The sequence below is a fragment of the Manacus vitellinus genome, unplaced genomic scaffold, assembly GCF_001715985.3.
Source record: "Manacus vitellinus isolate BGI_N305 unplaced genomic scaffold, ASM171598v3 scaffold_53_pilon, whole genome shotgun sequence".
Classification (NCBI taxonomy): Eukaryota; Metazoa; Chordata; class Aves; order Passeriformes; family Pipridae; genus Manacus; species Manacus vitellinus.
Window position 1 is genome coordinate 2771033 of NW_021940637.1, and position 72089 is coordinate 2843121.

The following is a 72089-nucleotide window of genomic DNA, read 5'->3' on the forward strand; positions in this document are numbered from 1 at the left end:
CTGCGTTTTTCCTGTTGAACAACAGTTGCCTTCACAGAATTAGTTAAGCTGGGGCTGTCTTTACTCATCGTTCTTTGCAATCAAATCCAGTTTTCTGGGGCAAAAAAATAGTTTGTTTCTTAGCTTAAAGACTTTTTTTTTCTTTTTTAAATGATGTTTTGTTTGTTTTTTTTTAAAGGTGTAATCCACAATAGGGTGCTGTTGGAGGAAGGCAGGTGCTGGTTTATTAAATTCCCCCTGTGCTGCACATCAGGGTGTAGCAGAGGAAGGCAGGACAATGCTGCCAGAGATCAGCAGTGCAGGAGAGCTGTCTTGGGGAGCTTGAGGGTTGGGAGAGAGCATCAGAGGAACTACAGGTGACAAAACGACTGGGCGTTTCACAGCACCCAAGCAAGCTTGGTTATGTAGATTACAGGAGTGAGAAATCAGATTTAGGTTGGGCACAGGTACTGCTGAAAGCAGAGCTATTATTGGGCATGAGTTTTGCAGAGCTGTTCTTGTAATGAGGCCTTTGTTTCAGGGTTTTGAACTGTCGTGTCCTTTTTTCTTCTGTTGAGATGTTTTTGTTCCAAGGTTATTCCCTTTACAACCACGTTTTGATACCATTATTTTTGTTTAGAAGAAGGGTACTTTCAGTCAGAATTTAGCATATGAATGGCTTCTTATGTGGAGGTTTTGTCTCTTCCCCAATGTTTGTGCAAGCTCTTTTTAAGGGAGGTATGACATAGGTGCAGCTTCAGAAGTGCCTCCATGTCCTTCAGGTTCCAACCCCTCTGCTGGAAAATGTGCTGAGGGGAGCAGGGAACAGAGAACGGGTCTGCAGCCACACAGGGAATCCTTTTACACACACAGTTGTTGAAAAAGAATGTAAAAATCGAGGAGGATGTTTCAGTGAGTCAGAAGCTGAAATGGAAAAGAAAATTGAAATACTACTTAGTGCTCCAATTTGGCATGCAGGGGATATTCTAAAATATCTTGTTGGTTCTGTTATTGTTGTAGCTTTATTTCAGAAGTTAGGAAAAATAATAATTTAGAGCCTAGTCTCCTGTAAGTATGCCTGTTTAAAAGCTTACTTGTTCAAAGAGATGATTTATTTGACTGGGTTTGGGTGGCTCTAGAACATTGTTCAGTGCTGAGCTTATTTACCATTTAAACTTATATTGAATTATGGTGTTTGGAAGGTGCATACCATTTTGCATCTGTCTCATATTTTTGGCTGTTCACTCTCTAATGAAATAGCAGAGCAGGCTTTGATTCCTGTGCATTTATTATATATAAGAATCCTTCTCGGCTTCTGCTTCATTGTAAGGTTCATTTGTCAAAAAATAAAATAGTTCTTGGTTCTGATACTTTTGATGATGTTATCAATATACAGTGCTGTCTATATTGTCTAAACAAGTTGTGCATTAAATAAAAAAACAGTTATATATCAGGAGGTGAGGTTTTTATGAAGTCATTGCCTTGGGGATCTTCTTTCCTGTGTTGGGTTCATACCATACACTTCATAGAAAAAATACATCATTTATTGGTAACTGTGAATGTGTTGGATATAACTAGTTTATTTTAAGTTGGAGGTTATGATATGTTAGGATTTTGATATTACAGAAATTGGGAAGATGACTTGAAAGTTGTAGGGTTTTGTACTTGCCAAAAAGTTCTTGCATTTCCTCTGAGTTTTCCATTGGCAGCTCTTAGCACTGGAAATTTCCTGTATTTTACAATGTTGTGAACCTCTCAGTCTCTCTGTGATTTCCAGGTAATGTTCTGCATGGCTGTGCAGACACAAAAGGTGTGATTTACCTGGTGGGGTTTGATAGTGTCAGCTCTGCTCCACCATTAGATTTGTCAGAGCCTTGGTGCGAAAGTGCTTGTGCACTTGTGTTTTCTTACACAAGTTAATTAAATAAGGATTTATGACTCCTGATTTATTCCCAGAAGCACTTCATATAAATGCAGTACGGGAATAATCTGTTGATAGCCTCTCTTGGTGGTGATGAAGGGTTTAAGTAATGTATATTTGCAAACAGAACAAGTTCCAGCATGTTCATCTCCATGCTGAACAGGACAGGGATAAGGCTGGCAGGGATAGAGCTCAATTTGAAAAGAGCACTTTCAGAAGAGAGGCTATGAAAAGCAGGACTGTGGTGGTCCTGAAAAGCACAGTCAGGCTATTTGCAGGTGCTTCAATGTGGTATCTAGCAGGTTATCACTAATGACAACAAATGTACAGTATTTTTTTGTGTGTACATGAGTTCTTGCAACATTAAGAATAGTGCAAAAAGATCCTTGGTAGTGTATGATATATGGTAAACAACATAAAGCCTGCATGTAAAACCTGCATGGTGATTTTTATCTTAAACTGCCTTTCAAGTGTTCATAATAAATCTCCTAGTAATAAAATAAAATTTGAATCTAAAACTAGGGGCAGATCTCATGTTACTTCCTTGACTGAAGACTGGTAGTCCAAGTGGATTGCCTGGCTAGGGAAGTCTCACTCCCATTGATGACCAGATGCTGAGGAAGGCTGCTGGGAAAAGTATAACTGCATTTCAGCCCCATTTCTTATGCTTTATAGTACTTGTCACTGGAAATCTCACAAAATGGCTTCTTAGCTTTCCCTTACATAGAATTGTTTGCAGAAATCCTCTCGCCCCTAATGGTCTGGTTTCCCAAACACTTTATGGAAGAGCTCAAGAGTCCTCTGCTGCAGCCAGAGAGTAACAAAATACCCTTCTGGTATATTGGTTTTTGCCATCCTGTGGTACACCTGTTGTTTAGGGCATGAAGGTACCTGGGAAAAGGATGTCTGTCTTAAGACCCAAATGCTTAATACTCTGTTTCTCTGTCAGAAATTTGGACTAACTTAGTGTGATTCCTTTTATAGGCTATCACTCCTATCCTTCCTTTTGTTTGTTTGTTTTTTTTTTCCTGGGGAAAGAAAATATTCAGATGTCTGCAGTGTGTATTGTTCTCACAAGATCCTACAGAGGCTAAATGGTCTCTTGTGCAAAGCTTAAAATCCTAATTTGCAGTTTGCCACAATATGCTAATGTGTTCGTGCTTCTTTGGGACAGGTTTATATCTAAATACCTCACAGCAGTGCTGTAATGGTATTGATGAGATTCAGGATGTGTTGGGGAACTTCCTTCTTTTCCTCTGGTACTTGATGCAATTCCAGGTACAACTCTGACACTAGAAAAGTTTTAGGACAACAGTTGTTTCTTTAAAAATGCCACATACCCAGAAAGGGCTTTGGCCAGTGACTGTGTTATGTCACTATTTTTTTCTTACTTCCTCATTTGTGCAGTAATTTAAAGGAGAATTGGAATTTATTCACCAGTCTTGAATTCTGACACATTCAGCTTAAGAGTAAAATTCATAAAAAGAAGTTTCCTGGTTTTTAATCAGTATGGAGTAATGTTCGGCTTTGTACAGACTTTTTAAAGTTATTTCCTTATGTAGGACTTTTTTTTTTTTCTTAATTCAAACTTCTAAGTACTTTTCAATGGAATTTTTAAGCTTAGGTCTTTTTAAGCATCTGGTATTTAGCACTTGAAGGACTGCTTCACTTTCCATTTTGCAGGCAAGTTTTTAAAAGCTTTTGCATGTGTTTGCTTTTGGCTGATTTGTTGTCTAGATTTTTTAGAAATCTTTTCTGGTGGAAACATCCTGTAAGTCTGTTTTACCACCTCGAAGCTGTCTCTGCAGGCAGATAGGTTTATGTTAAGACTGAAGTCCATTCTATAACTCCTCCTTCCCTTCATCTATTATGTAAAAAGGATAAATAATGTAGTTGAGTTCTCGTGTCTGCCTTATACATCAGGCCATCCCTGGCTGGTTGGAGTCCTGGCCCTCCTGCAGGACAGAATTGCACCAGAATAACCCACTCTGCTCTCAGGGCACAGTGCTGGTGCTGCCTGACAGAGGCATTTGGACATCACACCTATTTTCTATGAACACTTTTTGTCTTCCTGGGACACAGGGACTGTGATGACCTCTTTTCAACTTGCTGGTTTCCCACGGTGTGGAGGGGATGACTGAAAGAGCAGCTGAAATGAAAGAAAAGAGGCTTCTGCTGCCATTTGCTGAACAGACTGCTTTGCAGGCACATGTTAGAGCTGAGAAAAAGCAAAGGAAGGAGGAACTGGGGAAGTGTGGAGGGGAGGTGGAGTCTGGGGAAGGAGAGAAAGGCTCCTTGCTCACCATTCAAGCTCTACTCCCAGTGGAAAGGTGCAGTTCCCCATTTTGCTGTGATTTCCCCCCACCCCAGACATCCCCTAACAACAGAGATGCTGAAAGCATGCAAGTGCTTGCAGTGGGGCTGTAGCCCTAATAAGGTCTGTGTGAATGTCTGGAGTTTCATGTGAGGTAAAGAATGAGAAAACTGTCATGGGGCCATTACTAACATGTGGCAGGTTGCTGTGTGAAGCTTGGCAATAATTATTTTCTCCTTTAGATGGAGGCTCTTTGAGCACAGTCCTAGAACCAGGTTTGCTTTGTTTAGGGGAGTGATTCAACTTGCCTGGAGCAGCTCTTCCACCTGCCTACTGGGTTTCTCTAGTGCCATTTCCCCCTCTTATCAATCCTTCCAAAATCTGTCTTCTGGAGTGCCTGTTTTACAGGATATGCTGCCTCCTCACCTGTGTCAGCCCAAGCTCAAGAGATACACGGTCTCTTCAAAGTACCACCTTGCAAGCCTTCTTTTTCTGCATTAAATTGGAGTACACGTGTCAAACAGCACAGGGGGTAGACAATGCTGCATTATTGCATTGGATTGGTGGTTTGATGGTGGCAACTCTTGTTAAAGCAATGAAAGAAGTGGGCAGAGGTTCTGTCGATGGTGCAGCAGGAACAGGCTCTTGTGTGGGGGTGAGTTCTCAGTAGCCTCGTGCTGAACAGTTTATTTTGGCCCACTGAGGGTTCATGCTGTGCCCCTTTAGAAACAGCTCCCTCCTTTCCCTAAAGACAACAGGATGAACATTTCAAGCTGATGCAACTTAAGTGAGATGGGGATTATCTTGCTATGAAGCAAGTTAATTGTGAATTTAAAAGATACTCCAGTGGTCATTTTTGGGCCTAAGTTCTTTAAGGTATCTTGACATTCACTGGAGGAGATCATGTGCTTTTTCTAGAAGACACTTTCTGAGCCTACCTAGTGATTCTGTCATATATTCACCAGCTTTAAACATTTGCTCTGAAATGTTTCATATTTAGTATAGGGCTATGAATATGAAAACATGGTATTTCAGAGTTTTGGGGGAAGTTTTAAACATGGGCTTCTACATGTTAGATTTCCCTCTGCATAGATGATGATTTAAGTTTTTTTCTTTTAAATTAAAGACAACCCCCCTGAACTCTAAACTTTATATAACATCTAGGAACACATTTGTCTTTTCCTGTGGTGTAAGTGAGAACGTATATGCCTATATAAATATATACTGGCACATGTTTTTTTGCCTTCAAAATGGCTTGTGGGCCATCAGTGAACAGACTGCTCAGTTACTATGCTTGGATTGCTTATTTAATACTTCCAAATTTAAATATTTTCTGTGTTGGTTTGTTGCAAAAAAATGCAGTCAGAAATTAAACCTGGCAATTTATTTTTCTGCAGCAGAATTGCTCATTGGGTGAAACATTTATTTCTCCAGCAAGTGGTGGCTTTCTCCTGTACTACAGACATTCCAGTGCCTGTGATGTAAGTAGGAGCAGTAAGGACATTGAATGGGAGATACCTTCATTGTAGTGTCTTGGGATATGAAAATGTAATTCTGGTGTAGCAGAGGAGTTTGATTCTTTATTGTGAGGGTGGGGAGGCCCTGGCACAGGTTGCCCAGAGAAGCTGTGAATTCCCCATCCCTGGAAGCGTCCAAGGCCAGGTTGGAGGGGGCTTGGAGCAACCTGGGATAGTGGAAGGTGTCCCTGCCCATGGCAGGGGTTGGAACAAGATGAGCATTAAGGTCCTTTGCAACCCAAACCTTTTTATAATTCTATGATTTATTTTTTTTAAATATGGAAGTGCAAATTAATGTGCTTGTAATGGATGTAATGAGATGAGCTGGTTCACTGGAATTGGGTACAATGCAGCCTCCTGCTGTTTCTCCAAGTTGGTACTGAAGTAATGTTTTATTAATGTAAATAAATAATATTCTCCAGTATTACAGAACATCCCATGAGCTTTATAGGCAATAGAGGTTCTTGATCTGAAAAATGCCCTCTCTGATAAGCTTTCATACATCTAAGGCAGACCAGCTTCTGTCGTAGGTCACCTCATTTGCTAATGACTCAGAATTCAGATCAGGTATTTGCAGTCAAATTAACATGCAGAAAGAGTATTTCTGAAGGTGTTTTTCTCTAGAAAAAGAAAGGGCAGAATTCAGACTAACATTTAGAAATGAAAACCACTCTTAGTCCCATGGCATTGGTTGCTACAGGGAGTATGGAAAAAGGGTGACTAGTAAATATAATGGAAGTAGTATGCTTGGAGATGGCCTGCAGTTATGGCCTCAGAATTATTTGGACAGTCTGAGCTTCCAAAGGCAAAAATAGGGGAGCAACAGATTACATCTCTCCATTTGGTGGAAGCAGGAAGGTCAGGGATGGTGCAAGGAGTGTTTGCATGGAGATAGAAGGAAGGAACAATGGCTGGGGGAAAAAAAGGAATAAAAGGGTTATGATTCTGGTGAGATTTACAGGGAATCTGTTCTTCAGGTGACTTAGGCCATTTAGTGGAGAGCCTGTGAGGAGAGAGAAGCATTCCCAGCGTTGATCTGTTCCCTGCCATCTGGATGGTGGCTGTTGTCTCATGCTGTTCCTTTGTGCTGGTTTGTTTGGTGCCCCAGATTGATCAGCTCAAAGCTCATTTCAAAATACATCCCCAGTGTTCACAACCCGTTTATTCTTATGTGATAATTACTGGTGCAGAAGAAAAGTTTGTGAATTTTGTTTCTTTCCAGCTGGAAGACGTTTCCAGCCGTTACAGTGAACAATGCCACCAGATGCTACCATCTTCCCATCTCCTCCCCCCCGTGCCTCAGCAAGACAAAGCCCTGTTAGGTAAATTTTAAGCAAAGACTGGGTGAGATGATGTGATGGGAGAAGGATTGCACTTCAAAAAGATAACTTCTGACTTCCTTGCAAGTGTTTTGTCTTTCTCTATCATGGTGTTTGTAGGTAATTTGAGTTTTGTTGGGACTGTCTGCATCTCAAATACCTACCTGGGCATGGGTATCATTCCATATTCATCTGATGAAAGCTCTTACTCGTTAATATACTTTTGTCTGCAAAGACTCCCAGGTCTACCATTAGTAACTACAGTTTTGAGGAGAAGGAATGGTAGAATGTGAAAACTCTTAGCACTTGTATTTGAAATAGCAGACAAGAGCTTTTGGAAGTGCCAGAGAATGAGAAACATTTCAGAAAAAAAAAAAAAAAAGGAAAGACACAAGTTATCATCTCCCTCCAAAATGCAAAGAAAACTTGCTAAACTCTTTGTACAGTTTTATGTCTTAGACCTTGTTTCTTTGGGAATAGGGCTTCAGATCACCTGTGCAGCTGCTCAGAACGTGAAGGACGGTGGTGACCCAGCAACAGGAGAGGAAACAAAGTGAGCACTGAAACTGTTCATCACTGTGGTACTTTGTTAATGATTCTTCTGGGTAGCAGCAATAATGAGCAGTTGGAAGAAGTACTTTATGTACCCTAAATAAATTGCTTCCAAACCTCGTAATTGCCGCAGTTCTGGCTTTCAGTAGACCTGGTAATGAATTTTTGAGTGGTGTCCACATGTTGTGCCTGTTACTGTACTTGACTCCCATCCTATTTTGAGTGATCTCATCAAGGGATGGGTGATGCTATCTGAATAGAATATATTGGTCCAGTATTGGGAACAGGAGTGATGATGAAGTAGAAATAACTGTGCAACTGGCTGCGAGGAATTTTTTTTTCCTGTAAGGCCTCCTTTTCATGGTTCTGCTTTATTGCTGATAGGTGAGTCATTCCAGATGGTACTGCCTGAAAAACCCAGTGTACTGATTGCAAGAGTACAGGATAAGCAGCCTCTTAAAGGGTGCTTTTATACACGGGAGAAAGTAAATGCCTTCTTGTCTTGGAAGTGTGGACACCTCTGAGGTGTTTCGAATGGCAGAAAATGCCTTAGGTTCAGATGGACAGGATGAAGGTAAATGTCCCCTCAAGGCTTGTGGCATGTGCCTGAGATCAGAATTTAACACAGTTCTTGCCTTCTGCTGACAAAACAAAAAGGAGAAGGAAGTGGCAGATTTTTAATTTTTTTTTTGAAAGGGAAAAGTAGAGAAATCTGGAGAGACTTTACCTCACTTACATGAGCTCTTTCTATATGTATAATTTAACATGGCACCTTATATATAATTTAACGTGTGAAATAAACATAACATTTGAATTTCACAACTGGAACTCTGCTACTTACAGAAGTGGAAATTTTTTTTCCCATCTGTTTTTAGTTTAAAAATGCAGCTTCTGCAATGAAATGAACATGTATAGTGGCTTAAAACGTGGAATCCTAAAGATTGCATGGCACCTTGCCCCCTTCCTAGCACAGTGAGCTTAACCACTGTGCAAGGTACATGTTGCATTGATGTCAGTGGCATGACTGATAAATCACTCTCATCCTGCAAGGGAGCCTTATTTAAAAATAGCTCTTTAATAGAGTGCCCGAAGTTTGCAGTGATGTTTTTCAAACCCCTGAGAATACTGGCTCTTGCCTCAAAGAGCTTACAGTCTAAATGAAGTAGATAAACCAGGTAGAAAGGCTCAAAGAATAGAGGAGAAATGCAAAGGAGAGAAGTGGTGGTGGGGGGAAGGGAGGTGGGCACAGATCTCAGGAGAGCAGGTCCTGCTTTTACATTCTTGTGTCGGCTTCCTGTTTTTAGAAAGAATATTGTTCCCTGCCATTATAATGGAGATTGGCTGATGTTTTGGAGCAGAGCTCACTGAACACACTCACTGGTCCTGATGAGCTTTGTGGAGGAAGAGCAGGGTGTTATTTTGTGTGTTCCAAGAAGGGCTGTCTCAGGCATCGGGAGCAGCTTGAATATGCTGCTTGCAGGGGGATTTTACAAGAGGTGAACAACCAGTGTCAATAAGCTTTGCTTCATTGATTTTGATTCATTCCAGCTGAGGATATAACCCAGTGGGAGCAGTTAGGAGAAAGTAATAGACCTAGGGGGGACAAGAAGGTTTTCTTACCTGTGTTAAGCCTTTTGCCTTGCAATCTGAGTTGCTCCTTTGCTCCCAAGCGAGTGCTTTTGCATATCATGCACAACAGAAGTGTCTTACTGTGCTGGCCCTCTTGGAGACACAGATTAAGGGTTATTCACATTGTCTCTTCCCTGCCTTCTCACACGTAGGTGTTTGACAGAGACTGCAAAAATGGGATGCTACATTTATTTAAGGTTTCCTACCACAGAGGAAAAAATAGCCCAAACCTACAAAAATTGATTTTCTTTGGTGCACTTGCAATTAGATGGGTGTACTGTGCTTTTTGTGTTTGGTGGGTTTCTTTTTCTCCTATTATGCAAAAATTTTGCTTTTTATGTTGTTTACTCATTAGAGTCTTTTAAATAAAAAAGAAATAAATCCGAGAGTCACTAGGCATTAATCTGTGACTTGACATATTTATTAACCATAATCTATAAGCATTTACTTGCTGTCTTTTATTTTGACCACAAGGCAGTCTTGGCTTTGGTAGTTCACTTATAGAGCTGATCCTGTTTTTACTTGTCCTCATCCTGAATCTGCTCCAGGTGGAATAGTAGCAGTGGGGCAGGAAAACCAATATGGTACCTTGAGGAAGAAAGAACATTTAGAAACTGAAAGTTGAGCAGAACTGATGGATCAGCAGAAGGGGTTTAGGTAACTAAATACTAACAAATGTAATAGGTTTGGATAGGACAAGTAAGGCCACTTGTAACATTTCAAGTGGTACTTCTGGCCAATTTATATGCCCACTTCAGCTAACCAAATACACTGTGAATTTTTGCATTATGTAACTTCAGGAGTAAAAACCCAAAGGGTTTGCAGCAGTACTTATTTTTATTATGCTGCTGGTGTGTTCTGAATAAAACTGGTCGTGCTCTGAAGCTGCACAGCTCGATTAAGAGGCTTAACCCCTGCTGCATTTGTTTCCTTTGTGTCTAGTGGTGTCTAAAGGTTCTTTCAGCCTGTTCAGAACATTTTATGTTCACATCTGCCAGTGACACTGTGTATCTCTGTAGGCTGGGGAGAATGAGAATAATGATGTAAACTGAAATCCTGGCAAGCAACCCGAGCGTTGGAGGCAGACAAGAGGGGCAGGATGGAGTTTGGGGGAAGTCTGTTACTTTTCAGATGGTCACCTGTGAAGGATGATAAGAAAAGCTATTGCTCCTGAGCGTTTAGGGTCTGAAAGTATGGTGGTGCTGACTTGTTCCATGTTCACTGGCAATGGAAATCAAATGGGAACACGGAGAATTGGAGCTTTTTGTTTGTGGCAATTATTTTTAGAGCAGTGATGTCCTTGCCATTCAGTTGGTCTCATAAAATGTCAGAATTCATTAATGGCCAACAGTCTGGTTATGGAAACTTTAAAGATACAGGAGTTATGGAAAACTTTCCCTTTCAGTCCATATGGCATCAGTGATGGTTGCAAAATATTTCCAAAGCAAGAAAAGTTTGCCAGTCCAGGGCAAGATATCAGGTGTCAAATCCAACATCCTTGTAAGGCTCCTAAGACATTGCAAACCAGTAGAAGCTCAGGAACACACTGGTTATACTTAAAACCATAGCTTAAACCATATACAGAAACTCATAGCTTAAAAATCTGTCTTGTGTAACTGTGGCATTTGTATGCTGTGGTCAGAAGCATGAAAACTCTCTGTGCCCGTTTTCTTGAATGCAAGGAATTTCAATATAGAAGTGGTGATCAAAATGCTTGATAGTGCAACAGCTCATTATTACCAGAGAAGAGTAAGATAGTTTTAATTCTCATCCTTAAAGCAGGTAGTTTTATAAGATTGGCATTGTGTCCAGGCTGTGGATATGGTTCATATAGGTAAAATATTAAAAAGTAATGAATTCAGAAATATGAAGTACTGCTATTGCCGCTGTACAGTGGCCAACTTATTGACTGTGCCACAAGAAAACCATTCTACTTCTCATTTTCTCATCATAATGTCCTGGTTTTCCTTTATTGCACAACCATACCTACCTTCTTGTTTTTAACTTGAAGTTAGTGAAACATCCTCCTGATACTTTTCCATTAACCTTGCTTGGATGAAGATAACAGTGGTGTAGCATAATATTTTTTTATTGATTCCCTCCCTGAATTGCTAAGCCAACACACAGAGGAGTGAATAGCTATTTTTAAAATACCTGCTATGATTAAAAACTGTAGATAAGACACTGACAATTTTTGTCTTATTCTGCTCTCTTGGTTGTCAGCTGTTATTGGAGCAATTTAACCACCAGCTGAGAGGGTGGACAAGTGGTACCCTCTTAGATCTCTTTGCAGTGCAGGCCATGAAAATAGCTCTGTGGATGGCTTTGTGCAGTGCCTCCTGTTAGCCAGTTTTCCAAAAGCAAATTGACCTTTGCTGTGTAATGTTTTATGTCAAGTAGGAGATTGGACCTGCAGCTGCTTGTGCTGGAATTTCCTTTGAGTGCAGGATTAGGTGTTCTGTAGTAATGGAGACTCCAGCTATTAATCTTGCTGGTGTTTCCTCTGTTCCCCCTCCCGCTTTTTTCATTTTGTCTTGGGCTCCCTTTAAATGTGTCTGTAGAAATCCTAACTGCCTCTTGTGGAGGCAGGGCAAGACAGGGAAGCCCTGAACATCTTGGCCTAAAAATGCCCTGCCTGTGGAGCTTGCCCTGTGCAGGTGTGGCCAGCAGGAACATCTCCTCCACCCTCCTGGTGGCAGCTCTTGGTGCTGGGGCGTTTGCTGGGGGCTGGAATCGCAGGGACACGTGGGATGTGGGTCCCCAGTCCCAGCCCTACAATCAGCAGCTTCTCTAGTGCTTTGCATCTCAACAAAAGAGTGGCTAAAATGTGTGCTGGCTTACAAGATTCAAAGTGATGCATTTGTCTGCTGGGCCTTCTTGGAGCCGTGGAGGGAAAAATAGAACAAGCTTAGTTTTTCCATAATTTCCCCCCTGTAGCCCAAAGGAGACTACACGACAGAGATGTCTTCTCTAATCTTCTCTTCCACCCTGCATTATTTTCTTTCCCTCCTCCTTTCCTTCTGTCTCACAGCTCCCCTCCCCACTCACATACACGCAGACTTTTGACAGCACACCAGTTTTATTCTCGAGCTCCCTTTTTAGCCCACATGGGTGTCTAGTCAGTGCCACAGCCCTGGCTAATACACCAGAGTTTGAATAAATGTAGAACAGCAGGTAGCAAGTGACTGTTGACAGGGTGACATATTGACTTAATATCTTGTGTTATGTGATATGAAGGATGTGCCTTTTGGTGTGCATTTTCGTTTTAATTTTTTTTTGGGTGTTTCTTAGACAGACACTTGTAGGCAGTTTTGAGTAATTGTCTGAAATAATTAACATGTTTATTAAATAAGGAAGCAGAGTGCATTATCTAGCAAATCAATTATGTAAATGCACAAAAAGCATGAGAGATTAGTCTTTAACTGTTGCTGAACTGCATCCACTTTCCTAAATTATAGATGAAAGTGGGGGTTGTCAGTGTGTATGTGCAGTGTTAGGCTCCACTTTGCTCTTTTGGAGCTTAAAGTAACATCAATTAATTGGCACTATTGTGCAAGAAGAAGGCATTCCTGAGGTACACTAATGAACACCAGTGTGCATACGTCCCTTCTATACAGGGAAACAGATGGTCTGTAGTGAAGAACAGAAGTAATCTCAATTGGAGGGTCTGGATGACAAGATAAACTGACAGTGAAGCCCTAGCAATTTATTCTCTCATATAGACACTGGGAAAAAATCTCCAGGAAAATCTGTTAATCTCTAGCATTTTGAACAGTGTGTTTTCTCTCTGGTGACTTACGATCAAATGAGACTGTCCCTCTACAGTTTTACCAGTCCTCAACTTCAAGAGGAGGGGAGAACAGAGCTCATCACTCCCTGTGGGTGTGGAAAATTCACCCCTTTCCATCACAGCTGTGTGAATGGTGTGTGCTGGGGACCATGTGGTAATAACAGCAAACTGCACTGCTCCATTTTCACCCACTGCATTTTCAGTCGTGCTCAGCTGGAAAGAGAATATTCACCCATGGTTCAGGCAACTGTGATTTATCCACTCCTCTGAAGCAGATTGCACACAAAAAGGAAGGCTTGCATCTTATGGAAATGGTGGGTACATGTGCAAGAGTCAGAGAACGGGTTATGGGTACATTTTAAAAGTCCACGAAGCTCAGGGAAACATTGCTGTGCTTCATTATTAAGTCCATGTATGATCTCAAGCTTCCAGTAGTAGCTGGGGCCTCCCCAGAGGTTATCACTGTTCATCAGAGGAGGAGAACATGTATCACATTGATTGGATTTTTTTGTCATACTATTATTTTTGCTACCGTGTCGTCTTCTGAGTGTCTTCCACAGAGGTGGGCAGAGGTTGGGCCACTTCCAAATGCCCAGCACAGGGGATGCAGAATTTCCCTGTGATGTTGGTTTTGCAGATTATCATAAATGCTCCAACTGTCAACAGCACAGTTGTCCTGAGGACACGCTGTAGTTTCCTCCGTGCTGGAATGCCAGCACAAATAATTCAGCTCTTTATTTCCATTGTTTTTATTTCTTACCGAGGTTTGAGTCTGGTTTGTTGAAGGGACTCACTTCTGTTGGCTTGACAGGTCACATCCTGTTGCCAGAACCCAAGGTTGCCTCCAAGGAAGGCACTTTTCTTTCTTGGTTTCCTCTGGTGCTCCCTCTTGCCCCCTAGTCCTGGCAGGGAGGTTGTTGAAGAAAGGCTCTGCAGCCTCCCATCTCCTTGGGCAGAGCGTGCACTGCAGTGACAGTCACTGCACCACTGCAGGAGTCAACTTGTTATAAAATCAGCTACTGTGCTACAGAGCTTAATATACAGAGTGCACATTGCCTTCCTGTGTTCTGAGCAGGTTGGTTGGAGGCAGCTCTCAGAGTGCAGTTCAGTTCCCCTCTGCAGTCACATATGTCTGGACTGCCTGTTTGCTGTAGTTTGAAGACTGTCTGGAGTGTGTATCACTGTGGAGATGTGGGCATTTAGCTGGAGACAGTAAATTATATTATTGTACCTGAGAGTAGGATTGGTTTAGTTTCTGATGAAATTTTCAGTCATGAAAACCTTGTTAAAAGATAGTGCCTTCCCAGGAATTCCCAGTGTTAAAATAACAGGACATTAAGTGTGTCATGTTTATTAATTGTCAAAATTAGATCAATCATAACAGAGCTAACAGATATGTCTGGTTGAGCTGAAAGATGAAGATGGAAGAGCTAGCAGATATCACCAAGGAGCTAAGAGATGCCAGGAGAGATGACAGATGTGGCTGGATGAGCTGAAGGGGGATTGGAAAAATGCAGTCCCAGTCATTGCCTCAGGGAAGAAATAGTAAACCTCATAGACCTTGAAAAAATGTCTCAAGTGAGCAGGAATGGAGGAGTTTGTTCTGTGTCGTTGTCTCTGACTCTCGCTTGCTGTGTCTGCTTCTTTCTCCTCTTGAGAAGTTACCGCAGGGAATGAATGCTGTGATAACTTGGAGCTGGAATTTTATTCATGTTTAGATGAAAAAGCAGACAGTAAAATATTATTGTGCTGGTGCTGGTTCTTTCCGACCTTTGCAGTGTCCACGCTTTGGCACTTGCAGAGACCTGAGAGTCTTTAGCCTGCAGTGTTATCCTGCAGTGACTCACTTGGGAACAGATTCCTGTACCTGGGTAGAGAATAGGAATAAATTCAGGTTTGAAAGGTGCGGGATCCAAGTCCAGCTTTCTGCTTTCCCAGAGACCTTGGGTAGTCAGATACACTGGTGTGATCTGTGAGATTGTTTTTGTTCTGTTCTGTGAAGTGGGAAGAAAACTCTACAGTAGCATGAGAAAGAACACGTTGGGGTCTGAGCAGTACTCAAGTGGCTCTGATAACGTGGCCAGGGAACCGTTAGATAGAGAATTGGTGAAGCATGTATAAATAAGAAAACGTATATGAATTATGGCCTTTTGAATATATTCAAATATGAACAATATTCCTTATATCTGGAACGTGCAGGTAGCTGTTGTACTGAGGGTTTTAAGTGGAGACTGCACAATACTCTTTCTTGTTACTTCCAGTACCTTAAAAGCTCACTGGGCTGTACTAAAAAGAATAGTGGGAATGCATCATACTGCATTTAGTGAAGTATCCCATCCTTTTACAAATAACTTGTTTTTCAAAGCCTAGAATGAGAGCTAAATTCCTGAGTGGTGTTTTTGTAAAAGGAGAGCTCACAGAGCTTTTTCTAATAAAGAAGAATGTACTTCAGACAATAATATGCAAAGGTATGGCACATCTATAAAAGTTGGTTCAGAAAGTCTGCACAACACCCCCTCGTTGATGCTATAAATACATCTTTGTGATGAAGCTCAAAATGTGATGAAAATATTTTGATACTGTGTTTTTAACTTTTGATACATCTCTTGGCTTGAAAGATAAAAGGACTCACTCTTAGAATTTACACTCTTCTGATGTGATTAAAACCAGATAGGTGTACTGTAAATAGAATATGCTCTGTGTGGTGGTAGGTATGGCTTAGTGTTTTTGAGCAGGAGGTTTCTTACTGTGGAAAAACAGCTTTTCCTGATAAGTTGCTTGTCACTGTTTTCAGCAGCACCTCCTTTCATCTATTATTCATTTTGGAAGACTTAATAGTATGGTTTGGGTGTGGGCTGGTACCAGACACCAGTAGAGTATAACCTCTTCAGAAATAAGAGGTCCATGGAGCTCTGGGGGATAGGGCAGCAAACAGGTAAAAGTCTTTGCTTTGGAAAAACCATTTCCCCTCTCCAGAAAAGAGCCACACTGTTACATGCTGGAAACTCTCTCCACTAGTCCCCTGCTTAAATGCCTGACTGAGCAGACAAAAAGATGGGTGTCTGCACACCCTATTCCTGTGTAAGGCAAGATGTGAAGCAAGACCCCTGTTCTCTTGTGAAAGGAGAGGATCTGCCCCCATCGTCCTGCAGTGGTTGGAACATGGAGCAGTCTAGGAAGACTGCATCTAACATTTTATTCTCTAGACAATAGCACAAACTGGGGTGTTTGCAGAAGGTCTGCAGTGTGTTCCCCATGGTTTCCTGTGAGGTCTGCAGGGCCACAGTTTGGTGTGCATGTAATGACTGTGAAGTCCTGTGTGACCGTGGATTTGTTGCAGTCGCTGTGTGCATATAGATGGATGTATTTATAGAAGAATCACTGTGAATGTGAGAAATAAGCCTTTGAAGTGTCAAGCCAAATATTCTGGGGGGAAAAAAAGAAGATTTCTTGTCTACATCAGAAGCTTGCATTTCATGTAGACTTGTCTCATTTTACCCAAAATATCTCCCCACAGGTTAGGAGAGCTGAAAGCAATAATAACAATAATAATGGGGAATGTAGGGGGAGGGAATGTGTGTGTGAGAAAGGGAAGAGAGAAGAGGGAAATAACAAACATTTCTGAAATGTTTTTGTTCCTCCTTAGTTATAAGTTGTGTCTTTCCAGTAGCTTTTTCTCCTGCTTTATTTCCTGTTCTCCCATAGACCCTCCAGGGAGACAGAGCTGTGTTGCTTTCCCTTTGGTCAGGCCCCTGCAGGTGTCCTGCTGGCAAGGAACAAGTGATGGAGGACAGCTCCCAGTGTTCTCCAAGCAGGCTGGACCCCCCCAAAGCCCTAAGTCAGGGTTCCAGGAGGTCTGAGATGGATGTGTGCCCCTCAGCTCCCAGCGTGGCTGCCACCACAGAACTAGCCCAAGCCTGACAGGAAGATTTTTCTTTGTTCACTGCTTCCCTTTGGGAAAGAAAAGGCATAGAGATACTCCAGAGTCACAGAAGAAGGGGTCCACTAGTCTTTCATTAAGCTGCTACTGTGATATTAGAGTAGGCTGAGTGACTTTTGAATATGGATTATAGCCAAGGAATGTTACTGAAAGGAGAAATTCTGCAAAGTAAAATAAAATACACATGTTTTTCAAAATTAACTCTTCAGCTGATGGCAGTGGTTTTGTGCATCATTTCCATTCCCAAAGTAGAAAAGTAGTAATTTTTACCAAGAACCATTTCAGGCTGCAGTCCCAGGCTGGCAGGTGTTGGTGTACACGGGACAGCTCAAAACCTTCCCTTGGTGCTTTCAGTGAGAAACTCTTGCTCTCTGTCAACAGTTTTGAGACGTGACTCTCTGCTTCCTTTGCTGTATATTTATGGCTTGAATATGATATATCCTTGTCCCAATTGAAATTTCAGAGTTTTGCTCTGAAAGAAATAAATCATGAGAGGAACATGTACAGTGCCTGTAAAACCTTCAGAAACGTACACTGGAAATAGTTTGTGGTGTTAAGGATGAGAATTCTTATTTTCTGGCTTGTAGGTAATTACTTATATAGTGCTCATTTTTTCCTGTTGTTATGTCCATTCCTTATTCTTTTTAATATAATGTGTAGTACTGAAGCTGGAGGAAACCAAGAAGACAAGAGGGTTGGCTTAGAAGTGGAATGCAAGATATTCTGTTTCTAAAATATCATGAACTTGGTAGCATTAAGTATTTTTTTTTCTTTTTTTTTTGCTGTGATAAAAGGTTGTGGGCTAACAGCATCCACTGTTAAGAGGTCATTCACTCCTGAGCTACTAAATCCTTTCAGTGTGATTTATTCTAAACAAGGTTTGTGAAATCTAGCCAAGCTGTTTTTTGTGTTCTGTATTTAAATTCCACTGCTTCGGTGTGATCTGTGTGATTGTTTTAGCCTTGTTCTTGGGGAGCGTTGGCAAAATAGCAGTGGCATTAATAGATTTCTTAACTGTCTGGGAGACACAGAAAAAAACCCAATCTTACTGTTAAAGTAGCAGCAGGTTGGTGACTGCTGGCTGTGGTATCCATTTTGAGTAACTTCAGAGCGACCCAGGCTGAGCAAGTGAGAGTGTGGGGCTGAGACGGCGTTAAAATGTAGCTTCAGATATAGCTCTGGGTATCAATAATTGCAAATACTTCACCTCCTGGTGGCAATGCCCAGGCTGGAGCGGGGCTGCCCCTTGGCACTGCTGTGGGTGAATGTTACCGTGCAGCAAACACTGCCAGAACAGGGGCACTGCTCAAATGCATCACTCCAGCCCTCCATGGGAAGCTGAGAATATGGTTTCTCCGTGAGGTTTAAAATATTAAAGCAGCACAGTAGCAATAAATGAAAGTGCCCCCATTGGTTAGCAGCGTTTGGCTATTTATCAAGCCCGTTTCTGGAAGGGAGATCTTGTAACATAAATTACCGAATGCTGAATTACCGCAACGTGTTAAGGATTCTTTTTAATTACAGGATGTTAAGGCTTCAAAAATAAAATTCTTCAAAGTTAATCATGAAGTAAAATAACTCCGTCCTTAGCCGAGCTTCAACTTCATTAAAACTGTTCAAACGGCTGATGGAGCCCTAATAAGTTTTGTTCAAAGATATGACATCTTTGAAAATTTTCTGCAAATCTAACTCTATTATCTTTGATACTCTCTAATTGGATATTGCAATCTCTATTCATGTTGTCTAGTGGATTGCATCCATGATAAGGTGCTGTAAATGTATCCTGTTGTCCTGAAATGAGAAAATCCAGGGACTGCAAGGGCTATTTTCAAAGCAGCATTTAAGCCCTTCAGGCAAGTACAAAATACGTATTTTGCCTTATATAAATATAAAACCACTTCGGGGAGTGGAAGATGAGGGGTGGGGGGTTGGATGGAATAAGCAACATTCTGACAGTATCAAATCATTAATGAGGGCACTGGTTCCTAAATTATTTACAGTGTATTCCATGTGCTCATCTGTTTTAGAATTGTTAATATTGAATGTGTTGTTTGTTATATACAAACATTTTTCTCTCTTTTACTTTTAGATACCCTTTTTGCAATATAATTTAATTACCTACGCTGTTTGCTCTCAGCAGCTGTAAAGTTTTTTTGCTTCTGCAAAGTAAAATCACGGATGTCCTCCAGAATATCCTCTTGGGAGAAGCTGTTGATACTGTGCAGGTGATGGAGAAGCACAAGGATGTAGTATTTGTTTTGCCAGACTGAGGTGGACCAGCCCTGGGCACGCTGGGGGCAGGATGCTGTGCTGTCCCCTCTCCAGGAGGGTTTTCTCCTTTGGCTTCTCCCTCCCTGCCGGCCGGGCGCTGTTCCAGGGCCCTCTCCTCTTTGGGAGCTGTTACTTTCAGGACCATCAGCTGTTCATCCTCTTTTTGGTGTCCCTTAAAGCAGCTTAAGCGGCAGATAGAGAAGTAGCGTTTTGCCCTCTGCTGGGAAGCAGGGTCTGACGAAGGAGCTGCTGTGCCAGCCGCGCTGAGCAGGAGCTGCGCAGGGCTGAGGGATCCTGAGCAGGGCCTGCTCTTCTGGCCTGGCCTTCACTTCCTCGCGCGCTGCAGCAACAGGAGAAGTTTGTGTCCTCTTTCTCCTTAAGGGTGGGATGTTTTCTCTGCTTTCTGCTCTCTATTCCTTTTTCTGTCACTAGAAATCATCTGGCTGTTAGTCAGGCTCTGATGAACTCCCGTGCCCCGGTCCCTTCCAGCATTCTCAGCACTGAGCTGCTGGATCCTGCCCCGCCACCGTGTTCATGGGACTGATTGCCACCTGAAAAATCAAACACACACACACAGAATAAATTAAAATGGCCTGGTTTCTGATTCTGGTTTGGAAGGAGGCAAAATACTTTTTGCATTTCCAGTGTAATTTCAGATAAAATTGTTGAAAGGATAATAAAGAGTAGTTTAGGTTGGAAGGGACAATTAAAGATCATCTAGTCCAAGTGAGCAGGGACATCTTCGACTCGCTCAGGTTGCTCAGAGCCCTGTCCAACCTGACCTTGAATGTTTCCAGAGGTGGGGCATCTACCACCTCTCTGGGCAACCTGTTCCAGTGCTTCATCACCCTCATTGTAAAAACCTTCTTCCTTATGTCTAATCTAAATCTACTTTCTTTTAGTTTAAAACCATTACACCTTGCCCTGTCATAACAGGCCCTGCTAAAACATTTGTCCCTATCTTTCTGTTTAAATACAGAAAGGCAGCAGTCCAGTCGTCCTGGAGCCTTCTCTTCTCCAGGCTGAAGAAGCTTTATCCTACTCAGTAGCTATTGGGTACTGTGGAGGTCCTTCTTATTGCTATATTCACATTTGATACTCCATGAAACACATACTTCAGTCACTGCAACTGAAATGAAGTAGCTTTTGTTTCTCACAAGTTGTCACTTTATCTGCAGCTTTGCCCCAAAACAGTGTTTATTTTATTTTTCTGCATTTTTCTGAAGGAGCTTCTTTGCCTTAAGAGAAATAGCTCAGGAGCAGAAGAAAAATAAAGAATATCCTCAATGACTTGTGAAAATGCCAAATGTATGTTTTGATTTTCTGCCCAGCTGAAAAGTTGTGTAGTTTCAATAACCTGAATTCTTGTATTATTCATGCTTGTAAGTTTAATTAGTTTCATTTTATGAAGCTTGGTAATTTTTTAAAAAGCTCCACCACTTATGAAAGTTGATTTAAAATGTGTATGAAACCACCTTTCCTTGAGAGCTATTATGGTGCTCATTTCAATAATAGCAAGTTTGTCAGAGTTATTATAATAGTATGTGTAAAAACAGCACCCTTAACAATATTGCTCCTTCACATTATTATAGTCTAAACTAACGGGGACTACATATAACTGTATGGGATTAATTATATTTTAGGGTTTTTAATAATTTAAGTGTTTTTATCCTGACTCAGCTGCAAGCATTTTTCCATTGCTATGGTTTTTGAATCTTGAGGATAACACTGATAACATTCTTGGTTATTATGGGGAAATACAGTGCATAGTGTGGAATGTCTTTATTTATATCATTTGCCTTCAAAACAGACAATCCCACCCCTTGTAACCCTTTGCATTTTTGTGGTGTGCACTCGGTTTCGCTTGTTTGATAATTTGAGTGGTGAAGGCTTAATAATCTTTCCTTGTTGTCTGCTGAAGTAAACTGTCAAGTAATAGTGACACTAAATGCACTCAGTTGTGAGATTCAGAGCCGGTCCTGTCTGCACAAAGCTCTATTGCAGGCATTGCTGAGCACAGACTGGAGACTGGAGAATCACAGTAGCTGGGAAATGGCTCACAGATTAGAATTTATTGCTGTTCAAAGACTAACTTCCTTTTTTTTTTTTCCCTTTTCTTTCCTGAACGGGTGCTTTATGTGCATATTTACTGCATCTCAGTACTGATTTCTCACTTCTGTCAGTGGAGGGTGTCAACACAGCAGTGCCTCACACCAGTGTCTGCTCCTTGCCACAGGACTCACCCACGAACACAGGGCATAGTGGAAACAATTAGGTAGGGGCTAAATAGCAGCTGCACATGGGCAGGGCAGAGCAAGCAACTGTGGTAAGTGGAAGAGAGTATTGAGGGACAGAGGAGGAAATGGAGAAGGTAGCCAGGCTCCCCAGCCACCTTTCAGAAGTTAGTCAACAACTGTTGTGGTGATGAATGGCTCCTGCTGACACTGTCCTGGCAACAGCGGCGCTGAGCGCGGCCGGCTGGCACCGAGCGTGGGCAGCAGTGCAGCCACAGCAATCCTCAGTGTCCTTCTGCATAAACAAGCTGGGAAAAGGACTGTTCACATCCCACTAAAAACAAGTCTCTTCGCTCTCTCAAGGTGTGTGAGCAGGAGATGACTTTACAGCAGTGCAGGTGATGTAGAACAAAAGCGATTGGGGAAAGTAGGAATGGAGAGGACATAAATGACAGGAATAGAGAACAAGGGAAGATTAGGAAAAATATGAAGTGGAACCAAGATAAACTGGCTTTTAGAGTTAAAGATGACAGAAATTACCGTAGCTATTCATCTCTCTAGCTTGGCTGAATGCAGAGGAGTGTAAAAGTTAAGGTCCTGTTAAAGGGCAGGTCAGCGGTGTGACTTCATCATTCTGTGCTCCTACTGCAGTACAAGGGCTTGAAAAGGGGAACAAGATGAACTGAAGGTACATGGGAACATAAAATCCTCCCTTTTCTCTGCAGAAAGACATTATGATGATTCAGCATGAAATACAGCACTGCTTTGAACTGGATTTGTTTTATGTGTTTAAAACAGTTGCTGCATTAAAGGTGGATATCCCCAAAATTTAGACTGTCTCCATCCACATGAAAATTATGTAATTGAATCAGATCTCTGCCCTATTTAGTGTCTCTTTTATCTGACAATACCCTGTGTTGGCTGCTGTGAAGGAAAGTGTAAGAAAGCCTACAACACCCAATTAGGGAGTCATGTGGCCGTATGTGATATTTTTTCCATCTCAGCTAAAGACTGGCTTCTGCCGGGAAGCGTTTGGATTTCTATCCCTTCCACATTTGCTGAATTCTGTGCAACATAATACAGGTTATTCTCATTAGCTGTGTGAATCTCAAAACCTTTTAAAACGCTGCAATACCAATTATCTTGTGGATCTGGATCTCTATTCTTTGTGTCTTCTAATATCCGTCCATGTCGTGACAGCTGCCTTGAGTTGGTCCCTGGCACAACTGTACTAAACATGATAAAATATAAGAATTGGAGATGATGGTAAGATTTAAAAAAGAAGGCAAGTAACTTTTTTAATGGGCAAAGGTTCTGGCATACATTATTCTGCAGATTTCTGGCAGGTTAGACTAAATTATCATAATAGTTTGTTCCTGTTAAAATATCACCATGCTGTTAATTCCAGCATTTTCAGTTCAGAGAAAAACCAACACACCAACCCTTCGTTTAAGGATCTGGTTCTGGATCAGCTGCTTTTGCAGCATCCTGGGTAAATGGAATTCTCATCTCCCAGATACGTTCAGGTCCTCACGGCATCTTTCTAACATACATAAACACACAGGATGTGGCAGTTTCCAGCTCTGCTGGGAAGTTGGGGGTTTGCAAGTAAAAATCTGTCCATTTGGCTGTTGGACCAAACCAGACTCTGATGGACAGAGGTAGGTGGATAGATAGAAGCCAGTGTTCACACCTACACCTGGCCTGAGACAGCCCTCCAGCTCTCCGTGGAAGTGCTTCTGGTGGAGTCTTGGTTCTTGTGTGTGATTTCTCAGTCACCTGAGTATTTAGAGAATGCTTTGGTTTATTCTCAGTACTTGGAAAGTCTCAATATTTTTGTCAGTGGTTTTAAGCACTAAGAATTTTACTCCTGCACTGTCGCTTGGGTATTTCCAATTGATATGTTCCAAGGAAATGAACTCTAAACCTCCTGGTGCCAAAGGATATCTCCCTGTTTGATGCTGATATTCCATACTAGCTGTATTCCTTTTTTTAGTTTTGTCCTCCAGTTGTTCCTTATTCTAATGCCCAAAGAGAGGATATGTCAGTACTTAGCTCCCAGACACCACTGCAGTTTGTCTGATAGTTGTCACTGAACTACAGGCAGTGTTATTCTCATTTTTCTGTTAAGGAAAGTTGGGTTTTCCTGGCAGTGTTTTAGGTACTCTTTTTCACTGTCACACTGAGCTGAAACTGAAGTTCACATATACATTTGCCTCATAATTAAAATCAGGGAGGAGCCTATAGCTCTTCTCTGTGGAGTGGGAGCTCAAAAGGAAAATAGGAGAAATGATAGTCACTGACTTCCTCTGATTGACAAATGGGCGAGGGGTTTTCTCTGAAATACTTAAGAGTAAAAATAAATTGGTTGAGCTTTTATCCAGGTTTCCAGCTGTCTGGCTTTCTAAACAAAATAGAAATGGCAAAGTATGGAACTGTTCTCCAAATATAAGAAACCCTTGGTGTGCCTCAAGGAATCAGTAGGAAAATAAAAAGATGTTAAAAACTTGGTGAGAATCATTAATGGAAATTGAGCAAACAGCTCTACTGTCAGGAGGGAAAAATTGTTTCATATATGAGTGATGATGTGTATCCTAATAAAAGACATCTTTTCACACCCACCAGGAATAAGACATATTCTGTACTTTTATATCCCATCTTCTTTTGAGTAGGAAGAATATCTTTTTTAAGAAGAAAAATGTTTCATTAGGAAAATGAAAAGGAAAGAGGTTTTCCCACATGCTGGAGAAATGCATGAGTCATTTCCATCAGAGTATGTACAAAGGCAGAGGAACATGTCATAGGGATAAGGAACAACTGATTTTTTCAGTTGACCTTTGGCACAGAGACAGTCTGGTCACGCTCTGACTGATTGTGACAAAGGTGCTGTCTTTAATGAGGGGGGGGAATAAAAATAAGGGCCCCTTCATCAGCTGAAATGCCCAATATGTTGAAATATTTTCTGCTTAGTTTTAAAAAGAAACGGTTAAAACTGCAATGGGAGGCAGCAGATCCCAGAGAGGTGACAAACAGGTGCCACGTCACACGCTACCTTTGCTCTGTAGTCTCGAGTGGGAGGAATATTTTTGCTGGGTGGAAGGTGTGTGCTCAGGTGAGGAAGTTCAGCTGAGAGAGGCACAGCCTGAGGCTCTGAGTCATACAGGCAAAATCCCATTTTGAAATGCAGGTAAGACGCGTGACATGAAAGGGGAAGGAGACGGAGCGTAGGGTTGTGCTGGGAGGAACTTGGAGGATGCAAAACACTTAAAGAGAGTGTTGAAAAGTGGGTGGTAGTCACCCTTTCATCTTCTCTCATTTTTTTTTTTTTTCTGGCATAGTTTCTTCCTTCCCTGGTCCTGTCCTAGAACCCACATCTCCAGCCCATGAGCAGCAGAGCCTCCTCCGAGCCACCCCTTTCCACTTCCTCTACCTGTGGGCAGCTGCAAAATGGGAAAGAGGCACCCCCTTGTATCAGAGGGAAACACTAAATGGAGCCAGGATGGGGAACAAGGAGGTGGCTCCACAAGAGAATTCATCATTTATGGTTGTCCAAGGGCTCTCCAAACTCCAGCCTGTTCACTACACACTAGCAGGAGGAGAAGCTGTTGTGTCTGGAGCACCTGTTGGCAGCTGTTCTTGGCAGCCTTCTGCTCTGGCTGTGCCTCCAGGCAGCTCTGGGCACAGAGATTTGAACACAAGTTGGAGGCTCTTCCTGTGCTGCCAAGCCATAGATGGAATAAAGCTGCTAAGAAAAGGACAGTGGGTACCCACAGATTAGAGCTGGACAAGAACAACAAGAACACCATCTCTCTTGAAATACAGTAGTGTTTTGTTATGAAGTTGGGTTCCAGCTTTCCTGCTGCAAACTTGTGGCTAATTGGTTTAAAGATTTCTTGCCTTCTAGTTGACTATTATGCAAGCACTACATTTATTCTAATAATTTCTTTCACAAAGTGATATTCATCACTTTTCCTGCCCAACTTCAGAACAGCCCCAACTGATTGTGTGCAGAGGGAATGGAGGGGTGGATCTGCTCTTGTGCCTGGCCAAAGAGTTAAGCAGAAGTATTCCCACAGATTTTGGAACAGAAGGACACACAACTTGAGTGATATGGAGGAAGAGCAGTGGGTGAAGCCCATCAGCTCTCCCAGGGGACTAAAATAGGAAGCACCTAGTTGTCCTAGAGGTGGAGGTGCATTGGCATTATTATCTGGCATGTGCCCTGCCACAAGTATGAAACCCAGGGAAGGGAGAGTCTCAAGCTGCAGCAAGTGATTGAATGGGAAGTTTCTGCAAGGCAAGAAGGCCTGAGAGGAGGCTGTTTGGAGTTATCACCAGCTAGAGACTGGTTTTATGAGCTCATCAATAAGATTAGGCATTTCCCTGGGTAAATGAAGGCTCAGCCACCAGTTACTGTGATCCTGGATCTCCGAGGCAAGTAGGAGTCCAGGAACAAAATGAGACACTGCTCTTGTTTCCTTTCTTCACAAACTGCTTGTCAGCTGAGGGCAGAGGCAGCCAGGGATGGCTGAGGGAAAGGAAAATCTGGGCTTGGTTCTAACCCCTTTGCTCACTGTCTGGAACTTGCCCAGGTACTACCAACTTACTGAGGCACCTTAAAAGAGGTTTCTTTTTGGAGACCTTTCTGAGTTTAGTGGATACACAGATATATTCCAATGAACCCCCTAATTCCAGCAGGAACTTTCATGCAGTATTTTCCATTGGTTTGACACGTTCACATGAAGGTTTTGGGGGCTTGGTTTTTGTTTTAATTAATTACAAGGCCTTTAAGAAGTGATATTTACTCGGTGTTTTATTATAAGGAGCAGGTTTACTTAGTCCTTTAACAAATGGTACAATAAACTGCCTTTTTCATTTTAATGGCGTCCCAAGGAATGCATTAGTCTTTGAAGCTGAAATACTTTGACATCAGACTGGGTGATGAGTTGCTATGGTTTCAAGGGCAGTGTTAGTGCTGGAAAAAGACCTCATCCTTGAAATGTGCACACACGCCGTCCCGGGCTCCTATATATTTCATGACCAGAACTTGGGAAGTAGCCTTCCACATCAGTGCCTTCATCACGGGGCACAAGGAGGAGTTGAAGGGAGATGTGCAACTGGATTCCTGTTCCTTAATAGCTCTTCCATTCGATTTGGGCAGAACTGCGTGGACGTGGCAGTTTGCAGCACGGGGATGGGAAGCTGGGAAGCTGGGAAGCTTCTGCCTCGTGCATGCTGCATCCACAGGGGGAATTTCCACAGAAATCAGAGTGGGAGGGAGAGGACTCTCCTTCTGATGTGGAATAGACTCAGTTCAAGCCACTCGGTTGGTTTCTTGAAATAATTTTTTCGACCTGCCAAAAGTGGCGTGTTTTTATCAGGTACTGACAACAACCCAGAAGTGTTTGTGTATCTGTGCTTTCTCTGAACAAGAAACAATACAGCAGGACATTTTCAAAGCATAAAGCAAATTTAATAACCAAAAAAAAAAGGTATATTAGACACCTTGCTTTACTTATCACTTAAGCATCTTTAACTAAAAATAGAACTCTAATCAGTTTCCCCCTGAGTCCTTTAGCTTGCAAGTAAGAAAGAGATAATGGTTGAATGTTTAAAGCAATCCATTATTTCTCAGTGCATCACAGAAACATGAATTCCTCTGAGTTATATTTAATGCATATGTTTCTAGAAAATATATAGTAGCTTCACTGTGGATATTTAAATGTGTGTCTGAAAGAAAGAATGATTTCCTTAAGTCTCAACGAGTCCCTTATTGATTTGTAATGAACAAACCCTCCTCTCCACAGACTCTTTGTTTCTGGTAAAACAGGTACAGTTCCCTTGATTGATGTTGTTACATTGTCCTCTGATATTTCAGTTCCTTTCTCGTTGTAGCCAAGGATGGTTTACAGTAAGTGCCAACATTTGGAGCTGTGCCTGGTTTGTCCCTGTGCCACACAGACATTTCCCTCTTCCCCCAGATAAAACAACACAACCGCTCGTGAAGTCCTTCACAAGCTTCAGAAAGGGGTCCCAGCTAAGTGACCTGTCAGCTCTGGGTTTGGGATTCTCCTGCAGATCAGGTGCTTCTGTAGAAGTCGAGTGGTTATTAGGGCTTGGTGGGTTCACAGGAACAGTGAGGGGCCCCACAGTCCTCTTTTCTTCCTTGAATTACTTGATTTTTTTTGAGGGTCTTGATCCTTCATCCTTCACCTCTGTTTTTCAGTCTTACTTGTGACATCTGACTTTTCACAAAAAAAACACCTGTAATTTTGGAAGCAATGATTTGATCCTTGATGAGTTTACTGATTACAATCATCCAGAGGATGAAGGGAAACCACTTGCAAATGAGCAGCGTTCATGTAGAAATTCAGCCTCCTCCCCAAGGTGTCCCAGGGAGGAAATGGTGCCCGAGGAGTTCCCAAGGCTTTGGACCCAGGGATTTCAAACTCAGAACAGCTGTATGTACACTGAGGCTTTTCTCTTCATTTGTCATCTGTCTAACAAGCTCATGGCACATGTGTATATTTGCTTGTGAATTCCAGGGAAATGTTTGGGAAGCCTCTGGGGAATCCAGTTAATCAATGTGATTCATTGCAGTCCTTATTAGCCGTGATGGCTGAGCCTCACAAGGTTTGCCACTTGCTTTCAGTGAAGTTCAGTGTCGTCCAAGCCAACATTGTTGAAATGAATATCTTAACTTTTATTACCCAAAGAAACTGTCAGACCTCTCTAATGGAGTGAGACCACCTTTTTTTTTATTTTATTTTTTTTTAATTTTAATTTGGTTCAGCTGAAATGCATAGCACAGGCCTATACAAATTGTGGGAAGGGGGAAATATTAATTAAAGTCTGGGTCATGCCCAAATCTTGAGATACCATTTAGGTAATTTTTTTAAATTTTTTTTTCTCTTTGCCAACTGCTACTTAACAGCTTGTAAAGATCTTTTGAAACTCTATTACTTTATGCATTAGAGATTTGCCTACTTCCACCTCCCCCTTCTGGGATCCTGTGAGGCTTTTTTTCTTGTGTGCTGTGCCAACAGCAGATTTTGCCTGAGTATTCTTTTTCTCATTAACATCAATTGAAGTGAGACATCAGAAATCCAGGACCATTTGCAATGACAGGACAGTGCCAATGCTCTTCCTTTTATAACCCATAGGAATAAAACTATGCAAAGCATCATTTCATTATTCACATTATGATAGCCTGCATAAATTACAAATTCTAAGATAGGGGGGAAAAAAATTCCTGATGTATTTTTTCGACCATCCCGTTTAAATTTTGAGAGGGAATATGAGAAAAAAAAATCTAAAATAATTGAAAATAATATGGCCAGTGGATTTTGGACTTGTCTGTTTTCCTTTGATAACAATTTTGTCACAATACATGACCCTGCTTAGGCAAGTGAGGATGAATCCAGGCCATCTCTTTCTTTGCTGGTTTACAGCAGGTGTGTCCTGAAAACCTTTTTTTTTCCTTTTTTTTGTTTTTTTTTTTCTCATAATGGTGAAATATTGAAGGCATAGAGGTGAAATGGTGTCCTTTATAGAGCCTTCGTTTGGTAATGGATTAGGTGGAATCCTCCAGCATCTCGTGCACCTCAGCCCTGCTGAATTGAGCAAAATGTCCAGCACACACTTTGCAGTGTCAGGACCCTTGTGTGTCACAAAAAAGACATCCTTTCTTCTTGAACTGAGCTGGTTCTCACTTGTACAATGGCTTTTAAAAAGCTAATTCTTTATGGAGAAAGAATCCACACCTGTCTGTGGTTTAGTTTTAAAGCTCACTGAATTTTTGGGTTTCTTTCCTTGTATTTTGTTTTTATGTGAAGATCTCTGAAGACAGCAAATACAAGGATACAATGGTACAGGTGATTAGTGTGAACATGGGGTTTGTTTTCACTAGGTAAAATATTTTGGGTTGATTAAAGAGGTAAAATCTCATTTGGTTCAGTGGCAAGAAAGCCATATTGCAGCTTGTACTTAGAGTAACTGTGCCCCTTTTTATTGGATTTTGGCCCACAGGAGCAGAATAAAGCCTTTTTCCTCCTGGGGATGGAGGCAGAGCAGCCTCTGTCAGAGCTCAGAGCCACTCAGTTTTTGTGCACCTTCATGTCTGAATCCATGGCTCACGTGGGGCTGCAGCAATAGGCGAGGGGGTGACAGCAGGATGTGCCCTGTGGTGTAAGAACATGCTGATTAGGCATGTGAGAAATACATTGCCTGGGTCAGTGTCTTAAGTCTTGCCACCTTTTTAAGTTACAGAAATGATGAGTTTGGTTTTTTTTGGTTTTGGGGTTTTTTGTTGTTTTTGTTTGGGATTTTTTTGTTTGTTTTGTTTGTTTTGGTTGGGGGTTTTTTTTGGTTGGTTGGTTGGTTTTGGGGGGTTTTTGGTTTTTTTTTTTGTTTGTCTGTTTGTTTGGGGTTTTTTCTGGTTTTTTTTTTTGAGAAAAATAGAAAGACAAGAAAAAAGAGCTCTTGATCTTTAGGTGTCCCCTCAGATCAGGTAAATAAGCATTTTGGTTTAGGGAAAGCTTTTGGAGGTGGAGGGGGACCCCCTCATTATAAAGCAAGATATCTAGGGAAATTAAAGATGTTAAAGTAAGAGCTGAAATTTAACACTTGTTCAAATTTATGTTTGATGGAAACTGATAAAACTTATTGACTTTGAGACCTGTTAAAAAAATAAACCCACAGAAAAGACAAACCTCTGTGATTTTGCTAATTTTCCTACTTGCCTGGATAAGGGAACTGTAGAGCATCACAATCCTCAATCTGACTGGGGGAACAAGAGGCTTTTTTTTTTTCCTTTATGAGTCATGAGAAGAAAATCTGGGTTTTGAGATGAGACAGACAGGGCAGGTAGAAAGCCTGAGATGCATTCATTTAAAGGTGTGATTTAATAAGTGTGTGTTTCCTTGCTTCTCCTAGGAAGATATTAGCTTTAACATACAGCAGGAAACAGATTAATTGCTGAATTAATAAAAAGAAAAGGAGAAGGATCAGTGTATTGTTTAATTGAGGGGGAACCCAGGAAGATAATCCTTCTATGAAGTGGGTTAAGATATAAGGGAGATTGATGCTGCTTCTTTTCTAGATTAATGAAACACCCCCTGTTTGTAAGGTGGCATTTTAGGGTGGTTGCAAGGCCGATTCAGGGTGTTTAAGGGAAAAGGATTTCATCCCTTCCCCCATGCCAATGATCTGAAGTTGCACTGCTCATAGATCCCTTTCTTTGGATGCCAGCTTTCTGGGACACAGGTTTCCAGTGTGGCTGGAGCCAAGAGTCAATGGATGTGATAGGAATTGGAATGGGCTACTTAACATCCTGTACCTATTAGTTTGTGCTTGTGCAGAACCAGGCAAGGTGGTCTCCAGGAAGTGTGTGAGTTGTTTACAGCCTCAACAAATCTCTTCAAGACAGAGGCAAATAAAGGACATTTAACAGTCACTTCACATAGTTCTGCTCAGATTGAAGTAAAGTTCAGTATTAAAGATTAAAACAAAGCCAAAACATAACCAAAGGCAGTGTTACTGTAACTGCAAATGTCACACATCCCTTACAGAAAGTATCTCTCAGATTAATTATGGAACCCCCGGATTTCAAGCAGTCGGTGAAGGAGGCAGGAGGGATGGCCCTCCAGGGGGAAATCTAAGGATGCTCCATGCCAGCAATAAAAAATAGTTAGGCAAACTAATTGCTTGGAGAGGCTTTTAAAAGATAAATAAAATAAAATACAGGGAAGTCATCAGCTTGAAGTAAGAAGGGAAAATGAGAAGATGACTTGAATGCTATTTAAAGAATTAGTGGAAGAGCAGAGAAGGCTGAGTGTGGTTGTGTCTGAAATGGATGGCCAGTCTAAAGGGGTTTGATCAGCCCTCCTTTGGAGTTACCTCTTGCTGCTGCAGAGGTTTGCTGCCCACAACAGGCACACTCCAAGCATTGTGTTCTCTGTCATTCTTTTGTACCTAAATCTTTCTGTGATATCAAACTTCTTTAATTAGATTAACATGTGCAAGTGATTTTTTTTTTGAGGGTTTTTATGATTTAGGTTGTTTTAATTGGGGGGGGCTCTTCCCCCCTGTAACACAACTGTGTTGCTTATGTCTGACCTGCAAACAAGAGCAGGACTTCATTACATTTTGCTGGCCCCTGTTTTTTTCTGCTGTCCAGCTCGAGCAGCCCAGCTGGCCTTTGTCATTTCAGGTACCACAGTTTTTGGGGTCCAGGGAATATAAAACAGTTGTCAAACTTTGATGGGGCATAATCACAATGGAAGCTATGGTCTCTGAGGTATATTCTGGTATAAATATAAGTTAAAGTTTGCAAAATGCTGCATGTTAAAGTTAGAAATGGTACTATAATAGATGCAGCTCTGGCCTTTGCATTCCTGTTAAGGTGCTGTTTCTTACTTATGTGATCAAAATTGTATTTAAATACTTTGTTTGATCCTTATTCTGTTCCTTTAAAATCCAGAAAAATCACAAACTTAACTGTTTTCAAACATGTTCAAGCACATGAAAGAATAGCTTTTGTAGACTTGTTCTGACCTATGCTCAGGTCTGTGGTGTGGCTGCTGCTCCCTGGGTCATGGAGGGACTTCAGCTGGGCTTTGCTGCCTGGGGACCAGCAGTAGCAGAAGGAAGAAACACAGTCATCTTTTTCTGACAGAAGCCTTGATTTACCAGCTTTTCTGAAAATCTGAGTTGTTATCTTGTTAGATGCAAGAGAGGAGTGTTCTTTTCTAGGCTGTCTGCCTCCACCTCAGACCATTCCTGCAGTCAGGACATCCCTCCAGCCTTGGCCTGTTTTTTGAACCTCTCTTCTTTTCCTCCTACACTGGGATAACTGTGGGGCTTCCTTCTGCTCCTGCAGGGTACAGGGTACACGCTGTGAGAGGGCAAGAGGCTTCACCTCCTTGTTCTCACTTGTGCTGTGCCAGTGCAGTTCTTTTTAGAGCAGATGGGAGGAGGTGTCAATTCTTCTGTAGTTTTAGGGTGGTGCTGTGTCAGGTTCTGGAGACTGGACCTGTTCAGTGCTGGGGGTGGTGATAGAACTGTGAGGGTACATAAAGTGTCTGTGCTCTTCTGGTTCAGGGGTGCCTGAAGTTTTGGTCCATTCGTGTGAACTTCAGTCACTCTGTGAGAGAGGGTTGTCTGTACCACTTACCTGAGGGTCATCCTTACCATACCTCCTTTTTTTTCCAGCAGCAGAGATCTGAACTGCTGAGATGGGATTGCAGTTGCAGTTTGAGCTGTAAATGTGGCTGCCTGCTTGGTCTTTAACACACACCTGATTCTGTCCCTGTTGCCTCTGGCAGCACATCAGGCAACTTGTGTTCTTACAGCTTCTATTGCCAGTCACTTTGTTTTGCCTTCATCTGTTTCTTCTCATTGTTTTTTACTTTTTTCACTCCTAATGCTGACTGGTTTCCATTCAGAACTGCATCCATGTGTGTTACCAGCACATGGAGAGGAGTGTGTGTGGCGAGGCAGAAAGAAATGGAAAACAATACTTATAGAGGAGATCTTGGGTTTTACTGCACAGGAATGCTGGTTATCAAGGTAAAGAGTAAATGGCACCAAGACAAATAGAGGAAAGATGTGGGGAGCCAGAGCTGTGTGATGGCCTTGGTGCCACAGAAGGGTGGAGTGCTCAGGGCACAGCCCCAGGCAGGGCTTGCTTTTCTATTCACTGAGGACAGTCGAGACCTGTTCCAGATGTGCAAAGAGGAATATCTCAGCTTTTGTGCCATTTGTAAGGGGCTGCTGCACCTTCATGGTCAGCCAGGGTTCAGGAGTGTGCTCCATCCGGGATAAAAGGCTGTGGAAGAGGTCTGAAGACCTTGCCAAGTTGTTACAGGAATTGACTCCAAGATGTTTTTCAGTGTCTGTGACCTGGTAATAGGGAGGTTCAGCCTGAGACCAAAGTCTGTGTTTGGGACAGTAGTGGAGCTTCACAAAGATAGTTTTCAGAGAGTCCAGAATATTTGTATTTTACAGATTTGCTTTTTTGTTGTGCCAGATTTCATGCTAATGTAGTAATAAAATGTTTTTATTTAACAGGAAAGCTTGACTGCATACTTGTATGTTCCTATCTCGTCCTCTTTGAGCCACTTGAAATTTAATCTACCAGATATGAGAAAAAGCAGAAGTGCAGTATTTGGACAACTGTTTACTTAAGCATTTCTGATTTCCTCCCCTCGACTGACTGGTGCACATCAGCCAGCTCGGTCAGCACCTTTGCCCAGGAGCAGCCTTTCATTTGCAAATCCATGGCTGTCAATGGTCTGTTCTCCGTTCCAGGTTTGAATCTAGATGCAGAAGTTGTCTTGAATCATCATCCAAAGGTGCTGTTCCGTGGTGATGCTCAGACACAGAAGTGTTGCAGGCAAGGGCGGTGCAAGAGCCCCAGGAGTTGAAATGTTCTGCACTGGGGGGAACATTCTCTCCTTCTCAGGTTTAGTGTATAAATTGGTCACCACATGGTGGAGATAGGTGGAAAGTTCTGAGACTCTTGGCCTTGTTTCCCTGCTGCTCCAGCACAAAGCTTGGCATGGAGCTGCAGAGGCACGGGGTGTGTTTCTCTCCCTTACCAGGCAGCGCATACGGCTCCGGGCAGGGCACAGAGTTTGTGGGACAGCAGTTTGCTACAGTCTGGCAAATTCTGCTTGTACTTTCTGTTCCTGTTGACTGCTCTGTCCTGTAGTCTGCGAGTGTTGGCAAACCTTACCTCCTTTCAGCAAGGGAGGAGTTAGAGGGCTCTAGATCTTTAGTTTTTGCCCAGCACAGCACTGCAGAGCCGCAAGGGACGGTTTCATCAGCGCTTCGCACATAACCTGGTTTAGGGCTCTCAGGTTGGTTTCTACAGGGCTTGGGATAAAAGGCCGGAAGAACTTTTTCAGCAAGTGTTCCTGAGCCTGATGTGCAGGGTTGGCTGAAAAAAAGAACAGGATTTTGTATTTGAAATGGTTGACAGGGGGAAAAAAATAAAGGCCTCCCAACCTTCTCTGCTGCAAAGGGAAATAAGGCATGTGGCGATTGACAGATTTACGTATCCAGATAAAATCTTCCCCTTTGCCAAAAGCAGAACTTTCTCTTTATGCAATGCTAGTTTCAAAGCTTCCAGCTCCTGCTGTGCCTAATGGTAGGTATGTTTCCAGCTACTTCCTTTTCATGCCTGAAAATGGGATCATTCTCGGGTCTCCTCATTGTCACCTGGTAGCTATTCCCTTTCACTAATTTCCCCAAATGAGTTGTGGCCCACTCCGAAGACTACAGGATTCATTAGAGGGAGAATAATAAGAATGTCCTTGGTGTTCGAACAGGAAGAAAAGATCCCAAAGGCTGCCAGAGATAAAGATCACCCACTGAAAGGATAAAAATGAACAATGCTTCTTGCAGGGAACCTAAAAATACAATACTCGGCTCTCTCGCACGGAGTTTAGTTACTGAAATAACAGCTGGATTGTACAGAGTCGGGATTATTTTGGTCTCAAGATAATATGAAGTCTTGCAAACTTAAACAAAATGCATATTGGGGAAAACATGGCTTTGAATCTAAACAGTGCCCAGTGTTCTGGGATGAGCCGGGGTTTATGTGTGTCAAGGTACGAGGCTGGAACTCAGAAGATCCCTTTTCAATAATTAACTCTTGACCAAACTCCTTGAGCAGCTTTGGAATTGTTGCTCCATCTTTTTATGCCTGTTTACTGTCGGCAAGTTTTTTGAAAGCAAAATGGGAGTAACCAAACTTTTCTGCTGGAGAAAGTAGGCTACAATGGGGTTGGCTGCTGGGTTATTTGGAGTTTTCTGTTGTCAATAAGACATATCAAACCAAAACTGAGTTCACTGGGAAGTTGGTGACGTTTGCCAGGCTGATCACTGTTGCCTTTAAATTTCTTATGTGAACCTGTGCTTCAGTCCCTTGCTGAGTGGTAGTTCTACATTAATAATTGAATTTTCCTTTCTCTGTTTAACATGAATATGTATGCACAGTATATGTACACATGTAGAAATGACATTTAGCAAATGTATCCCACATACTGCAGTCCAGTTTTTCAGACACTGCAAAGAGGCACTGCTCTGCACATTTTCTTTCACTGTGTGTAGACACACAATTTCCTGTGTGAAGACACACATGTTGTGCCCATGTTTCTGAGTCCTGCTTCAGATCACAGAGCTGGAGGAAAAAGAAGAAAAGAGGCAGCTTTTACAGCTACAGTCAGTGCAACTAATTGTTCCTACTAGGTAAAGATGCATCCCTTTTAGTGGCTCTCTGATGATGGCTTTTTGTTTCTAGCTACAAGCAAATCTAATTTGCAAATGAAAAATTTCATTATAGCAGAAGTTGCCTGCAAGGGAATTAAAGGAGGCACGTTCAAAAGAATTCAGCACAACGTAAAAATGCTTCTTAAAGAATGGATTTATGACCCCAATTCACAATTAAAATAACAATTGCTTTTAAGTGGTGCCTATTATTTTTAAAAGGTTAGGTATTCCAACAAGAGAATTTTAAGGGAATAAGGCAGCTTGTGAGCAAAACCTGTGGTAGGTAATTGGCAAAGCTCACTTAATATTTTTTGTTTGCTCTCCAAGAGCTATTCACGATGCCACTGTAACAGTATGTTGTTGGTACAACAGAGCTGACAGTTTTCTGAGATGAAAAGGAAGAGAATGGAATTAATCACACAAACTTCATCATCCAGTCTGGCATAACTGAAAGTGAGTTCTGCTATACTTGAACTATTTTAAATAACTTCATGTTTTATTAATGCAGGTTTTTTTTCTGTTAACCTCTTCAGCACTTTCTGTCCAGAGCTCCATTGCCACTTCTTGTCCTCTGAGAGGCTGCCCCTGATATGTGGGCAGCCTTAGCCTGTCCTGGGTGTCAGCACAGGAGTAGAATGTTAGGACATTTTTTTTTCCTTTTGTCCCCAGAATGGCTAAAAGAAATAGAAAACTGTACCTGCTTTGTGCTGTGGTGCCTATTTTAACCATTCACTCCACAGAAACTGTTCCATGCAGAGAAGCCAGGTTATAGCAATATGCTGAGAAACATTTATCACCTTAAAAATAAGGTATGTTTTAGGAATTGCTTAAATTTGAGGTAAATGCGAGTACATAAAAATAAGGTCGTGGTTGTGGGTTTGAAGACACTGGCAGGGTCCTTGGTCAGAAGAGACAAAATAATTTGCAGTATATTTTTCTCCAAGCCTGCTTAGTATCCAAGTGTTGTGATACTGTCTGCTTTGTTTGACATGGTGCAGGAAGTGCCTGGCAGACCTCAGGAGTCCTGTGTCCCTTGGGAGTGGGGAAAAGAGAGTACTAGGGATCACGTTTTTCTTGGATTTTAACTCAGTCACTCATTATGGTTTTGCACTATTTTTTGCCTGCTCTGTTATATATTTAGGGGCCATGTTTTGTGTCAGTTGGAGTCATAATGTTTTCACAGGTAAGGAAGGGTGTCCTCTTTTTTTTTTTTTTAAATTTAGTGAGTTGTTATTTGACCTGTAAATGCTACAGTTTGGCAATAATTTGATATGTCGGCCTCTTCTTTTAGAGTGAAAGCAAAGTGTTTGCAGAAAGATATCCCTGGTAGCTCCCAGTTACCCAAGCTCAAATCTTTTACATATTTAATGTCAAGCTGTGGATGTCTTTGTGCAGAGGACACAAACTGCTGGTCTTGCCTTAGCTTGTAAATCACACTTTCCTCAGAGGATCACTCCGACTCCTCTCACTGTCTCTCCATTGAAGTTGCAAATTGCATCTGCTGTGATGCAACCTTGGTGTGCTGGATATTTGCCCTGAACCTATTATGAATTCCCATTTCCATCTGGAGCTCGGATTTGCACTGTGAGCCTGTGCAGGCCCAGGTGGGAATCCTGGGGGTACCCGGGCAGGGAAGGGGAGGCACCGTGGAGCTGTGGGGTGTGATGTGCACCCAGTGACACCAAGGAGCTTCCCTCTGCTCTGCATTGCTGCTTTTTGAGGCATTTCTGAAATTCGTACTCAGGAATATAAACCACAGTTCAGAAACAGGGAGAAAAGGGTGTTTGAAATATTCTATTGAGAAATTCAAATGTGTAAACCACTGAAACTGTTCAGCTGCAGCACTTCTCTCAAACATGTGTTCCTCTCCAGAGGAGATGTGGTCTGTAGTGAATGGATGATTTTGATTACAATGTGCAAAATTTTATCATTGTTTCGGGAAGGTTTAACTTTAGTTCATCTTAACAGGCTGGGAAAAGAGTTCATTTTACAAAGTATGCAGACTTACAGTAGGAGTTAGTGTGGTTAAAAATCCTGCCCATTTTTGCAGACAGTATATTTTTTAATGAAGAGAATGTGGAATTGTGATAAACCGCTCTAGAATAGGAACTACTTTTATATACATTCCATGAATGTAGCCTGATACAGCCTGATACAGCCTTCTGTAAAGGCTGAGAGAAAAGAACAGTCAGTGAAAGAGATCTGGTAGCTCCTCTTGAAAAATCCTGATTTTACATGAGCTGTGTTCTAGGCTAACATCATGTCTTATTTAATGTGAAACTGCAGTAGCAAAGGCTTAAGAGACTCCAGCAAGGAGAGCGTAGTTGAATTGCCTGCCCTTACAGTTGGTGCACTGGCACTGCACCCTGAGACCTGTTCTAATGAAAACAAGTATTCTTTATTCACAGATTATATTTCAGGGACTGTGGCTTGGGTTTTGGCAAAGAGATTTCATGGTCTGTATGTGGTCTAAGGGACCTCACTTTGGAGAAACCAGGAAAGGCATTTAACCTGGCCTTAAGTAAATTACTGTCACATGCCACAGGATGATCATGTTCTGAGGTGGGACAGTGAGCATTTTAAATGAAGAGCTACAAAAACCTGGCTGATTTTCAGACACTGAAATCTCCTGGATCTCAGCACTGGCACGTCCTTTGCTGGAAAGCTGAACCTGACTTTGCCTCTCCCTTGCCTCTGAGCTGCACTTCTCCCATCAGTGATTGTTCCCAGTGCCGCTGTCGCTTTAGTTTTTCTTGACTGTCTTTTTACTCATTTATCTTATTATAGTGCTTTAAGTATGACTAGTCAATTTGCTTCTCTATGTGATGTGGAAATGTTTTATCTTTGCTTTACAAACACTGACAGTGCTTTTTTGGCACAGGGGTTGCCAGCCAGGCTATTCTCTCAGACTCTCGCAGGCAGTGAAGTTTTGAAACAAAAGTTTCCTTTTTTCATAGGCTCTGAACTTTCAGATTACAAATCACTTTCTACATGCTAATAAGCTTAGATAAGCAGAGTACATGTTAACACTGTTGTACAGATGGGGGAACCGAGATACGGGAACATTAAGAAACTTGCTCGAGGAAGTCTGTGGGAGCTGACCTTATTCTGGGAGAGACCCACGCACCATCCTTTTTCTTGTCACATTCTTTCTTTTCCCTTAAGCCCCTCCCTCCAAGGAGTCGTTGGGACGTAAAAAGATCCTCCGGATTCTATCTGTGTGTCTATATTTACCCCCAGCTCTGGTAATTTATTGCACGGCATTCCACGTGGGACTGCAGCCCTCAGTCAATCGCGGAGCCTTTGCCAGTTTTAGAAAGCAAGGGCTGCTTTGCTGGTGCTCTGGCAAAGCTGCATTCGGGAGACAACTGCACCAGGAAGCGAGTTCTGCAAAAAGTACAGCGGGTGTGTGGTGTGGAGCTGACTTGCATAAAGAAAGTGTTCCTTCACCTCAAGTACCCTGCAGGTCGTGAGCCTGCCTGCGCCGAGCTGCACACTCTGTCCTCAGCTTTAAATAAGAACCCCCAGTGTCGGTGGGGACGGAGCACAAATGGGTGTTATCCCTCTCCTGCAGGAGTGGATGTATGGAGTTAAACAGTGTAGGAAACTAGACATTTACTATTACCATGGCAACTTCGGATGATGATTTATTAAGCCATATTTTTTTCCACAGTGGAGACTATGCATTTTTGTTGGCCTGAGCTCTCCAGAGACTGTTTCTTGCCACTCCCTAGTGTGTCCTTTTCTCCCATCCAATTCTTTGCTTCTCCTTGCTGAAATTACAGAATAATGGAAATGTGTTCGCAGCAACCTTTTTGTCAGGCAAAGAAAGCTTGGCACAGTTTATTGCTTTATTAATAAATACACTGCTGCTGGTTACCACCTTGGACTGGGACACAATTCCAATGGCTGGCATAGCAATTGGGAGCAAAGGCAGCGCAGGAGAGGGGGCTTCCCAAGTGCTAATAGAGCACAAGACACTGCAGGAGGAGAGGGGGAGGGCTTTTGGCCTGGCTAGGCTCGGTGTTTTTATTGATCTTTTAACTCTCCCTCTTGCTTTCGTTCCTCTATGACCATCTCTTCCTGCTCTGGCCCCTGCAGTGGTTGTTTCCATAGCCACCCCAGCTGCCAGTTCTGTGCATTATTCCCCCAGCAGTGCTGGGCTGTCGCAGTTGCCGCTCCCTCCGGAGCGTGTGACCCGCTCCCCGGGCGTAGCTCAGTGGAGCTCGGCGAGTTTGGCTCAGTCTCTCCGGTTTTATAAAGTCTTTACAAAGCGAGGGCCTCGATGCCCCCTGTGCTCACAGTGCCATGTGCCAGCCCTGTTGTGTGCCAGTTCTGGAACACGGATGGCAAAGGCCCCTGTGGATTCCTGCACCCCAGCACGCGGCGGCCGCCGGCGGAGAGCTCAGCGAGCCTGCTTTGTTCAGCCTTTGGAATGCCAGCTCCACGTAGCCCCCAGTAAAGGCTCCAGATGCAAATACAGGGGACTTAATAAATTATTCATTTTCGAGCTGCGTAGACGTAGTTTGAAAACCTTGAGGATGATGGTAACCAGGTCCAAGCAAACGGAACGAGTGGAGCAGCTTCCCAATATAGAATCACGGAAGGAATCTTTGGAGCAGAAAAGATCCCTCAGAAATCTGGCACCTCATCATGCATCTGTCTTTATGAGCAGGCAGTGATTTTTATGGCTCTAGCCCCTAACAACATTAATCTGCATGTAATCATTACTTATTTCAAGTGTTTGTGTCAACGAGTTGGGGTTTTTATTGGTTTTCATTCTCTGAAGTACAGCAGTGTCCTCAGGATTCTTAAATAATACAGTCGTGACACATCTCAATGTGTAAACTGGTTGTCCCCTACCAGTTTCTACTGGGTACTTGCCTTTTCTCAGCGAGATTTATTCATGTAATGCAGTTTCATTATCATTTGGCCATATTTATGATATGCCTTTTTTACTTGATTAAATCATTCATTATGGACTTCCTAATGTGATAATTACGTAATTATACGTGCGTGTGTGTCAGTATTGATTGGGTAAGTGTATAAATAGCTAATGCATAGCTTTGTTCTTCAATGAATATACCCCTGAGTTGACTCCCCCAGAAGGAGAATACATACCTACATACCTGTGTGGCATGTAACCTGTATTCTTTCTGGAGCTGCTTTCAAGTGGTTTAAGCTTGTTTTGTGAGAGCAGGACACAGCAGTCCTTCTCAGGGAGAACTTTCTACCTTTTTTCCCCCAATCCCCCCCCCCATTTTTTTTTTGTTGTTGTTTTAGGGATTTTTTTTTTCTTTTTTTTTCTCATGGGAAATCTGAACTGCACTCTTCTAAAGTGCTTTCCTGACTTTTTTTCTTTTTAAAGCATATTATAAAAGTAATAGGACATAAATAAAAGGTGTAAAACCATGTTCTAAGTGTGTGGATCAAAGCCTTGCTAATATTTCTCAGTTTAGCAACATATCTGTATATAGGGGGTTTCTGGAAGTGTCTGTGCATGATTACAGCACAAGGAGTGGCTTTAGGTGTGCAGGACTGTCTGAAATACAAAGCTACTTCATTTTTGATAGCTTCCCTTTGCCTCCTACAAGTATTATCAGAACTTAAATACTGATATCTTTTAAATGGAAGACTTAGATATGGAAGGAGAAAATACCATCTTTTAAAAGTCTTAACTATGTAACAAAGAATGATTGCTGAACAACATATAAATTTCACCCCCCACACCTCCCTCAAAAAATCCTTCTGCCATGTGCTGGACAGAGTTTGCAGGAAACATTTTTCAGCTTCAGCTCACTGTGGCTCCTTGTATTGTGTGTTCTTGCAGCTGTCACACAGTTCTATTGTTTGACCTGTGCTGTTTTTCAAAACCAAGCTAAAATAATTCATCTTTCGGTGTCCACTGCCCAAAGACAGTAATGTATCTCCCAGCAGCACTCATAAATTTGCCTGCCTTTTGGATTTTCACATAAAACACAAGTTTGAAGGTGTGTTTGTTGGCTCTTGCTGTTACCCCATAGAAACCAGGTGCAGAAGAGGAGCTAAAATCTGATCATACACTAAAGCTGAAAATTCTGTTGATGTTGTAAGGAAAGTCACAGTATATTGCAGTGATGATTTGAAAACCCACTCTGCCCAACTACCAGCTGCTACAGGGACACTGTCTATAATCCAGTGCCTATTGGGCACATCAGAGATTGGATTCTGGCACCTATTATACATCAGTATATGTCTGATGAAAAAACTCTGTGCTAAAAGCACCCAGGAAGACAGAGAAGCGGGGAAAAGGACGATTCATTTGCTGCCTTTGCATTTTAGAATCCTTTTCTGCTCGACAACTTGAATGAACTCCCTGGGTAACAAAGTGTCTTTAACAATAACAAAGGCAAATTAAAGAAAAATCTTTAATAATAAAGGGAAAATAAGAAGATAAAACCAAGCAAATCCAAATACCCCAGACTGTACAGGAGCCCCAGAGAATCACTGGCTGGACTTGGCAGCTGGGGAGCTGCAGTCTGGACATTATTATCATGTCAGAGCAGTCTCCTGGGAATTGCTGCTGCAAATTCAAAGATGCTTGAGGAGAATTCAGGTAGCCAGGAAGGAGGAGGGGGAAAAAACCAAACCAAACCAAACCCCAGTCCCCCAGTCCCATAAACAGTTTGTTAAAATTAGTTGCAGAAAAAAACCCTGCAAGGCCAAAAGGCTGTATTTTACACTCCTGCATCTCTAAGAGATTTCAGAAGGGACCTTTTATAATTATCTAATCTGACTTTGGTTTAACACCAGCCAGAAACTTTAGTTCTGTGTCAGGTCCACAGATTTTTCTCTCCACCTTTGGGACTTCCATGTGATTTGGTGGAGTTGAAATTATTGCTGTAAGCAACACCTCTGGCCACCACGTGCCACCAGGAGCTGAACAGATAGTGCAAGTGTTAGAAGAATGGGCTGCTTTAGCAGTATTTCCATGAAACAGGAAAACCACTGAAAGGACTGAGTATAATAAAGGAAGATCTCTGCAGAACTGGGAAGCCTATACCTTAGTGCAGAACTCATGCCTTCTGCTCTAGGCAGCTGGCTTTGGGAGCCTCCTCAGTTATCCTGCAAACAAGTCCACTCTTCGCGTGTGGAACACCACGTTTGCAGCAGGTCATGTGTACAGGATAACTCTCCAAGTCCCTTTTCTGTTCCTTTAGTGGCACAACAGCTTAATGTCATAAAGCTCCCCACTGGAGTGAGGAGGAAAAGAATAACTCAGAACAAGTTTTGCTTTGCGTTGGTGACACGATGTGGGATTAGTGAACAAACCTGGGGACTGTCCCAGTCCTCTTCACCAGGATATTCACCGTTATGGAACATGGCTCATCAGGCCATTCCAAGGAGCTGCCCCCTTGGGGATGCTTGGAATTTTCATGGTCTGGAGAGGGAGCATGTTCTGGAGCAAAGCAAGCCTTTAATCCCTTCCAGACAGAATGCTGGAGGATGGAGTGAGCTGGCAATACCTGTCAGCAATGGCCAGTCTCTCCAGTGTCCAGCAGCATTACAGGGGTGCTTTGGAATCATGTAGAGGAAAGGATGAAGTTCACCACAAACAACCAGTGATTGGAGGGGGGCAAGGATTTTGCCTCAGACATTTCCTTTTTTTTTCCAATGAGGATTTTTTTTCCAGAAGTTAGATCAAACTCGGTCATATTAGCATGAGAGCAATTCCTGCAAGGTAGGAAAGGTTGATTATAACAAAAGAGAATTATTAATAGGAGAATAATTTACATCAAGGAGATGGTGGGAGTAAAGTGAATTTTGATGTTTTGAAGGTTGATTGAGTAGGTGGGTGTGTTGACAAAAACAAGACAATCATGTCTGCTTCAGGAACTTACAGGCTGCAAGGATTTCAAATAAAATGTAGGAGCTCTGTGGAAAGCACTCTTTTGTACAACAGGAGAAGCAGAGTATAATTTTTTGGTAAAAGTCCAGAATATAACTTCCCTTGTATGCTGACCTTTCAGATCATGCTGTCACCAAAGCATTTGCTTTTAAATAATTTTTTTTTTCTTTCAGCATTTCTGGGATTAAACACTACAGTTCAGTTTAGTTTATCTATATAACTTCAATAGCTTCTGGAAAGCTTCAGGATAATATTTCCAACTTCCAGAAGACAATTCCATCTCGCAGAGGCCGAGTCTGTGGGACAAAGTCTTTGGTGTGTATGATGATGTGTTTCAGCCACATACAAATGCAGACAGACCCCTGCACATTGGTTTGGCTTGGGGTTTTTTTGCCAGTATACCTTAAAATGTGTTCTTAATCTAGATAAATTAAAAGTCTTGATATGAAAGTGTTACAAAGCAATCACAGTCTGTAAAATGATATCTGGGGGGAAAAGCAGATAGATCAGTGGTGTGGTGGTTTTCTTGTGAAGTTAAAATGTAAGCTCAGGTGCTAAAGGTGGGTGGTTTTACCCTTTGTATAATGTGGAGCAAGTCCTCAAGTGGATTCTGGGCTTCCACTTTATTAGAATGTTCATTGAAAAAACTGTTTCTGTGCCAAGACTGTTCACACTGACATGGAACCTGGGAAGCTGCTCTGGTTGGAAAGCTCCACAAACAAACAGGCCCTTCTACACTCAAAGAAATGGTTTGATATTTCACACCTTGGGGTTGGCTGAATGTTCATAAAATTAGTGACTTGAAAAGCTGAAAAAGAAATAGTAACAAAGGCACCTAGAGAGTGTATGTCAGGGAAAAATAGCAGCAGGTCCTCTTATGCTGGGTCATTGAACTCAGAGCACATTTTGCTCTCTGTTGCTGCATCCAGGTTTGTATCAGCATATTTGTGGGTGATTTTAGAGGCTGGATAAGATGCAGATAGGACAGCCTGGGAAAGGAAAATAAAGTTCTTGTAGTGTTAAATCCAAACTGATTAAATCCTACATGGCTTCTGCACCTGAATCTTGTATTACATTATTACATACTTTGTAAAGTTTGAGAGGGAGGCAGAAAAAAAAGGGCAGTTAAAGCTGTTGATGACTTTTTCTTTCTCTGCAAATTCTAATCTCTAGATCCTTTTGTGGAGTAATAGAAAAATTACTTTGCTCTTTGCACACCAGTTTGGATTTTGATGATTTCAGTGCCAAATTCAGCAGCAATTAAGCATAAATTTGGAAAGAGGGAAGCTTTACTGACCTTTGCTCCTGTCCATGGTGTCCCAGTGCAGAGGCTGAGGAAGCATACAATTAATGAGTTTAACCACAGAGGGAGTTTAGCTTTAGAGAGCTGTTCCTTTGCTGTCCCTTTGGAGAGGGTTTCAGCACATCCTGAGGTGTGGAAGAAGCAGACAGATAGCCATGGGCTGGTAACTACAGATCATGTTCCTTCAGCAGGTCTCCTAGTGTAAGCCTTCATGGTAGTAATTATCCATGTCTCTCTTTGTTCTTAGGAGATGATTAAAGAAAAAGCTGTACTCCCTAATATCTTACACAATACGCCTCTTTGTGGTTTTTTTTTCCTCAATATGTAGTAAAAGGAAGCAGAAGATGATTTTCTAGAATGAGAAAGGAAGGATGTTTATTCAGATTCACTCTTTCATTGTAATCTCATACTTTCACTGCATCAAAAATGATTTATCTTTTGATACATCTCGCTATTGTAACCTGTTGTATTTCTTGCTGGTGGATTAGGCCATCTGGAGAACTGACATGTCAGACAGTTGTTTTGGTTTTTAGTATTATTACTTCTTTATTACATCGGTTTTGGTTACATAGCCATAGTTGCAGGTTGTTCTGGGTGAAAAGATATTAAAGACCAAGCCTGCAGGCACATTTTTCAAGGTATGCATTGTGGACATACAGATATTAATCCATATTTATTTCTGCAGTGATGTGCAGACACAGTAAGTCAGCCCAGGGACTGCTGTGCCTGGGGAAACCTCCGTGGATCTCTCAGGTCAGGGAGTTGTCCCAAGTTCCCCAGCAGTGGACAGGTGATCTGCATGGGGAGCTCTGTTTGTTCTGAGCACCTACAGGGAGGGAACAGGACAGTCAGGTCAGTGCCCGTGTTACTGGCTTGGTTTCCTGCAATATTGCAAATGCCCAGTGGTGTGATGTCCCCTACAAGGATAAATGGAGCAGTCATGCTTTCAAAAGCTCAAATAACTAACTCCTGGCACTCACAGAACACCAGTCCTCCATTTGGGAAATACCACTTGATGACAGAGTTGATGAAAGGTCCTCAGACATCAAACACATCGACTATAGCTAAAAAAAGGCATTCTATATATGGTCATTACTCTCTTTAGGAAGACATTCCTTCTGTTGTTCTCCTTTGCTTATTTTAGTCACCCATTTCATACCTCCTCTTCAACACTTGACCCTTCAAGATAACCAATCTGTGGTGATGATCCATATTTTCTTCAGGAAACTGGGAACCAAAGGGACTCTTAGTGACAGTGCTGCAAACTCCTGATTGTCTTAATTGCTGCTTTACATCAGTGCATCTTCACCTTTATGTGACAGATGTGATTCCTGGCTATGAGAACTTCTGGACTGTAAACTCATTTGTAGCATGTGTTTATGACAGAGCAGTTCATACAGTGACAGGGTGGGATTCAGTGTACATTGTTCTCCAGGATTTAGTCTGAAGTCCTTCTTGCTTCTCCCTGCAAGTTGTTTTTTTGTTGCAGCAGTCTGTGCCCTGAGTGCAGCTCTGGCCAGCTGCCTTATCTCAGACACACCTCCGTGGGGACTCACCGGGAGGTGCTGCAGGAATCTGACAAGGATCAGGGCTGGTTTCAACACTGTTCCGTATTTTGGGCAATTATGTGGAAGAATCTATCTGAATTGCTGGTGCTTTATTTCCAGGTAGCACAAAGAGTGGCACAATATGAGATGAAGAGGTAGTAGATGCTTTACACAGAGAGCTCTGAATTGTTTTGCCTGTTTAAGCAGAGGGCACAGCATAAATCAACTTCCTAAGAAGTGTTTCAGTGGGAGAAGACTAAGTCAAGGCAAGCAGAGACAGCCCTCTTGGATAACAGCTGGCCATGGGCTTCTAGTGGGAGAGAACTGTGATGCAAAAATGGTTTTTTTAAACAGCAGTGGGAGCTGGGAGAGAAGCTTTGTCTGCTTACAGGCCTGTGTGTGTTGGCAAGAGAACACTAAAATAACTCCTGACATTCTAAGATCCGTGCCTTAGGAGGGACAGTGAGGTACTGGGTAAGGTTCAGGAAGTCACCACAAAATATTGGGGTAGGAGCAAATGGTTGGTCTTCAACCTCCTGGAGCATCATCTCTTACATTTATCAACGAGAAAACTGTAGGATAACAGTGCTTAAGAGTCTTCAGAGAAAGAAAATTCTGGGTACTAAAGGAAATGGGTACCAGTGGCTGGAATGCTGGAGCAGATGAATTCCAAACAAAGAGCAGGTAAAAACGTTCCCCACTGAATCTGGTTTAAATGTGGGGATGGATGACCAGGAGGAACAGCTGCTGCACCATTTCCAGACGTCTTCAGATTGAGCTTGGATGCTTTTCTGTAGGCAAAGTTTTAATCAAACACTGTGGGCCCCAGAACTGGGGTTAATGATGTGAAGTGCAGTGACCTACGATATGCACATCTTAGGATATGCAAGAATAGATCATCCCACTTGTCCTTTTTCAACTTTAAATTCTGTGAGTTGATGGATGTCTGCTACTGATACAGCTTGAATAACTCTTTGTACTTCGCCCTAATTCTACAAGTCTTTGTACAAATTTTTCTCATTATAATCTTAAGAATACCTTACACATTGTTCTCTCAGTCTGTTAGCTACTATTAGCAGCCCATGTGAATCCAGCCATCGGTGGTGTAAGAATTACTTAGGAAAAAAATTCAGTTTCTCATGCTGGATTTTGATTAGGTGAAAGCCATCTTGACTTTTAACTCTACATCCTTGAAGATAAATGTTGAGTCATTCAGCTTTTTTCATGAGAAAATTATAATAAGTCTTGGTGTTGAGAAAATATAACTCGGTGCATGCACATCCAGCAGCACAGAATTCCAGCACCTGGGAGCTCTGGAATTTCCTGTTCTTTGAAGATCAGATATTGGTCACTCTAAAAAGCCTGGCTACTGCTGGTGGACCATCCATCTGAATTTGGGTTTGCTGTGGTGGTTTCACGATTTTTGGGATTGTATTTAATGCCACTGTCTCTTTCTTTTCTGTTGCAGAATATGAAATATTAGATCCAGTGGCTATTTTTTATTTCTAACATTTTTGGGAAACAAGAAGAGCTTGTGAGTGTCTTCACAGAATTTTGTATGTGTGAAGTAGTATTTTTCTTTTGTGGCTCTTTTTTTAATGCAGTGTAATTTATTACTGGCATGTTTAGTACTGTTTTGTAAAGTATTTTTGGTAAAGTAGTTTGGTAAAGAGTCAAAAGGAGATTCACTCTCTTTAATTTGGAAATGTATTTACCTTTCTGATTATAAATTCTTTCAACAGTATACCATTGTCCCCAAATAAATAACCTTTCCAGCATAACTTATTTTCTGAGTAACGAATTGATAAAATTGGTTGTGTGTGCTACATTTTGGTTTATGTCTTGTGTGTTTGACTGTGAAACTGAAAAGAAATACTGAAGTTGATAAACAATGAGGGTCTTTTGATCTGTGACAAGTCCTTAGAAATAAAAAAGAGGACTGAGGGAAGGAAAGGATAAGCTAGAAGATATTCTGACTCTGATAACATTATCCTTTGTCCTCCCAAGCAGCTGCTCTAAAGCCAGGAAGTATCATCTACAATATGACTTGAATGCTTTTGTTTCCATGGACCTGTACTCTGGTGCTTACCTTGCTGGTCTGACAACTCCTTGCTCTCAAGGTGGGACATAAAAATATAAAAGAAGCATGGAATTGCTCTTCATGTTACACCACAACAGCAATATTTGCTCATAGAATTGCAGGAAGAATATTGCAGGTTGAAATGCAAGGTCCCTTGATTTTTGGTGGTAGCCAGTGGAGCATTCCTGCTCCTCTAAACTTTGTTTTAGAATAGCTGATAAGTTAAATGTATAAATCCAAAATAAAAACCCCAATTGAGCTCCACATAAAAATAAGTTATTTAAGAAAGTTACTTAATAAACATGCAAGCAAGAAAAAGCTTCTTTTTCCTGCAGCCTTTAATTGGCAGTTGTGAAAATTGAAAATCTTTCTGTGCCCCCTTTGTTTCTTTTGATTTTTATTTATGCATGGTTCTACTCCTGTTTATTGTGACACCTTCTGGTGATTTTGGTTAGCTTGGAAATATCCTGTGGACTGTCAGAGTACATCTGTCTGATAGTCTCTTGGGGAATGGGAGAGGTGAACGTTGTCTTTGTGGGCAGTGAGGAGGAGCACACTGGTTCAGGGGGATGGAGCAGGGGTTGTCCAGGGGGTGGTGGTGCTGGGAAGCACCTGCAGTGAGCAAGGCCCTTGGGACCACGGAGACAACAGACCTCATCCCATCCAAGATCTCCCTCCAGCAGGCAGTGGGAGCTGGGAAGGGCTGTGGAAAGGTGGGGAGGGTGGGGAGGGGCTGGAGCTGCCCCTGCCTTGCCTGGGCAGAGCAGCTGATCCGCAGGCAGGGAGTGCAGGCAGGGTCGGGAGCACAACTGATGGCTCGTGCCTGGAAATTGTCATTTCAGGGCACTTGGAGGGGGGACAGAAAGTTTCCATCCTTCAGAAAGTAAGCTTTGGTCCCCCAGGGGCTGCAGAGGAGAGGAAAAGGCATCTCCAGGAGCTGTTAGTTCCCAGGCAGGTGCTCTGTCTGTGGGGATTAGTGCTGGGCTGGGTCTAACGTGACACCCTTTTCTGCCCCCAGCCGTGGTAATGCAGGGAAAGCAGTGGGGGAAGGAAGAAGTGGGGAGATGTTTCTGCTGTTCCTCGGTGGGAACAGGTATAAGATCTCCTGTGGGTTACAAAGATGGTGTTGGAGTGTGCGTGGCATGTTGTGTTTGGGGTTTTTTTTTTAAAATCAAATGCTATTTCTGAGCTCCAAGGGCTGACAGCTGTTCTAGTTTTGCTTGGGGATGTTTTCGCAATGTGGATTAATCAATGTTATGAACTGGGTCCATGGGGTTTTGGGAATGTAATTGGTTTCAGATGACACTTTGCTAGTCAATCTGCGAGGCAGCCCAGTGTTGACACAGCTGAACAATTCCAGCTGTTTCCACTCACCCCTTCTTCTCTCCCTGGATGCACCAGCCTTTGCCTTCTCTCCTGTCTCCCTTTCTTACTGTGACTTTGTAAAACAAATCTGTGATCGCAGGTTCTGTCATTTGTCTCTGCTTTGGTTTTGTTTCTTCCCAGGATGCTTTCAAAACGCATTATTTTAGGTGTGTTTTTTCATGTCCGTTTTTGTCACTTTGAGCCTAATTTGTGATACGGATCTTAACTCTTTTGAAGCAAATTTAGATGTTGCTCAGAGGTACAATTTTCAGACAATCTGGGAAGTTTGAAAATACTTTTACATTTGTTGTGACAAAACCATTTCTTCTCTCAAGAAAGGTGACAAAGAAACGATGATAACCAAGGGCAGGGACAAAGTGAGAGCACTCTACATAGAGGTGTGCTGGAGAACATCTTCCACTGCTGCTTTGCCCCAGCTGGGGACACTTTGAGACCTTAATGACGAGTACAAACAGCTCCCCAGAAATAAGTGGTTCGTAAATTCCCTAATAAATATGAAGTCTAACCATTTATACTTCTTGAATTAATTAATATTTAAAGTAATTTTTTTCTTCCCCCCCACTTTGTTTGCCCCATTGTGTGATAAGTATGGGTAAGCCCTGAGCATGTCATGCCACCTACATCTGGAATTTTGAATATGGTGTCAGCGTCTGTTTCTGATTTGTGGCAATGAAGGAAAAGGTAGATGCAGTGCAAGACAATTCACATTCATTTTCCGTGGTATTTTTTGTGCTAACTGACCTTCAGGATGCTTTGCAACACCATGGCCCAGCCAGTTGTTTCTTGAAATCCTGTGTGCACAAACAGGACACTTCACAAAAATGGCATTTTAACAGGTAGGCCCAAACCCAGCAGGATGGTCTGGCTTTGTTCTGAGAGCCTTTGGCCACTGTCCCTCGTGGGCTCGTGGCTGTTGTTTAGCAGTAGCTACAGCAGAGGTGATTTGCCTTTAGTATTATTTTCCCATTATTTAAGGATTTCTCTTGTGTGAGTCCTCCAATGGCAGAGTCATCTAAATTAAAACTAACGTGTAAAAAATCCTGTAACAAATCTTTTTTTTTCTTTTTTTTTTTTGCTTTGCTAACTTTTTGAAGCAGCAGAAAGCACCCACATGTGTTGAGCTTTGCAAATCATCTCTCGTATTAAAGCAGCATGGACTGGAGTGACTGATGTACCTTCCACATCCTATTGCTAATGCTTTCCCTACAAATCACTTTCTTTGCCTACTCCATGTGACCTGTTTAGAAAAGGAAAAATGTGTATTGAAAACATAGTAGGCAAATGGCACCACTGTGACTATTTCTCTCAGAATTATGGTACTGACTGAGGAAATTGCAAATTTGTGCACTGGGGTTTTCAGAGAAAGTCTTGATGTCGTTAATTCCTGTTTGTATATTTTACTACCAGGGTATTCCATAAGAATATCCCATCCTTCACACTTTATGCTGGCAGTGGGCACTGGGAGCTTTTTTTGCATTGCTTGTTGGGAGGGAGACTTGGAAGGCATAAATTTAGTACCTAGATCTACACAGGCCTTGGAGGCCCCATTTATACACCAGAATAAAGCTTTTTAGGTTTTTCTACTTTTTCCATCTTTATTTTTTATGTCCCAGAGACTCTGGATTCTGACTAGCAGTTCAAACCAGCATTAAAAACCTCTTGTTGACTGAGAGCTCACTCAAAACTTTTTCACTCTATAATTTTTAGAACCTGTGAGAAACCCTGCCCTCTACTACAGGACTTTAGCATCCCTTCTATTCCTGAAGGCCAGGTTTTTTCAAAGCTAAAGGTAGACAACTGTTGGACCTTAAGCAAACATTTAAATGCACTTGCTACTTGTGTGTGTGACTTGAGGAATATCCCTGTGGTAAATCAGATCTTGCATTTAATCAAAACAATATTTCAGGTAAATTGGGATTTTGTCTTTCTCTGCTGTAGCAGCCCACAGCTAGTTCTTAGTTAAGGAGTGTCTACACAGAATTGAGGAGAGCAAAGCAAAGGCTAATGCCTGTATCAATTCAGAAACCAAATGACAAGGTTTCTTTAAGCTGAGCAGACATTAAACGTGCTGAGGACATGTGTGCTATTCACTCTAATGTTCTTTTCATCATTCTTCAAACAACCCGTAGAGGTTTTCTGTTGTACAATCTTTGACAAATCTTTCTTTGTGTTCCCTAGTTCTCTTTTGTTCTGTTGAGCCACCAAAGGGAGTAGGTTCTTGGAAAGACAGAGGGAACGCACACCACCAGGATGGTGTGGGAAGCCTGTCTGTGCTGTTCTGTGGCTGAATTCCTACAATCTTAGAGCTGTCATAAGCCCAGGTTTTCTCAGTATGTCTCTTGTCTCCCGCTGGAAATTTTGTGGGAGTAGAAAGGAAGGAATTTGGCTGTTGCCAAGGATTTGCAGACCTGCATATGCTGCATCAGTAGCACTGGTTCCATCCCCGCTGCCCTGCTTGGGTCAGAGCCGGGGATGTGGTGTGGAAGTGCAGTGCACTCAGAGGGAGGAACAGAGTGCAGGACATGTCCTGCTCAGGAATTGGACCATTTGGTAGCTCCCCTGTTTTTTTGGAATGGTTTATTGTTATCACCCTGGAATTGAAACAATCTACTGGCTATTAGTCATTTTGTTGTATCTTCAGACACACTTGCAGAAAGAACTGCATCTGAGCCCACAGTATGTTGTGTTGTGCTTTGTCAGGTTAGTGTCACTAGCTGTGAAAAACAGAAAGCTAAATTAACTGTTCCAGTGTTTTGTGTTGCAATCTCTGGCCTGCAAGAGAAAAAGCAGGTTCACATGAGTGTACCTGCTATGAGCAGGAGAAAAGTCCTTCTTTCTGCAGTGGAATATGCCTGCACTACCTGTTTTCATTGCTTTGTCCTTCTCTTCCCACTATCTAATTTTGGGCACCAAAGTCCACATGCCCTCAAGAAGCTCCTCCAATAGTTCAATTTTCAGGAATGGGAAAGATTTCTGAAAAAACTTCTAATTAACAGTCCACTTCCAAGTTAGTCTTTGGTAATCCCAAATCACCTGTTAGTTCAGAAATTTAGGTGGAGCTACTACATCCCAGAAGTACCAGAGGCAGATTTTTAATCCGTGGGCAGGAAGAGTAATTTCCCTGGCTGAATGTGTCTCCTGATAAATTGCTGATAGAGTTCTGAGGAGAGCAGCAACACCCTCCTGCCCACAATTTGTATTCCTAGGATTTGGTCCTCGCCTATAAAATGTTTCTGACTGGTCTGTGTTTTCTTGTGTGTCTTTGTGTCAGTGTGGCTCTGAGCAGGGCCCTGGGGCTGTCACAGAAGTAATGGGGTAGAAGGCACCAATAAAATATTTTGCCAGTGTGTACTCATTTGTGTATCTTCAGACATCAGGCTTTTAGAAGTGCAGGAGTGATGTTTGACAGCACAGCAGTGTCTAATCATGCATTCACATTTCTGATACCCATATGCATCAGAGAAGTCTTCGTTTCTGTGTCTTCCCACTCCTTCCTTTTTTTTTTTTTACAATCCTCACATCTTAGTTATTTTTGATTTTTTTTATTATTTTTTTTTTACCATTTCAAAGCAAGTTAAAAAGGGACTTTATCAAGGAAGCTGGTTTATCTTTCACAAGCCTTATTTCAGTCTCTTTTTCTGCTTTCTGGAACAAGTACAGCAGCAGCTTGCTCCCGTTCAGTGGCGTGTTGCAGGCGGTTCTGTCTGAGCAGGACTGTGGCTCCAGGAGCAGATCCCTGCTGTTTGTCTCCATCATTCTGGTGTCAGCTGATGCTCATTAGACCCTGAGTGGAGTGATGGCCCTGACCAGCCTCACCTGGGGCATCCACCTCAAGGGCCTTAGAAATGCAGGTCTGGGCCGTCCCCAGGCCTCTTGTTTTCGTTTCTCTCGGAATTTGACAATGCAGCTACATATAACAACTTCACAGCCCCTCCTCAGAGAGTGATAAGAAGAGATAATGGAACATTAGGAAAAATTCCATCCCTGCTCAGCTCCTCCTGTGCTGCTAAGTTGTTGGCACTGTGGTGTGCTGTGACACTGAGTTTTTGACTCACTGGAAATGCGGTTTGAGTCATAAAGTCCTATGTTGTTTGTAGTAGTAGCTCTTCCTCCAAAGAGGAGAGCTGAAAAAGCAGTTTTGAGGAGCAGAGTAAGATGCAATTCCAGTTGTTGTGCAACAAAAAGAGGAAGAACTCGTGTAGACAGTAGGAACCTTGGCTGGTGTTGCAGTGTGTGATTCAGGGGGGGTGGTGAAAACAGGAGTGTGTGCTCTGCAGCTGGGAGTTTGTTGACTTTGCTTCAGCCCACTTAGTCAATACCTCGTGTTATTAAGATGATTTTGAGAGCTTCACTGGTGCATCAGCGAACATTTCAAATGAAAACTTTTTTTCAAAATGTCACAATTCCGTGTTGAAGCAGGATAAAAACTGACAGTTTTGATCTTAAACTTAAAGAGTTCAGCTTTTTAATGCATGAAACCATACCCCACCTCTACTGTGGCATCACAGACTCTGAGGAAAAAATGATCATCAGAAAAATCTTTGCTGCATTGAAGTTATCATTGATATAGATGAAATCAAGGTCAAGATACCACAATGTGTGGGAGGAAGCTGGGTGAGAATTAGCATCTAAGGCTTTATATCTCAGCTCTGCTTCCAAGTTGTCTTTCTTCCACTGTCTCTTAGTGACTGTGAAAGAGCCATGAGAAATTGTATCATATATATAATTTTCCCCATAATGTGAGATCTCAGGATCTTTTTGAAGATAAGTTCAAATAGATTCAGGCTGATTCAGAAAAGAGGCCATTTAAGAATTCTTGACTTTTTTCAAGTGGTTCACTTAATTTCACATGTTCTGGAAGGAGGTGAGAGATTGCTCCTGGTTGAGGCTCCTCACAGGCTGAGTAAGGCATTGGTTTGTGGAAGAAGCTCAGGCGTGGTCAGGCTGGGATTATTCTGTGTGAAGAGGCTGTACATAACTTGAAGGCAGCAGCAAGTTCTCTCCTCCTTTCTTTGCTCTCTTCTCCCTTCACTTTCTGGCATGTTTTTAACGGCCTTGGAAAGCCATAAAAATGTCATCAGTGTATGTCAGATACAAATTGCACTGTCTCTGGGAGGCTGGCTTTGTATTTTGGCATGTGGGTAATTTGTCTGTTCCCTCCTCCTCTCGTTCCTCTCTGAAGATGTCTCTGTTGTCAGTCTCTGCCTTCTGCATCCCACAGATTCCTGGCTCAAGTGTGACAACTGTGGACTGTTGTTTCCTTGGTGCCCACGTGCAGACCTCCACTGTTCAGAAAGTCTGGGACCCAAACCAAACTGGGGCTGCTCCCAGCTTTGTTGTTGACCACTCTGCCACCAGATCCTTAGGGAGCTGCTTGTCAGAGTGTAGGGTTTAACACTCTCAGCTTCCCAAGCAGGGTGTCACATTCCCTTCTCTCCCACTTGCCTGCACAGTCTCCTCTGGATGTTCTGAGTGTCTCTTCAACCTGTTCTGGCTGTGAGTTTTGTTTCCTTTGTTTTTTTCCTTGGCCTGGTGTAGCCTTTTGCCGTGGCCCATTTCCTTAAATAAAGCACTGGAGTTGTTAGCAGAAGGAGGTGATGACTCCCCAGACAGGTGCCATACCTGGCAAACTCAACCTCCTTCTGTCTCAAAGTCCAGTTTTCTTCCTGGCTTTGTTGCTGAAAGGTGATGCACGTGGCCTGAGACTGCTCTGCTGGAGCTCTCAAGCAGAGCCAGGAGGAGCAGCTCAGGGTCCCTCTGAGCTGACTAACTTGGGTTCTGATGCAGTTGGGGCACAAAAGCCTTGCTCTAAAGCAAAGAACCAAACTCCAGCTCTAGCACCCAAAACAGGATGGCTTGTACAGGGTGGGCTGGGCTGTGTGGTTTGATGCAATAATATCTCACATTTTGAATCCTCACTCTGGAGGAGAACCCTACAAACAAAGGCTGTTTGTGTTCCTGTCACTGACTGTGCTCTGTCACCTTGTAGGACCCAGCAGGGCCTCACTTTGATGGCAACACATCTGAGTTTTTCATGAGGTCTCAGGATCAGGGGCTTGGCATGGCCAGGTGCCCCACAGGTATCCTGGCAGCATGGAGAGAGCTGCAGGCCAGAAACTTGGGCATTTCTTGTTATGCCCAGAGCACGAGGGTCGGGAGTGGATCTTACCAGGAGTGCTTTCAAGAGGGACTGGACTCCAACAAGCCCCTGGTCTGAACACCAGGAGAGCAGTCAATGTGTGTGCTTGGGAGGAAGGGCCACAGTAGTCAGTGTCCATTAATTCAGTTGTTTCTGAGTTATTAGACAGGTACTTACCTTTTTCTGCAGCCCTTTGAAAGGCTGATACTGCTTTTTTCTTTTTCTTTTTTTTTTTCCTTTTTGGTTTGTTTATTGCATAACTCCAATAGAAAGGAATTCCTAAGGCATGAATGCTAAAGAGGAAGGAAAGAATAAGTGGTGCCAGTTAAATTTTCATGTATTTATGCCTTATTATGGCCTGACAGTCAGAAATAATATTCTTTTCCTTTTATCCTGATTTTCTCTTTTGACTGTGTATTAAAAAACCACCAGCAGTAACAAAGTGTAAAAGATTGAATTAAATCCTAGTTAGAATGACTTCACCTTAAATAGTGGAATATCTTAGATCTCTTTCTCTTCCTTTTTTCTTTCTCTCTGTCTAGTCTACAGAGACTTGGCAGTCTCAGATACCCTTGGGTGTTCAAAGGTAGATCAGTCTGTGGCAGGGCTGCCTTTGATGTTTTCACCTACAAAAATGTCACATCACAACCGGCTCTGTTATTTCACATTGAATGTGAAAGATTCACTAAAAGGTTAATTTCAAGTCTTGTTGAATTTTACACCATTAAAGTCAATGCCTTTTCAAGGATGCACCTGGAATGGGTTTAGAAGGATGAGAGAAGGGGCTGGTTTAAAGTTTCTGCTGCAGCTACAGAAGCACTCGATAACTGTGCCCGTGAGGTGCCTGTGGGAGCACAACCCCTCTGTGCAGGAATGCTGTACCCTCCACTCCCTATGGAGAAAGAAAAGCAGGAATTGCTACAGATCCCTTAAATAGCACCACATCCACCAGCAATCCCTTTACCTGTTGGTGCACGAGGCCCCAGCTTGGTCTGTGTTCAGCCCTGTGAAAGAAAAATGTAAAGGGAGAGAAACACAAATGTTCTGTGGGAGATTTTGTGAGGGTAAGGAGAGCTCTCAATATCTGTTCTGATTTCTGGAAGGAACTGCAGAGTAATTACAAATACCTGAGTGAAATGGTTTTGATACATTTTACTTTTGGTTCTATCCTTCCCCTTCAAAACTGGTGTCCTGTACAGGGACTTTAATTTCTTTGTGATTTCACTGAAGAAGGCTAAATGTTCTGGATTTCAAATATTATTTTGAGTAAAAAAGCCGTTTTTCTAAAAGATTCTTCAATTTGGAGAAAAAATACTTTTTTATCAGTCATATCACAAACAATACATTTGAAAGATTTCTGAACGGACAAATGCTGAAGGAATAGGAGATACAAGTTATTTTTAAAGTTGTTTGGGTTTTTTTTTCAAACAATTGCCAAGTAAGGAATTATATTTTCTGTTTTCTCTTAGTACAGTGAAATCTTTAGACTCAGTGAGGGCACCCAGAAAAGGAGGTGACCTTTCTCCCCTTTTTCTCCTTCTCTATGTCCTTTAATTGGTGATGCCCTCCACACCCCTTCCCCCCAAATCACTCTTCCAAGGGAGCAGGGAGCAGTCAGGTAGCTCACTCTGGTGTCCTCACCTTGGTGGTGTAGCAGAGGCTGGAATTACATGCTTTGTCAAGCTGTGTTCTTAAGGATGTGTCACATTTCCCACTGTTCTAACACGGGAAATGTCTCTGTCACCAGGCAGCCCTGCTTTTCTGTGCATCCCCTAATTGTGTGTGAACTGAAGGTGCAGCTGGAGAGCATTTCATATCTAATTGGTGTGTGAAAGCTGAGGGCAGCAAAAACAATTAGGAAGTCATGGTCAACTTCAAGAACAGCTGTAATTGAGGCAGGACTGAAATTAAAAATTGGATTGCTACTGGGCTGCAGTGGAAAGGATGTGTGGAACAGAGCTGTAAACAGCAGGGCAGCTCAGGCTCCCAGGTTCCAGTTGCTGCAGTGACTTCAGGGTCTCCAAGGCCCCATGAGGGGTGGGGATGTAGGGACTCAAGTGCCTCAGGGATACCTGATGTGCAGCTCAGCTTCCCAAGCCCCTTGGCATTTGGAAGAAATGTATGTGGGTTACTGTGGCTAAATTTAGTGTGTTAGAGGATGTGTCTGATTTTGGTCATCCCCCTCTTAATCGATTACAATCTATTGATAGCCCTGGAACAAGGACTAACTGCTTGATTCAGCTGCCTGGTTTTGTCTTTACTTAAAAACAAATAAAGAGGTGGAGGTGCTAGGTGTACACTAGAGTGTTATTTTAAATCCACCTAGTCAAGAGTTTGGAGTAATTCAACAAAGGAGTTCATTTTACTGTTCAAACTGTAACAGTTGCTGTGTACACTAAGTGATAATGAGGCCATTTAAAAATCCTCTTCTTGCCACTTCTAGTAACTGGCTGTGGGGTTTCTAAGAATGTATTAAAATGTGTATCACAGCAGCTCGTTGCTGTTTTACTGTTTGGCTGACGGGTCATAAACTCTGGTGAGTTCTAATTCTTAAAAGGTTATGGTCCAGCCTGTCACTTTTATTGTAGCATATGTGGTAATGGCTGATTTTTATCAGTGTCTTAACACTAATTGTGCCAATATAAACTCAGGTCAGGGCTGTGCAAACAGAAAGGTGGTGTGTTTGAGGAGCCTCTGCATCAGAACAACCCAGGAGCTGCTCAGTGCAGCCCTTCCCTGGGAGCAGGGAGGAGCTCCTGTGCAGCCCCCTGGCCTGCAGGGAGGTGCAGGGGGTGGGCAGAACATACTAAGAGAGAAAAGAGGAGGAAGAGCACACCAAGGGCAATTCTGAGCAACTAGAAAGCAAGAAGTGCCTGATGTGTACTAGCAAGGAAGAGATTTTGTTCTTGCTTTGTTGATTTTTCTCTCCCCGTTATCCTGGTGTCAGATGAAGAGCACGGTGTCTGTCATTTGCCAGATGTGTTTTTTTATTAAGGTGATATGTCAGCGTTTGCATAGGGGAACTCTCATGCTGCTGGGAGATGCTGGGAACTAATGAATTAAAATTGTTATTTGGGAGACAGGTGGGCTGCCTGTGCAGAGGGTGGCCTAGCTAGCAGGTGTGACACCACTGGAATACTTTTCTTTCCATTAATTAGACTTTATGTGATCATTAGCTTCATTTTTTCAGGCTCCTTTCCTAGAAACTTTCACCTCTTGCTTGAACTAGGGAACAGCGTGGCTTTGGCAGTACTTGGGTTTCTATTGCCATGGCGTGGTGTGCCATGCATTAAAGAACTACTGCATTCCTCCCACAGACAGAGTGATTTGGAATTCAGACGTGCAATTAGAGATTTTGTCAGATTTTGTGTGTATTCGTTTTTTTCATGTGCATTCCCAGTAGTGTTATTGCTTTACATTTTCTTGCAAGCTCATTTGGGATCTTTTTGGACAAAAGGCACTACTGAATATGACCATGTTTCCTTACCAGAGCTGCTGGATTTAATGGACAACTTGGAGGATTTTATTTTTTTTCTTTTATTCAAACAAAGCAGCTGCCTCTTGTGTAAAAGACAGAAAGCCTGTAAGGAGAACAGAAGTCACAGATAGTTGGTGGGGCAATAGGCACTGAAGAAGTGAGCGGTGTACCCGGCGGGGCTGCTGTGCTGGTGCCCTGCTGGGTTGGATCGCTGGCTGCCCTGGGCATCTTTGGGACGTTCTGGAGCGCTGGAAGCTCCGAGGCTGTGGCTGTGGCCGCAGGGGCTGCAGGAGAGGGGCTGCCCCCGCTCCGGGACCCTTTTGCTGCTCAGGGAATTAAACGAGCCGAGGAGTGTTGGGAGCGTGAGGCCGGGCTGGGGCCGGGCTGTGTGCTCGGCTTTCCCCGTCCCTCCCTCCCTGCCGGCTCCGAACAGTTCATGCCAAGCAGCACTAGGTGGCACAGGAACCCTGGAGTACGGCCCGGGCTAAACCGCGCCTGCCGCAGCTGAGCCGAGCCCGGACCGCTCCTGTCCCACAGACACGCCCGGCTGTCACAGCACATCCCAGACACTGCAGCACCGCTCCTGTCCCACAGACACACCATCCCATCTGTCACAGCACATCCTGACACCCCAGCACCGCTCCTGTCCCACAGACACACCACAGCACATCCCTGACACCCCAGCACCGCTCCTGTCCCACAGACACACCGTCCCGGCTGTCACAGCACATCCTGACACCCCAGCACCGCTCCTGTCCCACAGACACACCACAGCACATCCCTCGCACCCAAGGACTGCTCCTGTCCCACAGACACACTGTCCGGGCTGTCACAGCACATCCCTGGCACCCCAGCACCGCTCCTGTCCCACAGACACACCATCCCATCACAGCACATCCCTGACACTGCAGCACTGCTCCTGTCCCACAGACACACCACAGCACATCCTGACACCCCAGCACCGCTCCTGTCCCACAGACACACCCGGCTGTCACAGCACATCCCTGGCACCCCAGCACTGCTCCTGTCCCACAGACACACCATCCCATCTGTCACAGCACATCCTGACACCCCAGGACAGCTCCTGTCCCACAGACACACCATCCCATCTGTCACAGCACATCCTGACACCCCAGCACTGCTCCTGTCCCACAGACACACCATCCCATCCTCCATAGCACATCCCTGGCACTGCAGCACCACTCCTGTCCCACAGACACACCATCCCATCCTCCATAGCACATCCCTGGCACCCCAGCACTGCTCCTGTCCCACAGACACACCATCCCATCATAGCACATCCCTGACTCTCCATCACCGCTCCTGTCCCACAGACACACCACAGCACATCCCTGGCACTGCAGCACCGCTCCTGTCCCACAGACACACCATCCCATCATAGCACATCCCTGACACCCCAGCACCGCTCCTGTCCCACAGACACACCATCCCATCACAGCACATTCCCAACACTCCCTGGGGCACAGAGGTGTGTGTGTCCCGGGAAACCTGCCCTGCCTCTGCCAGGGCACAAGGCAGGAACCTGGAGGTTTGGCTTATTACTTGGGGAAAAAAATTTCAAATTATGTTTTCAAAAGCTTCTTGAAATCTTTTTTTACCGGGCACTTACCTTAATCTTCCCCCTGAGTTACCAAGCCCTTGTGAAGGACTGTTTCAGCCTTTATTCCAGGAAATCCAGTATGTAATCCAAGTTTAAATAAAGCACTTTATAGTAGGTATTTATGTTTTAAGCACAAGCTTAAGTGTTTTCACTAGTGAAATGAAGAATAGTGCTGTAAAGTTTGTATTTAAACCTGAGTACCAGTTAAGCATATTGTTGAGCTGAGGCTCCTCTTATTATTTATTTATTAAACTAGTTGGGGGACTCCATTTAAAAGGCATACGATGGTTTCTGCATTCATTTTTCATTTGGTAAAAATCAAAATGTAGTTTGGACTGTATGAGAGAGGTAAATAGATCTCAGTGAAGTTTACTCTGAGATGTTTTTTTAATTAGGTTGTCACTAGTCTGGAGGACTCAGAATATCCTCAGCAATTGATGAGTGTCTGTTTTTAAAGTAAACTCATTGACCTGTGATGTGTCAATTCACCTCTCTAAACCAGCAGGAGTTTACAGACACTGATTTGTCAGCAGTGATTTTAAGTGGAGGGGTGAGGATGTTTCTAAGAATGGAATGTGGGTTTCCATTTACAAGAAGGAGTTATGATTTAGAAGTTGAGCAGGTGATACTTTTCTTTTAAGTCATAAATATGTTGTGTATGGGTTGTATTCACTCTTCACCACCACGATGTTTTCAAGTGCAGTGACAGTAACTGAAGAGATTTCTGCTGTTTGAAAATAAAGCATAGCTTCAACTTCATTTTTGAGGAAAGATGCTGTGAGAGATTGTGGTGGTGTTATTATTATTGCTGCTAATGTAGCTTGAAAACTCTTTTGGTCACCTATCAAAAGCAAAATAAAAATCTCTTCAAGGATCCCTCATCTAAACACTCCTAGAAAATCAGAGTAGTCTTGTGAAATAGATGTCAAAGTTGTGAATTAAACAGAGGATTGGGGATATCAATAAGAAATGAAGGTTTTTCCAAGGCCCCCTCATTGTCAGAATATTGCACAAATACCACATTTATTTCCACTGTGAAGAAAAAACTTTATATAGCAGGGACATTTATGTTGAGACAGTGGACAACAGTGGTGCTATTAGAGTAGATTTAGGGAGGCTGACATATTTATTCCCTTGGAATGTACCATTCTCCATGTGGAGAGCACGTGAAAATATTGGAGATGGGCACATATGCATTTCCTCTGGGTTCAGTCCCATCCCTGGCTCTGTGATAAATATTGCAAGAAAGCACCAGGGTAATCTTGGGTCCTTGCTTAAAATAATGCTACAGGCTTCCCACACAGAGAGGGTTAGTTGTTGAAGGGGATTTTTATGGCTCACACTGGGACTGACGTCAGGCTCGCCCACAGCCTGGGACTGCAGAAATGCTGAAGCTGTGCAGATGAGCAGTTCCTTCCTCTCGAGCAGAATAATCACAAGCAGGTTTGGCTCCCTGGATTTGATGCACTTGGAGATTTTTGCAGGCAGAAAAGGAGCCTTTCTAACATCACTGTGTGAAAATAAAAGCATCCTTAGTGGAAAACACAGCTCTTCCCTGTGCATGTCCTTTGTCCATGTTGGTCTTTGTTTTGGGGTTTGTTTGGGGTTTTTTTATAATTGTTCTTGAAAGTGTGATCTGCCAGTTTTCCTCTTCCCTATTGCTTCTGGCCTAATTGTACTTCTAAATATGTATTTCTGTGTGTTCTGGTAAGTACATGCACCAAACTGTGTTGACCTGTACAGATCCTCTCTGTTGATGTGCCTTATATTTCTTTGCTTTGTTTCCACTTCTGTTTTGATACACAAAGCAACTTGGCCAAAAGCATCCCACAGGTCAGTGGGAAAATGTGGGTGAAATCTCCAGGTTTGTTGGTTTTTTTTCCATGCCCATTCAAAAATCTAAAGAGTTCCAGTCTCTGAGACACTTGCTCCAGAGTGTTCTTAGAATGAGAAGTTAAGAAACAGACTTAGAAATGGAAAATATATTTTCTGGATCTTACTAGACAGCCTAAAGTCAAACCCTCTTAGCATTAATCCTGCTGGAAAGAGAAGTGTTTGCTTTAGAAATGCTGGTTTCATCTTGACAGTGACTGTGATGTAAAGATGACAGGCAGCACCAGCCCATCCTCTCCTTCACTGGAGCAGCATGGAGGAGGTGAGGACAACACGGAGGACAAGCTTTCTTCTTTTCCTTCTTGCAGTGGAGAGGTCAGGTTTAGGTGCACCATCTGCTTTGTGCATTAAAAATGTCTGTGTAGCACACAGCAAAAACCATCTATGAGGAGTTCTTGGAGTGAAAAATGGGTGGTGCCAGGAATTGTTCTCACTTGGGATGCAGAACTGCTCACACAAGCAACTCGATAAATTCAGTGTTGATACCTGTGTGGAATTTGGTTGGTTTTGCTTTGTTCTTGCTGAGTTCCCTGAGGTTCAAGTTCAGCTAAATCTGATTCGGATGGGAGGGACCCCAGCTAAGTGTCACAGCAATCACTTCTCCACAGATCCTTCCAGATTCTACTTCTGTCAAAACTTTCAATGGCTGAGTGCATGAGGACTTCTGAAGTCCTGTAGCTCAGAAGATTTTAGATTTTACCTTTCCCTTTTTCTTTGCTTTTGTGTGGATATCACTGCTGTATCCTGGTCTGCCAGAATCTCGATGGTGTTGTGCAGTCCCTACAGAAATAACAGCTTGGTGCAAAACCACTGGAATTTGATGCTGTTACAGTCTGATCAGGTGATATTACAGGTTAATAACATAGCATATGACAAACAGAACCTGAAGCTAAACTATTCTAAACTAGCCCTGTGAAAGCACAGGTGAGGTAAACACTCATTGCCCCTTTTATTTAGGGAAAATACCTTGAATATCCCCTACTTTGCTGCCTGTCTTCCCAGGTACACTTAAAGTCATAGATATCAAAGCTGATCAGTACTGGTGCTGGAAATGTCGACATGAACAAGGACAGGCTTCCTTAATGCTGGTGCTTCCAAAGCTACACGAGTGAGCGTGGGGACATCCCTGTGGTCTTCTCAGAGTGCAGCCCTTCTGTAGGATGCCTTTAAAACCATGCAGGCAAAATCCTCTTTAACAGGAAACAAGACCTGGGCACTGAAGAGAGAAGCTTTTTCAGGAGAGATTCTCTAAGTGGGATAATGTGCTACAGGAGACAGGCATGGGAAGAAAAGCTGCAGCAAGAGCTGTATTGTGTGTTTCTAGCACCTTTTGTGGGGCATCTTGATGCCTTCCCAGCCCCTGAGATATACAAATAATTTCCTGTGGCTGACCAACTCTACACACTCCTGTCCGAAAAACGAGTACTGGGAAAAAGGTGCTTTGAAACTGCTTCCAACACCTCTTTTCCCTTTGTACAAACTACAGCAAAGCTTTGAAGATTCTGCTGTCCGTAGCACATAGATCGACCCCGAAGCCTAAAAATAAAGGAACACTCAAAAACACTTCAGGAAATTTTTGTTCTACTGTAGATTGGTGTCATACGATGAAATGAGTTCAAAATGCCAGGAATACTCTTGACAGCAGCGTTACAGTGGAAAAGTTGCATCAGGATTTTACAACCTGTTTGCTGTAGTCAATGTGAAAAATCATTTATTTACTTGTAAATGCCTGGTAAGTCAGTAGGGATTTCTGGATCTAAGTGGCTAATCAGTTAGAAGCCAGGGAATTTAGGGACACCTTTGTTGTTAGTCAGCTGCTGGGTTTGCTCAGTCTTGTGTGGTGGTTTAATTCTGTGTTGCAGTTACCATTGCTTGTAGCATAAAGATAATAGTGTTTGTCCACCTCTATAATGTGTTTGAAGATATGCTGTGAAAAAGTGCATTCATAAATATATCATGGTTAAAGGAAACAAACCCTAGTAACACAAATCCTGAACATCAGGAAATGAGAAAAATGAAGGTGAAATTTATGGGATGAATCCCAGAGAGGGGAATGGTGACTGTTTAAGGAGGTGTGTTTTTAAGATACTAGAAGGGAAAATATGAAGTAGGAACTATTTGAGGAAAAGCTGGGAATGACCTGTGAGATGCCCCACTGCTGAAGTCAGTTTGCTGAAAAGCCATCTGACACAATCCTTCCCCTTGGCTGTCTCTCTCCCTATTCTTACTGGTATTTAAACTGCAAGACCTCTGTGGTTGAAGGCCTCCAGGAAAAGTGTGTAACCAAAACCATGAAATTATGTGGGAGCAGAAATCAGCAGCTCCTTGCTGGGAAGGTGAGTTGTTCATCCTGGGTGAGGCAGATTGTCAGATGCAGATCAAAGGGGCAGATAAAACACAACCAAAAAATGGAACTTGAGGTTGTGGAAGTTATTAACAAAACGCTTGTTGGTTGGTTGTGGCTGAAATGTCTCCTATGATGTCCTATGGTTTGGAGGTCTCCTCAATGCTAGTGATTTACTACCCTTTTTCATAATTTCTTTAGCCCTATTTGTTTAGAATTTTTTTAGCTTTTTTCTCCTCCTGTAACCAATTCTGAGTGTGTTTATTACAGCTGCAGGTGGCTGAGCTGCCGGGGACTGTTTTCTGACTTGTGAAAAACGCTCGTTCACTATTGGGAGACAGCTTCTTGATATTTTGGTTTATGGAAATAGAATTATTTTTGCACCTTCAGTGCCTGCACACACTGGCTTAACTTCCTTCTGGGTGTGAGCATTGTTTGTGTAATTAGAGAAGGCCATATGTAAATGAAGCCATAGGTGGATAGTCACAGGGTTTAGACGAAGGGCCTCATTAGTGTTCTAATATCCAAGATAAGGGAAATCAGATGCCATGTTACCATTTGCAGTGTGAGATACAAGCACGTTTTCTGTAGTGCACTATGTAAGAGGCAATGGGAATGGCTTGGAAGGGAGATGATGAGAGAGGAATTTGAGGCAATTGCGGCCATGAGCAGAAAGAGCAGGATGGATGGAGATGGGGTTATGAAATTGGTAGAGCTGGTGGCTTAATATATGTTGTGAATGAAATGAGCAGTCCTGTGTAAGCCCATGGAAAGATGGGAAATGTTCAAGAGAATATAGATGAGTGTTGAGGAAATGAGATGAATGAGTGAAACCAAAACTGGGGAGCTAAAGGAGCAACCTCACCAAAAGATAAGGAGCACACTTGGCTGCACTGAAGGTGGCTGGCAGGTTGAGGAGAGGAACTGCAAAATATTGATCCTGAATTGTGGATCGGGGTCTGCTCTGATACCAGGTGTGGTCCATGTGACAGAAGGAGAATTTGTTCTACAGTTCCCATGCTGTATGAGGGCAAGGGCTCTTGGCAGTAAAAATCTGTGAGCATTGAGGTGGTGAGTGAGTTAGGTCAGTATTTCTAATGTGGAAAAGATTAAGGCTTGGGTTGTCTTGGATCAGAGTCAAAAGAGGAGATGAGATGGAGTAGAGTAGACAGGAGGGAAAGATAGTGGGCACTAGAAAGATAAAGTGATCGAGTATTGCCATGGGGAAAACAGATGTATTGGAGGAAGGAAAAAAGTTGAACATGTCCTTTATGTTTGGTAGAAAAAGAGGGTGACATTACGCATGTGTCGGATTGAAAGGAAGGGGAAGATTGTTCGGCTTGCCAGGGTACTTTGAAGAAATCATTAAAATCCTCGGCAGAAAAACAGTGGAGATGGACAGATAAGAGACACATGCAGTTAAAAGATGGGCGTGATGGTGATGCAGGGTTCAGTGAAATCAGAGGAATAATTGTTTTGCAGGGAAGCTGGCCAAACAGGAGGAGTGTTTATACTGGAAGAGGTCAGCCTCTCTTTTTTAATCATTCAGTCTGCTTTATGGTAGCAGAAGGGCACAGTGTGAAAGAGAGCAGGAGCCAGATCTTAGACTCAATCATCTGACTTTTTCTGGTCTTGCAGTGCAGTAACTCTGTGATATTGGTAAAAGTTAAGGAAAAATAAGAAAGGAAGCTCCAAGATCAGAAAAAAAGACTTAGTGCTGCTGCAGCATCTACTCATTTGAGCTGTCACCATAACAAAATTATCATTGAAGGAAGGTGCAAACAAACCCAAAGAACATCTGTCCTTGTCTTGAAAAACACAGTAACAAAACCCCACAGACAACAGACACACATCTTCACATACCCCAAACAAAAAAAACCACAGAACCAAAAACAAACACAGCAAAACCCCTCAGCCTATAAACTAAAACTCAAAGTTTCTTGTGGTTGAGAGGTTGCTGTAGCTGTGCTGGGCACAAAGCATGAGGGAGATGAGGGTTGACCCTTCCCAGCTGTTCTGGCAGTCCTGGCCCTACAGCCTGCCTGAACATTTACACCATGTCTGGAGTTTGAAGGTTATGATGGTTGGTCAGAAGGCTCTGGTTTCTGTTCATGGATGAGAGTTGGGGCAGATTTATCCCAAGTTGTGTGATGTGCAGAGGCACCAGTGTGGATCCCAGCATCTCCTCAGAGCCTGGCACAGCGAGGCACTCTGTAGTTGTTTCTGAATGTCCAAACAGTCTCTCCTGACCTGCCTGGTGCACACAGGGGGTGTGGTTGAAGAGTGGCTGGTGGAACCAGTGACTGACTGGCTTGTCACGTCTGGTGACAGTGATGGACTGAGAGGATCACGTTGGTCCCACTCCAGCACTCACACCAGGCACTTTCTGGAGCCCCCAGTGGTGGTTGTTGCTGTTGTGCTCAGTATGCCCTTCTCAGGCTGCTGTTGAGGTAATACTGATAACCCAACAGGAAAAATACAGGAATTTTTTTCTAAAGTAATTTTTGCTTTCCGTGGGTAGGTGAGTTTGGCCAAGCTTGTCTCCCCATTAAAAGCTCTGTTGTAACAAAGATGGAAAGGTGTAAAAGAAGTGCAAAAGGAAGCTGTATGTTATTCTTTTATATATTCTTGGCTGGTTGTGAAGTGTTCAGAGCAAAAGTTTTTTCATGTATGTCTAAAATAGCTGTCAGTTGATTCAGAAAATGTGGGAAGTACCAAACTAAGCAATCTCCTTACAGTAAATAATTCTTTCCCTGCCAGAAGAGGAGTAGGGGGATTTACAAGCTGAGCAGAGGTGGATCTGAAGTTCTGTGTGAAAAAGACCTCCTCTGTTTGTTGTTTGATTCCTCAAATGAGCTCTTTGGACTGAAAGCAGAAGCAAACTCATAGCTTAACAACTTTCCTCTGGTGTTTTGGTCCCTCCAGGGATGTTTCTTATAGGGTCACTGGGTCCCCTTGTCCTGAGTGGTTTCTTTTCCCTGATAGCATAGCGAGTGTCCTGTCACAGGCAACAACACGGAGGAAGTATCTTTATTTGCCATTTTGGATGTTTAAGTCATTGGCTGAGTTTTGCTGGCCTAAACTCAGCTCCAGAAGCAGTAGGCCTTGGAGGGACAGGTAGAGGAAAGCAGCCCTCGAAAAGCTGAACGAAATGTAAGATTTGTGAGACACCAAGTCCTTATAAAACCTGCAGGCCTGGTTTTCATCCCCCTTCAGAGTGTTCGCTCTCCTGCTTAGAAATGAGTTTTTTTAAGTGAGCTCTCCTTCTTTACTGCCAAACAACTGCTACTGTTGGCTTCTCAGCATACTTTCTGGAGTCTAGATCCTCTGGTAATATATGAATTGGTGCAGCTCTGCTTCATCCAGGCCTGATTTGCAGCCCATCATGATTTGAGTTGGGACTGGTTGTATTTACCTTTAAGAGGCATGCAGGATCCTGCTTTGAATATTAGCTTCGACATGAGACTTGAGGTTTAGCATCTGGATGTGAATTTACATTTTATGAATATTTGCTATTGCACTGAGTCAAACAAAAGCCTCAACAGGGAGGACAACCATCACTCCCAGGGTAAAAGCCTGGGGTTGGTACCACCTTTTATTTTTTTTTCTTTCTAATTTTTTTCTTGCCCCCAGAGCCTCCTGATAGCCCCCATTACCGTTTAGTTGTCATTTGCTGCTCCCTGGCTCTGTTGGTTTCTCAGCTTAGAAACAGCTGCCATGTGATGTGAATGATATTTTAAAGTCCTGTGTTTGAGTTCCTGTGATAGCAATGTGCAGAGAATTGGCAAGCTCTGGGAAACAAAATGGCATGCTTTATTTTGTCACTAGAAGTCTGTTCAATCTGCTATTTGATTCTCTGTAGCATTTCGATTAAGAGCTCCAGTGAAGTTCTGTGAAAAGTGAAAATCCTCTTTATTCTTTCTCTCCAAGAAAATGAGACACGCAGCATTGTCAAAATATTTGCCTAATCTTGCAGATCTGGATACTTGTTGTAGTTCTTCTGACAGACCAAAACAATGGTCATTAAATAAGAAGCAGATGCAATAAGTATGTGAGCAAGCTTACAGGAGGGACTGAGGGGGGAGCTGCCAACAGCACTCACTGAGCACTGGAGAATAAAGAAAAACAAAAACTTTCCTTGCTGTTGTACCCCATAAATAATCACTGTCCTTTCGTAATCTAGGCATTGTACTTTTCTGCATTGGTGTTTTCATATGTTCTGGTGCAATATTGACTTCAAATCCAGATGCTCCTTTTGGCTTACTTCATTGTCTTACTTGCCAGGAAACAAAAATGCCAAAGAAATGCTTTAGCTTGGGTTTTTTGTACGTTTTTGTTTGTTTGTTTTGATGTTTCTTTGTTGTTGTTTGGTTTTTCTTTTCTTGTGGATTGTTTTTTTTTCCCTTTTCTAGTTTCACTCACTGCAGCGCTGTTATTTTAGTACGACAGGACATTGGCCAGGGAAAATGTGGCTGTGCTAAGTCATGTTTGCAGTTTTGTATGATTGGGAAGACAGAAACCCCTCCAAACAAAACCCTCAGAGTGACCTTGGGAGCTGATAAATTGTCCATCAAGATGTAGAGTATGTTTCTTGAGCAGGTAGCTGTTAAGGTGTGGTTTGTGGTTACAAAGCTGCTATGGGGACTCATCATGACATTGGTCCAAAATCTGCCTTAAATTATAGATAGAATTAAAGCTTTCCAGCTTTACTATTGCTTCAGTGCTTTACTCAAACCCTAAGAGTTATAGATCTGCCTTTAAGAAAGGAACTGAATTATTATTCAGGATCTGTGTATATTCCAGCTCGTCTCTCTGACTGCCATCAGTGTTCGTGTTTTCCTGCGTGTCCTTAAAGTCATGCATAAGTTGTAGGTTTTAGCTGGCATGTGATCATTCTCGATCCTTGAGTTAAAAATAAAGCTGAACATTGGCAATATGGTTGTGTAACGCTGTGCAATGCAAACCCTCCCTGCTGCCCCACCCTCCAAAGCCGTGCATCTCCTCTGGGCTGGTGCAGGAGCGCAGGCGTGCACACACACGCACACACACGCATGCAAGGCCCAGTCCTTCAGCAAGAGCACCCAGAAAATGCTGGGTTTGGCACAGGAGGTGCACAGTAAGGACAGGGAGACCAATGTTTAAACAATATATAGCTTAGACAAGTCAGTGTAACAGGCTGCCTCTAACCCAAAGCTAGAACAGTAGTGCAGTCTGTTGTGTTACACAAGGCCCTTATTTCTAGAGGAAAGTCTGCAGTGTGCTGCCTTCAAATCACCTCAGATCGACTTGGTTTGCAAAAACCTGTTCTGGATCAGCAGTGTCCCAGTTCAACACCAGTCCATCAGTGTGCAGGAACTCAGAGCAGATGGCTGAGACCTGCCTGCAAAGACTCAGCACCTCTTGCATCAGGGGTTTATATTTTTTAAGGTATGATGAGTGAGCTCAGGGCTTAGATGTAAAAAGACTAATCCAAGGCTTTGTTCATGGACTTGCATCACACTGACTTGTGGCTTGGATTTATTTGTGTACAATGGTTGTCATTAGAACTCACTGATAAGGCTTCAGGGGATGTCCTTCCATGTGTCCTGTGCGTCCCACTGTGTCCTGGTCTTGTCCTGCAGTCAGTGACAGCTGCTAGTAGAAAAGCCACTTGCTCCTGGAATTTTGCCTTCCCAGAATTTGGGGGCAGAGTGAGGCACTACCTTGCTTGGGTCCTCACTGCAGACAGTGCCACAACAGGCAGAGCTTTGCTTTGATATCAAGGGCACGGAGCTCTCGGGGAGAACTCGATCTCGTTAGTCCAAGGTTTGTGAGATGCAGAGCATTTTGAGTGCTCCTGGTGCCTGTTCCCAGCCTCAGTGTTGCCATGCTCCACACACAGAGCAGCTAAAAGTGTCTGCTGTTGGGTTTGACTCCAGGGTGTTGCCATAGGATTTGCTTTGGATTCTTTTGAGTTTCTTCTTTTTGCTACTTTATAAAGGGTTATGCACGATGGGTAAGGAAGGAAGTGTTGTATCCATCGTCTGGATTCTACACTTAGAGGTATACATTTCCCTAATCACTTCTTCAATTAACATTTTGTCTTGGGTATGAGATACTTGGAGCCTGTGAGATACCCAAAATAGTCTATTTTATATATCTTTCTGGGAAAAAAAAGGTACTGGTGAAAAGAAAAATTTGGAAGCAGCTAGTCAGATAATAATTCTCTTTCTGTAGCTCTGTGTCAATGGAGAAGTGGTTCTTCTGGCCAAAGCTTAAAACCAGTCAAATCAACCCAATACCCAGGTTTAAACATCTGGAAAAAATATTATAATTCTTGAGAGAAAGACAAAAATGTTGATCATTGACTGTGGTTAGAGGGACTTTATTCACACATGTGTAGCTCCAGTGTGCACAGACAATACTTCAGTGGATCCAGCCTGGTGTAAATGTTGGATCTCTGGTCAGGGTTTTCATCTGTCCCTCTGGGGCTGTTCCTGCTGACCAGTTGGGGCTGAAAGTACCATTCAGAAACCAAGTTCTGCCTGTCAGTGACCCCACTCTAACTCTTTTTTTTTCCCCTTTTTTTTTTTCCTCCTATCCCCCCCTTCCATCTCTGTGGTAGGTTGAGTTTCTTTCCCCCCCCCATGTACTTTTAATGTAATATGGTGTGTCTCATCCTTCTGCTGCC